Raw genomic sequence first — 71,417 nt, forward strand, 5'->3', positions numbered from 1 at the left:
CCTTGAGGCAAGAGTGCCGTGTATAGCGGCGAAAACCGACGAATAATATGCGTCGTAACTTCGAACAGCATGGTCTGCACAAACGTCATGTTATCAAGTCAACGTGAACAATTGAATGGGCAAACGCATTTCGAACTCCAAAGAAAGTTGTTTGTGGCCTAATTTGCGCCTCCGTTTGTTTGACGTGTCTTTTCCGGCGTGCAATGCGCGGAGCATGAAAACAAGGGGGCCAACTGCTAACTACCAAACAGATACAGGAAAAATGTTTGAACAGGGGATGTCGCTCGAGACATCGTTTCTACAAATAGTCAGCGCTTCGACAATTTTTCGATCGAACCACTTATCGGAAAATTGGCTCCAGCAAGCGACGCCCGCTGCTCAAGGATTTTTCATCTCTTCAAACCTCCATCTTCTGCCGAACCTCTGCTTTATTTAAACAAACATAAACATGTGAGGCATTTGTTGGTGTTTCAGCGTATAGTCGGCTACAACTTCAGAAGTCCACGGCATTTCCTCCTCAAAGGCGGATACACACAAACCTGCACCAATGAGCACACGGCTCATGACTGACGTCATGAGCCGGACGGCCGGTGAGCCCGCCTTCGGAGAACATTACTGAGTGCATGAGTGGAACTGTTTCCTTAGTGGCGGAGGCGATCGGCTGCCGCTCTTCGGTCATCTGGGCGGGCGAGGCCTCTCCGGACTCCTTAAGTCGTATCCGACTATAGTCTCACTTGCGTCGTACGTATATAGTGCAAGCCGGTGGCATTTGCGTAATGCCTAATATTTTACTTTACTGTGGCCTCAGGAACTCAATCATCTCCCAGTGGCGGATACAAAAAATAATGTTAAGTGCGTTGTCAAGACTCATTCCCGTATTTCTACTTACTCGGTGACGCAGGGGAGACACCAGCCACCTGGTGGACTACCTGCGCCTCCTTCTCTTCCTCCACTTTGCGACTGCCTTGCCCAGCCTCTCAAAGGTACGCTTGCGTCAATTTGTTTGCGAGAGTTGGCATATCATACCGCAGGAAAAAAAAGAGAGACATGGTTTGACTCCACCAAGAAACGTAGTATTGCAATGAAGTGCTAGCCGCGTTAGGCGACGCTTGGCCATTGCATAAGTGTAGGGGCGGCGCCAGCGGGGGGCACATGGAGGGGGGGGGGCAAAAAAAATCATCGCCTGCCCCCCCCCCCCCCCTTACCCCAGGAGCAAACATGGTCAAAACACAACGCGTAAGTTCCTCGCCTCCCAGTCGCTTCGAAGGGACTCACTTGCCATGAGTTCCCCAATAAAAAAAATCTTGGCACCGCCCCTGCTTAACTGCTGCTTTTCTCTCGTTTAACAGCGTTGGGAATTTCCGTCAGATCCGGCCAAGATCATTCCAAGGTCAAATTTCGGCTGCGCCGTGACGCGTCCTAGATATGCTCAACGCACAAAGCCGTACATTGTCATTCTTTCAGGACCATCGACAAATCGTAAGTTCGCTTGTTGCGTTGCCACGCCTATTCGTTCCCCCACATAGTCGAACTGAAGCCTCGTGTTCTTTCCAGACACGCGCGAAATCTCGACAGGTCGAGTAAAAGTGCTTTCGAGCTAAAAATAAACGGCGCAAAATTGTTTTGGACGATCAAATAACACGCAGGTGGCGTGCGTGCAGTCGTATGTGATTCTGCGTCCACTTGTGTGTGGCACCATTTGCGTTTGCTGGGGCATACGTACAGAGTCCGTCAAAAGTTCCCAGACCACGCTGCCATAGGAATGCATGGGACAGTGACCTGGGAACTTTTGACGGACACTGTGCTTGCGTCGTGATCGCCGACGCAGATCACCGAGGCGTACTGGCGGTTCGCGCACGACCTGCGCCAGGAGCCCGAGAGATGGCGCCTGTGTCTGTACTTCCTCGACGACGTCCTGCCCCGGTCGCTGTCCTGGTTCTACCATCACTATCACCTGACCCTGAGAGTCGCCAAAGAGGTACGGGATGTTGCCTTGAATAAAAAAAAAAAGTTGAAGCCAGCCTGTGAAATCTGCGTAAACAGCAAAGCTTAGCAAAGCTGTCAAGCAAGCGCCACCACCTGGCGAACGCAGTTTGAGATCTTTCTTCGTCATCTTCTTGTTTCTTTCATCTTCCTTTCTTTCTTTATCTCTTTCTAGATCTTTCTTTCATCTTTCTCTTTCTATATTGCCCTGTCTCCTCCTTTCCATCCTCCTTAGCCTCACTTCTCTTTCCCACCTGTACAAGGCTATGCTATGGTTTACCCTCTCACCTTTTCATTTTCCTTACCCTTAAATCAGTCCCCCTCAACCTCACTTTCCAGTCCCATATACTTGCTAAACTACACTATACAAGGGTGTGCCATGCTTTACCCTCTCCCCGCTCCTTTCCTTTCGCCTCCACCCGGAAGGTTTCTGCACCTAACGTGGTCTTGCACTGCCTCCGGGATCAGAGGCATTGCAAGCTTTCTGCACCTCACGTGCCTCCGCGATCGGCCCACCTATGACCAAGCGATGATGTCAGGTGATGACATCACCATGTGACGTTGCGGTATGTGACGTTTCATTGACGTCATTATGACGTCGTGATGACGCTAGAAATATTGCCTATCTGACGTCTAGGGTGACGTCATCGCAAGATGATTTTTTGCAGCACTCGTATTGACTCCGACGGTCACTTTTCGTGTTTTATGGGGCACCTAAGTCTTTCGCCTTAATATTGCGCGCGAGGACATACCGTGGCGCCGCCATGCAGAGGCATCCCTGTGACGTGCAAGGTTGGATTGCTCCGGCGGCCCTCTCCCGCTCAACCCGCAGGCGCTTTCGCGTTTCTTTTTTTATTATGATTGTTGGACTTCACTTCAGCGAAATCAGAAAAATACTGGTGCGGCTTCGTCACTGACTGTACGAAATGCTAAATAACTGCTCAGAAAAAAAAAAAGTTACGTTCTCATAATGCCTCAGGCAACGCCCTGACTGCTGACTGCCGGCGTCGTCTGCTATGGCCACCGATATGGAAACCACGGGGACCGAGCACGCTGCTTTTGTAAAAGGTTACGAATCATTTTGTATCGAATTGAAACTAAGTATATCAAATAGCGCGTGCTTGCGGCAAAGAAAGATATTTTAGCTGCAAGAAATGCGTGCAACCGTGCAACTTCATTCATTGTAGGTTTGCATCTAAAAACGGGCCGCGGTTGCCACGACAAGCATGGGCAAATTTAAGCGGTTTCTCCGCTTTGTGGGAAGCACTCCAACATGCTTAGAGATTCGTGCATCCGCAGCCTCTCTCATATGATTGGAGACAAACGCACGAGAGCCATGGATATGTATACGCAAGCGCCTCATTCAGTGTTGTAGCTAGATAACATTTCACAGGAGTGTGTATGCGGAACGATTTTAATATCGATCTCTTATTGCGCGAACTTTCTCACAAAGGGGTCAATCGCGATCGAAAAATACGGTCCCAATAGGGCTCGATTGCGATAGCAAATGGACCGTGCGCCAGCCCGCCGTATTTGCGCACTTGAATGACCATGCTGCAAGGTAGGAAAGGAGATGATTTTCTAAGGGCTCGTTTATATTTGTTCGACACAATATTAATGAGAAAATAACAGACAATAACGCCAAGGAAAGTATAGGGGGTGTTATCTGTAGTATTTAGAACATAAATGTGAAGAAAGTAAAGTGGACGAAAAGATGACTTGCCGCCGGCAGGGACCGAACCTGCGACCTTCGAATAACGCGTCCGATGCTCTACCACTGAGCTACGGCGGCGGTCATCCTCCCGTCCACTTTTTGGGGCATATATGTTGATTTAAACGTAGGAGTGTTAGTCAGCGCCAATCGCAGCCATGGCGGCGAGTGTGGAACACTCTTTTTTTGCCTTGTGGCGTCACGTAGCACGTGATCTTTTTACGAGCTGGCAGCTGACCAATAATCCCTCGCATACTACCATTTTCTCATAACTATTGTGTCGAACAAATATAAACGAGCCCTTAGAAAATCATCTCCTTTCCTTCATTCATAGCGAGGGTCTCGTCCTGGCAGACTTAATGCCTTCAGGTAGTATGCATTTTTCATTTTTCACTGTGAACAAGGCTCCGTGCGGGAGCCGGAACGTCTTGCTTTAATGTGAACCTTTGTGGTCGGTGTCCATTTTGACACCATAAATAACAATAAAAAAGACAGGTGCCTGCGGCATCATGCTCGTGAAAAGCAGGGTAGCGGTAAAAGTGAAAGCTCGCGTTTGGCTCCTTCGCGTACGTAGCGCACTGTGACACGGAGCAGAAAAGTACCATGCCGCCGATAATTTTTATTGCACTTTTCTGGAATGTGTAGTCTCTAGGGGTCCGCACACAAGAAGTGAGAGCAAAACAACACTGTTCAAAAGCGAGAACGCGCGGTTAAAAACAACGCATTCAACCGTCCGCTTCCCTTCGCCAGAGCGAGGCGAGGTCACGTGATCCAACCCTGCACGTCACAGCGATTGCAGCGCCGGCGTCTCCAGTGGTGGGCCTCGCGCCCAATATATGTTAGGAAGTATGGAGTTATGGAAGGATGTCAAACATCCAACACAGCAGCAACTACTTCTATCGAGGCACGTTTCACTTTCGTGTTATGAACGATCTTTGTGTAAGAGGAATCAATAATGAAATATTTTAAGTAAAAAGCCATACGCTTTATGTAATTAACTTTAATTGTTAGACCATTTTTTAAACCAATGCTTCGAATTTGACAATACAGTGACTACGTATTTCGCAAGCGCGCAGAGCCACGACAGAGGTCTCTAATGGTGATGTTCAAGCACAGTTATTAATTGAACGGTTCTATTACTACACGTAAAAAACGTGGTCTAGTAGGCTCTGCCGCGTGCCTAAGATGTTCTGGTCCCTCGTGGACAAGGCGTACCACCCGTTGGGTACACAAAGGTTTGTTAAAAGGGACAGGTGCCCCAAGGGCGCACTGGCAAAAGTCTGGTGCTGGCCGCCGGGATGTTTACATTGTGGGAAAACAGGGGATTAGCAGTGAAGCAGGCAAAGGCTCGCCAAAACCAGTGGCCGATTCTAATGCGTATGTACAACATTGTGACAGACCATTTGGAATCGGAATTGTTCCTCTTGGGTGAGGAGGAATTCCTCAAATGGTGGTCCTGTGCCTTCGTGAATGTAACCAACAAAAGGGTTGTGCTTGTATGTTCTCCAATACAGGGACTGCGATCTACATAAAACCCACCCTCATGTCTTGTGGTGTGTGTGCCAAACATTGACTGTGATGTGAAATATTGTGTGCGACTTTTGCTGTGGAACCTGTGCCAGTGTAATTGAGTGGCAATCGAGTTTTGGAACCGTATTTTGTGTGGAACCAGTGTCATGTAACTATGGAGAAAAATAAAAATTTCTTTTTCGTCGTTTGTTAAAACAGGGATGGCTCTTCCTTAGTAGATTGTACCATGTCAACCCTCTACACCCGTTGAGTACCGTCGCGGCGAGGCGCTTCTCTGCTGCCTCTCAATATGGCAAGACCTAAGCCACTAAGCGTACCAAGACACCCGAAGAAGAAGCCGCTCAGCGTGTGCGAAGACGTGCTGCTGATCGGGAAAGCAAGCGCCAACTTCGGACTCATCTAGCATTCGTCGCCAGGGAAACTGCTGATCTAAAGCGTCGCCGAACTGACCCGGAATACCGCAGACGAGAGACCGAAGCCATACGCCGGCGCCGTGAAAGCGACCCCGGCTAGCCTAGCCTAGCAATGAAGAGCACAGTTGAGCCAAGAAAAAGTTAAGGTCGGTCGCCAGCTGCGCTGTCAGCTTCATACTTGGCGCCGTTGGTGCCAAGCTGGCGAGACATTTAAGGCGAAAGCCTTAGACGCCTCATCGAACGCAAAAATTGACCGTCGGCGGCGTCAACACGAGTGATGCGAAAAATCATCGCGTGTTGACGCAATCATATGACCTCAAACTGATTCACAGATCACCACAGTTTGCGACGTCATCATGACGTCATCACATGACATCGTCACATGACATCGTCTCTTGGTCAAAGGTGGGCCGATCACGGAGGCGGGGCAAAACCACGTGAGGTGTAGAAAGCTTCCAATGCCTCCGATACCGGAGGCAGTGCAAAACTACCTTATGTGCAGAAAGCTTTCGGAGGGGGGCGGGGGAGCACCAATACACGGACAGAGAAGAAAAGAAGATCGCTTTCGCCTTCGAGTCGTCTTGGGCGAACGCATGAGGGACCCTGTGAGTTTTTTAACCATCGTGTATCACCAACTAGCCCGACAGTATATCCTTCGAAAATTGGTGTCAATACCCATTTAACGTTTCATGTATGCTCAGCACCTTTGTTTGACCACGCAGGGCAGTGTTGCGGACCACTTGAACACCGTGACGGCGTTGAAGGAGGTGTTCGCGATGTTTCTCGCAAACACCGACGCGGCGCCTTTCAACATGCGCGCTGACGGTGCTACCAAGGTATATGGCACTCGACAAACGTTTGGCATGCTAGAGCACATCTTAGCGATTCCAGCGAGAAACTTCCCGGTTAACGAAGGTACAGCGAAAAAAACAAAAAAAAAAACGGACGCCGACGAAGGGTCTGTCGTTTTTCCGCCCTCGTCCACGTCGTCCTTTTTTTTTTTTTAAGTCCGCCGCGGTGGTGTAGCGGTTACGGTGCTCGGCTGCTGACCCGAAGGTCGCGGGCTCGATCCCGGTCGAGGCGGTCGCATTTCGATGGAGGCGAAATGCTGGAGGCTCGTGCACTTTACAATATCAGTGCGTGTTAAAGAACACCAGATGGTCGAAATTTCCGGAGCCCTCCACTACGGCGTCCATGATAATCATATTGTGGTGTTGGGACGTTAAACCTCAAATATTATTATCCTTTTTTTAGCGCCATGTAGCTCACACAACCACCCTACTAGGAAACTTTCCGGCTCTGCCAAGCAAACACGTGCAAGAAAGAAAGAAAGGTCGAAGGGAGTATGGTGTCATAACTAGGATACATCAAATCATCTTGCGCTATTTAGTCTCGTTGTTACGAACAGATACTTTTAATTCATTTATATATTCCAGCTATGATGTTTAGACTGCAACGAATTAGCAAACAACTGACGTGACAAACACTGTCTATATTTATACAAGAAATTTTATTAATCGTAAGTGGTAGCTAGACGTGGCTTCCGTTCCCCCTTCAATATAACGGCTTTGTGGTCGGTAAAGTGATGGATCGGTGATGGGTCGTAGTGGGATATTTGCAAAGACGAAGTAGTGGGCAGTTTGCAAAGGATCGGTGATGGGAGATACTGCCGGTTACACCTTACGCCGGACGCGTGACAAGGTTAGACTAAGAGGAGCTTCGCCCCTAAAACGCCTCTTGTAGCTGAACATGGCCTCCGAGATTTTAAGGCGCATGCGGAGAGCCGTGTGCTATACGTTAGGACGATACCTGGCGCCACTGCCAAAGCGAGGTGAATTTAGAAGCTGCCGCTTGCCTTTATCTCGTGAGCGCCGATTTGGTTCTTATGCATTGTGATTATAGGCCTCAACACTTTCACGTGACCTTACCTGCTGCCTTTTTTTCCTACTTCCCCACGCAGCAGCGGCGTAGGGTGCAATTTTTTTTGCAGGTGGAGGGGGGATTTTAGTGCGTGTATTTGCATGTGCGCGTGCGTGTATATATACACATGCAAAATTGAAAAAAATCGGGGGGAGGGGGGTTCTTCGAACCTTCCTCCCCCCTCCCCGGCTACGCCAGTGTCACGCAGTTATATATGAACAGTCATTTTGAAGAAAATCGGCGCAACTTGGCATTCACTCGAAACACGTTCACATTCACACACGCATCCACTCGGGAACACACCCCAGTTGCGCCGATTTTCTTCAAAATGACAAGTGACCAACTAGCCCAGCAACAAGTCCTTTTAAGATATATGAACAACTTGCTTTCTCTCTAAAACTAGATAACGTGGCTGCGTCGCGTTATTGCGCATTCGCGCGTGCAGACTGTGCATACTTGAACGACTATTGCACCATTACACACTCACCACACTAATGCCACGCTCGCGTTTGAATTCGTAAGGGGGTTAACTCATTTCTTTCTTTTTTCTCCGTCGTTTGGCGCCAGCTGGAAAATATGAACGTCGTTATGTTCTTCGTCCCGAATCTTGTCGAGGGTGACGCCATCGAGATACCGCCACCTACCGTGAGTAGTCTTAACGCCACGCGTTGAAATTAAAAATTATGCGCTGCAGTCGGATACAACTTAAGAAGTCCGGAGAGACGCCGCCCAGATGACTAAAGCGCGGCAGCCGATCGCCTCCACAACTAAAAAAATAGCCCCGCTCGTGCATTCGGCAACGTTATGCGCAGGTGGGCCCGACCGGCCCATGTCGTCAGTCTGGAGTGCCCGCCCATTGGTGGAGGCTTGTGTCCAATCGCCTCTGAGCAGGAAATACCGCGGACTTCTAAAGTTGTATCCGACCATAGGATTTCAGTTGCACCAAAACCGCGATCCGGTTACGAGGTGCCTAGCAGAGCCGAAATGCGAAACCGAAATGAAAAAGTACGAGCGGAGTTCACAGAGGTTTGTCGCACGCTGTAATTGCTTTCTCTCTTTTCTCGTCCCGACGAGCGCGCTGGAACCTAAGCAGGAAGGGATGACACGGGGGAAAGAAGTTACGTCACGCTCGCCTCATGACCTTGAGCGTTTTTTTTCTTTTGTTTTTCTCTTTCGAACGCGCGGCTTACTTTCTGTGAGATCGCGAGCGCGCGCGCGGGCACGTGGCGGCCTCCCGCGGCGGCCTGGGTAACTATGCAGCTCACGATGCTCAAATCAGCCAACGGCAGTGAATTTGGGTATATGGCGAGGTCATTTTGGTATATGGCATCATTTGTAGAAAGAAGAGGGAACGATTTCTAGCTGACTTTGAAAATTAGTTGTAAATTCCAAGTCCCTTTGTTTTCAGGAGCTTCGACTTAGAGCACTGCACGGGCCGGATTTTACGGCCCGGGCCCGGGCCCGCTTTATGAAGCCCGAGCCCAGCCCGGGCCCGTGGCTCCAAGCGCGGGCCCGGCCCGGGCCCGGGCGTACTTGACCATACCCAGCCCGAGCCCGGCCCGGGCCCGTCGTTCCAAGCCCGTGCCCGGCCCGGGCCCGGGCGTTCATTACTAAACTAATCCAGGGCGCTCTTGTTCACGACCAGGCCCGACCCGGGCCCGCTAGAGGATATTAGTTGTTGATGATGATTGCGCTTTGTAGCGGGCGATCGGACGGAAAATCTGGTGTGTACATGCATCGAAATGTTGCTTTGCGCGCGGTGGTAGGTCGCGGTTAAGCTGTTTCGCTGTTAAGTCCTAGGACGTGGGTGGGATTCCCGCGGTCACGGCGGCCGCAATTTGATAAGGCGAAATGCAAGAACACCCGACCAGACCCGACCCGGGCCCGCTGGAGGATATTAGTTGTTGATGATGATGATTAATGATGCCGTGCGCTTTGTAGCGGGCGATCGGACGGAAAATCCGGTGTGTTCATGCATCGAAATGTTGCTTTGCCTGCGGTGGTAGCTCAGCGGTTAATCTGTTTCGCTGTTAAGTCCTAGGACGCGGGTGCGATTCCCGCGGCCACGGCGGCCGCAATTTGATGGGGGCGAAATGCAAGAACACCCGTGTATATACTTATCTTTAGGTGCACGTTAGAGAACTCAAGGTGGTCGAAATTAATCCGGTGCCACTACGGCGTGCCTCGTAATCATATCGTGGTTTTGGCACGTAATACCAAGGAATATGAATGAAATGTACCGTATGTGTCAACCTAGAATAAAAGACCGAAATCTTTATTCCTCCCATGGGAACAACCGTGATCTGGCCCATTGTTAGAAGACCCACCACGATGTACTTGTTACTTTGACAAAGTCTGGTCCAGCAGACGAAACGTTAGTGAAGATATACAGTGCCAATCTATATCTATACTGGTGAAAAAAAAAATAGCACTTCAACTGTTTTTCTATTTTTATTGCTAAGCTTTACTAAGAGCCAGCTCTTTGCACGTGTCACTTCAGCTTGGCACAGTATACCTTAGACCATGCAATGCATAACGTTCGCGTGTGCTCGAAGGCCCGACTTACCGAGTCCGGCCCGGCTCGCAGCCTCAAGCCCGGGCCCGGCCCAGGCCCGCGGCTTCAAGCCCGGGCCCGGCCCGGGCCCGGCTCAGGCCCGCGGCTTCAAGCCCTTTCACTCCCGAGCCCAGCCCGGGCCCGCCGAAAAACGCTTCGGACGGCCCGGGCTTTCGGGCCGGCCCGGGCCCGTGCAGTGCTCTACTTCGACTACCGATCGGCAGCGTTTTCTGACCATGTTGAAAAAGTGTTGCAGGGCCCCTTTAACGTTAGTCTGGAACCCTTTACTATGGTGCCTTTACTGACGGCGTTCTTCGCTGGTCGATCTGGAGCAGGATTTCTTGCTCCGCGACGGCGAATCCGTGTTCGACTGGTAGTTTCAGAGCAACTCGCTCCGTGCCGGACCGCTCTCACTTGCTCCGCCGCCAAGCCGCGGATTCGGGCGGAAAACACGGAGCAGCATACGTCACTTCCACCACTGTGCGAGCAACCATGGTAGCGCTTTGCAGCGGCGGCAGAACTTTGCCATAAAAACATACAGAGAGGAAGTGGGAATAGTTTCCGGAACCGGTTTACGTGACGTGTACATAAACAGCCTCCGGCGTGATCTCACGCCGAGCGTTCCCGTGTTGTAATCAATTACATTTTCTTGTAATTTTGTAATATAATCGATTACTGTTTCGAAACGTAACGTTCTAGATAATTCAATTAGATTTTCTTGTAATATACAGGTAATCAGTCACTTTCTTTTTTCCAAGATCAAGTTGCAATCAGTCTTCTACGGCAGTTCTCATCCCAAAAAATATGCGACCGCTCTGTAGGGACCCCCGTCGTGTTAGGCGGGGGGTGAGCCTATTTCTTCACATTGTCTTTGGCTTTGCCTGCGACACGTTACGCGAGCGCCAGCAACAGCGGAGCGCGACGCTTCATAGAGGACATGAACACCAGCATCGAAGCGCTGCGCAACTACGAGCTTAGGCGCAAGGTGTTCCCACGTTTTGATACCGCCCTTCGCTCCAGCGCATGCATTGAGAGAGCGTTGAGAGTAGCAGCTGATCTCTTAACGAGGAAACGTGGAAGAACCAGCGACGACAACATTGAAAAACAACTCTTGTTGAAAGTTAACGACGTGTAACACTACACCACAGAAGCCGCAGTAAGCCTCCACGCAAGCCTCCAGCCTTCTCTCTACCACGTAAGCCGCACCAGTTCGTTGTAGTTTGAGTAAACTTGTGTCACTGTGTTACAGCAATAACATTTTTAAGTAATGTAAAGCAAAAGTATTGGAATGCATTTCTGTAATTGCCCAGTTACTATTCTGGGTCTGTAACTGACCACTGTAATCATTTACGTTTTAAAAGAAGTAATTGTAATTGTAATCGGTTACTTATTTTTTGTAATAGTTACAAGTCTGTAACATGTACACTGATTTCTGCCGCTGCTCTGGATCTCCCAGTGAAAAACGCCATAATGCGTTTTCCATGTTGAAGAGGTTTCGCATGTTGCCCTTTAGTTACTTTAGGTAGCTATACTCCGTGAATAGTCAACCTAATTCAATCAATCAATCAATCAATCAAAACAATGGTTTAGATATCAGTCTCTACTGCTCCAAGTTTCCTGATTCTGGTATGCTGTCTAATAGCTGAAGTCATCGTGGACAGTGACCGCACGTGTTCTTGATGTGCTCGTGGTCAGGGCAAGCTCTAATAACTGTATCGTAAAAAAAAATTTGAGCATTAAGGGCGAATGTTATGCCGCGAGTGCTACATCGTAAGCTCGTAGCGTGAGATTATTGATATTGTAAGGATTTCAAAACGTATACCTAAGTGTATCGGGAAACATACGCCGCGGATATCGACTGGGTATTTTTATTCTAACGCGCTTCTATCGAGGATGAAGCTTTGGGAGTCTGATTTCCGACGCTTGGTCTAGCAGAGTGCACTTTTTTTAAATTTTTTTGAAAGGATCGTTTTTACACTTGCTTATGTTTCGGTGCGTAATAAAGAATCCTGTATCGTCAAAAGCATTCTCTATTTCTTTCTCAAAATTTAGTGCGGCTTTCATTCCTTGTTTCCCTTTACACGCTAACTTCCCTGCATAGCAACAGCATCATCAGCATTGCCTATTCTTACAGGAATCGTTTTCATAGAACACCAGGTCAGTCCTCCAGACAGCGTTGACGCACTGTCAGCCTCTAAATTCAGATGCGAACGAAGCTAACACTGCCTGAATGTATAGTTTCGATTTCAGCTTCAACTGGGTGTTTGTGATCGCAATTTCAGTTGGGATGTCCGATGTTGTCAACCATGGTCAGTAGCCGCTTTTATGGACCGTAATCTTCATCGTGTTTAGGCGGCAGCCATCTTTGTCCGGGGGCTGCGGCTCGGTTCGAACGGACTGACACAATAGCATGCGGCCTCTTCTTATCGCCAGTATTCGCTCGCCATCGGCTGCAACGCCACCAAACCCGCAGCCCCTGTGCCGGTCGCGCGGACATGTGGTAACATGGGTCAAAATGATGCATGCTTGCTCGAAAGATGGTTGACGATAGTGAAAAAAGTTGTTCTCGTCATCGTCAGCCTGACCACGCCCACTGCAGGGCAAAGGCCTCTCCCATGTACCGCCAATCAATCCGGTCCTGTGCTTGCTGCAGTCACGTTATACGCGCGAACTTATCTGCCCACCTAGCTTGCCTCTACTCTCTCGCGCGTTTGCCTTGTCTTGGAATCCAGTCAGTTACTCTGACCAGCGGTTATCTTGCCTACGCGCTACATGCCCTGCCGATGCCCATTTCTTCTTGATTTTGACTAAGATGTCCGTAAAACATCGTTTTTCCCTGACCCACTCTGCTCTATTCTTGTCCCTTAAGGTTACACCTATATTTTTTCTTTCCATGGCTCGCTGCGTCGTCCTCAATTTAAGTTGAGCCCTTTTCTTAATCCCTCATGTTCCTGCTTCGTAGGTAATTACCGGTAAGATGCAGCTGTTGTATACCTTTTTCTTGAGGGATAGTGGTAAACTGTCATTGATGATGTGACAATGCCTGCCAAATGCGCTCCACGTACCCATTCTGGGTCTTCTAGTTACCTCAGATGAGACTGACGGTGGTTATATATGGAATGATTGCACGTAGCACTCCGTTGCCATTGCATGCGAAAGCTGCTCTGACCAGTGTTTCCTTGTGCGTGTAGCAATTCGGTCTGACATGATACATAGTATATCGCGTGACTTTCACTTTCTCGAAAAGACAACACTGTGTCCTGGTGCTTCGCAGATCGACGTCGACCCTAGCAACATCGTGCTGGCGGCGATCGAAGCGCGCAGGATCGAAGTGGCCACCTACTACAACTTCAGCAGCTTCCTGGAGAAGGGGAAGCAGTTCGGGTGCGTTGGAAAGATGTCTCGAAACAGGATTCAACTCTAGATGCAAATGAAGGCGGTGAACATTAGATACGACTAGAACTGGTGACGAAATTAACTCACGCATTCATCGCATTTCCTGCAGGCCTCCGTACAAGGTGCTCGACCTGAACTGCCGCTACAACTACGGCAGCAACACGCTGTGTAAGCGAGTTCGATGCTACATCTTCCGCGGGCGCCTAATATAGTAAAGCGCTTGATTGGTTCTGAAAGACAGGGCGTGCAAACACGGACGCATAGAAATTTCTAGACATTTCCTTAACGTTTCAGAAGAACCACGTATGCTGGCAGTATTCTCCTAGATCGTCAAAAGCGTTGTTAAACTTTTCGTCGGGGCATTCCTAGGCTGTAAAAAATGGTATAGCCATTTCATATTTTAAGTCTTCCCTCACCAAGTCGTGTGAGCACAAAATGAGTGCCAGCTTTAATGCACAGACATGGGAACCATCGTTAAAGGCGCAACACCACACAACACAAGAGAAGACCAGACGAGCACAGGCGCAAACAGCGCACAGGCCTTCAATAAATCAGTTGTTAGTTTGCGCCTGTGCTCGTCTGGTCTTCTCTTGTGTTGTGTGGTGTTGCGCCTTTAACGATGGTTCCCATGTCTGAACACCAACTAGCCCAACAGTCAACTCTCTTAAAGTATATTAATGCACAGGTTACGCGTCTTTTTGATGTAGGTTATCCTCGCGTGGCAGTGGCCACTGTCGCAGAACGTTTGAAGAAGTTTGTTTTGTGAAGTCCGAGCATGGTTGCAGAAAGCGATAGGAAGAAACGTGTCGTATATAGGTATACCGTACATTCATTGCGTATCTCACAGGCTAAAGAAAGTGGCAAGTAGATAAGGCGTTAATGTTGTTTTTACGGCTGCCAATAAGCTAGGTAAGATTTGTGCCGCTGTGCAGAGAAAGAGTGAGCGAGTAATAGACAAGAAGCGGACTGACATTTGTTTCGTAAAACACACCACCACATTCACTGATTGCCGTACAGGTGTTGTTTTTAAGGTTCCCTTTAGATGCGGCCGCCTCTATGTTAACCAGAGATTATTGGAACATAAGGTATAGCTAAGCGGAGGCTCACTTTCTAGTCTATTTTTACATTGCCGAAAGTGTAAGTGCACGCCAAAATTCGATGAATGCGCAGTTTTGTAAGAGCAAAGGAATAAAGAAACTCGTCTAATGATTGAGCATGGCATATCGATAATTGCGGTAGCGCATGCGTGAGTCAACCATCGATTAACTTGCATAAAGAAGAAATCAAATGCCTTAACAGTTATCTTTCACGTAAACTCCCGCGCGTGCCGGAATGATAGGTTCGCCTGTTGCTTGGGCATGCGCAGATAAGTGCTCATACCTTCTTTCTTCCCCGCCGTTGTGCGCCTTTGCAGTTGTTAGTCTGCGTTTGTGGTGTCTTGACTTCTTTCCTGTGTCCGTGTTAGCACGCCTTGTCTTTTATAATGAGTACTTACCAACTAGCTTAGCTCTCTGTTATTCTAAGCTTTATTGGCGTTCAGGGATCTGGAAATGCAGAGACAAGCCTTTACGGAGGAAGAGGGACGTAACATTAAAGACCAACTTCAAGGAAATTTTACTTTAGCTAAATCGGTTACAAATCAAGGGGTGTCTATTCACCGTAGAGTTCTTTCTGTATGAGGCCTACTTCTTGTTTTGTTTTATTTTTTCTATCCTATTGCATAAATAAAGGAAGGTGAAGTTCGCATCAGCACTACGTGCATTAATTACACTGTCAAAACAAAAAGTATTCTGTGTATACAAAAGCATTCCTATAATTCTCGCAAACGAAAAGTGTCAAATCTGTTTGTCATCGTGTGCTCCGTAGTGGCGTCTCTTCACTGCGCGGCTCGGGCTGCTCCGTGTCGACGTGCACCGTGCTTATATATAAGTACAGGCATGAATGAATAACTAGTGCGATTGTGATTATCCTTACTTTCGTTTCTGCGCAGCAACTACTGCACATGTATCCTTGCTTAGAAAAGCTTAGTTGAAGATCGATGTTCATCCTGTTTCTTGCTGGGCCCCGTCCTAATGGGGGCATTAAAAAAAAGGAAAGATTTAGGCGACCTTAATGGTCCACTTAAAGGCCTGAACACACGTACGCGTTGCAGCGCGTCAGCGCGTGCCCTTTTGACGCGACGCCGCGCCCTCTCCCTATGGAGAGAGAGGGCGCGCAGGCGCTGCAACGCGTACGTGTGTTCAGGCGTTTAGGGTCTTACATGACGCTAGCTCTTCGCGTTTGGTCAACTTTTAGTTCCCTTGCGTAGACTTCAAAGTGAAAGAAAGCAGCCTGCTCTTCCACTGAGGTCACTCCGTTAACTCGACGAGTTCAGCTTAACTCCGCGTGGCCATTGCAATCAACTCCGGGCAGCGCGCCTCCGGCAACTCCACGTAAAACGAAGCGCGTGGTTGAGATCTGATTCGCAGATGCCGCAGCGCTCCCAGTTGTTCGCGAGAAAACCGTCTGCTCTTTTAATGAACTCATTCAATTATTTCTGATTAATTATCCTGACATTTATTTGGCCCGTATCGCAACTAAACTTATCCTCGATATCATATGTATCATATGCAACCCTTAATTTGAACCAATGCCTTCTTTTTATATGAGCCTTTATTTTTATATATTTTTAGGGGGGGAGGGGGGCTGTCCCATTCGAGCCAACACTGAGCTTACGATTTTCTGGGGGCGAATTCGTGTATGTTGCTTAAAAAACTGACGTCGCTAGGTGCCCCGCCACGGTGGTCTTGTGGTTATGGCGCTCGACTGCTGACCCGAAGGTCGCGGGATCGAATCCCGGCCGCGGCGGCTGCATTTTCGATGGAAGCGAAAATGTTTGAGGCCCGTGTACTTAGATTTAGGTGCACGTTAAAGAACCCCAGGTGGTCAAAATTTCCGGAGCCCTCCACTACGGCGTCTCTCATAATCATATCGTGGTTTTGGGACGTTAAACCCCAGATATTATTATTATTATTGACGTCGCTAGGTGCCAGCGCCATTAAAAGACACGCTCACACAAAACATGCTCCATAAAGGCAGTAACGAACTAACCCACTTTAGCCTCTTTATGGCTAGAAAGTGTGTATGTTGCAGTCGTTTTTTGTCCTCGAATGTCAGTGTGAATTTCCTGCGCTAGTTAGGTTACGTTGCTTCTCAATTACAACTTAAACCATCAAATTAATGGGACACTAACTTAGTGTAGTTTCACTGAGTGAAACAATGAATCGGTTTATATTGATAAAATGTACTATGAAAACTCCAATGCTTAATTTTGCCACCATATGTTTTTAATAGAGAAAAAGAACAAGGCCAAAGCCTCTTGATCACTTTTAAATTTTGCGCCCGAAACATCGGTGCGTGACGTCACGGATTTCAAATTGTGTTTTTCGTATTTTGGTGACATTGGCTGAACGAAATTTCCTGAAACTTGGTATGTTAAGTCTATGGCCCCCTCAGAGGACGATGTAGTTCATTTTTACTGATTAGGAACTACGTATGACCTAGTAGACGCATCAAAATCTATGACGTCACGGTGTTTTATACGGGAATTTCAAGGTGGCGTCGCCACCCGCATTTTTTTTTTTTTCGCGTTTCCTCGCTTACCGGGCGTCTGCTCGCGGCAAGTGTGATGATTTAAGAATCGGGAAAGGAGTAATAAACTGATACGAGAAAAATATTTTCTTTTCTCTTTAATGTCCCTTTAAGTACTTTATTGGGGTAATAGAGAAAGCGCACCTCTCGCGTAGTCGACGCACTTGACATCGGTGCACAGAACTCTGTTATCTTTCTCTCACGACCATCGCAGACATCCCACACGCTCTGTTCCACGGCCCACTCTATGAGGAGGGTGAGAGAAAGTAAGTTGCATGCAGTATTCGTATGATTTTAGGAGATCTCGACACCCTTTCTTTTTCATTCGCACATATCCTACCTGTCGATAACATTTGTTGCATTGTTAATGTTTCGTTTGTTTTTACAGCGAAAGCTGTTATGAGATCATTTCACCGGCCGTTTTTGGTGCCGTAGTTGTCCGCCGCCGCCGCCGCCGCCGCCGCCGCCGGTGTCCGTAACCAGTATCGCTCGAAATAAGAAAAAAAAAACTAAATAAGAAAAAAATTCCAGGATGGAACGAGGTTCGAACCTGGGCCCTCTGCGTGGGAGCCTAGTATTCAACCTCTGAGCCATGCCGGTGCTTGAAACTGCTTTGCAAAAAGGTCCTATACAGGCTTCATGTCGGGAAGGAACTACATTAGCATATGCAATATAGCGTGGTAAAAGAGTAGAATAAGCACCAAGCGTCGCACAACGCGAATTCTGTAACCAGGCGTCACACAATGCGAATTGCGCAACGAGTAGGTTGTTGAATGCTTCCAACCCATTACAAAGAGCTCTGCCATAATTCTTCATCGTCATCACGCACAGCATCAACAAAGTGCGCATAATGCCTTACATGCGTTTAGCAGGTACCACGGCTGTCTGTAGAATGACGAAAAATGGCACAGTGCCTACTGCCCTACTTCTCGAAAATTACAATGATTTATAGCGTAGTGGGTTCCTCGCAAGTGCACTTCTGTTGGTTGCCAACGAAGCCCATAAGGTTCCCATGATCCATTTCCTCAGGGTCTCAATAAAGTCAACTCTCTCTCTCTCCCGCTCTGCGTTTCTCCGGTTAAAGTGTGTTATAAAGCGTGGTGGCACAGTTAAGTAACGACCGGGCGTCACACAATATGCATTACGTAACTAGTGGGTCATTTGAAGCTTCCAGCCCATTACAAAGGGCGCAACCATAATTATTCATCGTCCTCAACCGCCGCATCAACAAACTGCACATAATCGCTTACATATGGTACCTCGCTTCTCCGCAGAACAACGAATAATGTCGTGCTGGGTGCTTCCCAACTTCCCAAAAATTACGCTTTGTGGCGTAGTGGGTACGTTGCTAATGTACCTGCATTAGTAGCCACAGGAGAGTTTATAACGGGCTCTAGAAATGCCGCTCTTCCAGCTTTCGCTGTGACTGTGCTGCGCTTTCCGCGCAGGCCTGGCGTTTTTTTTCGCTGCCAAGTGCTTGTTGGTGCAAAATGTAAGATAGCGATAATCATGTAAAATCCATGTGCATACTTCTATACTGATGTGGCGAGATATGCTGTAGCACCCTTCATGACTGGCGTTAGCAGTATCGTAAACAAATAAATGAAATAAACAAACAGGCCAGAACACGTTCACAGCAGGTTGGATCTACTAATAATTTGTACTCGCAGAAAATGCCAAAGGCATGATTCAACGGTGCTAGCTGGCATCAATAACGCGTCAAAGTAGCTGCATTAACTGTACGATTTTTGCATAGTTAGCTCAAAGATGTGCTTTTTATACTCTTTCATATACCTCTCGCATATTGAGTTAGGTCATGCCAATTATCTAATAATTGTTGTTGCGTCTCTTTATTGTGCTTATTTAAACTGTAAAGCTTTTTTTCCCCTTATTTGTACTAACCAGGCGCTTACACTTGCAATACTAGCCAAACTTGCTAATACTAGCCTAAATTGCACAAACTCAAGTACTAGCCATTAGCGCTGGCGCTGTGCGGGGACAATTGTTTCATAGTTTGCATGTTGTCAAAAGAACTCACATACAGGTTAAATAAAATTGAATCGTATTCTCACTTATTATACCCAGTTCCTTTTTTTTTTAATTCTCGAAACTCTGCGAAATATGCTGCAAATTCATATCAGTCTACAACTATAGCAGCTAAAACAAAACCCGGTTATTGCAAGTGACGATGAGATTAAATTCTATTGAACTTCTATTATCTATAGATGTACATCTGGAGCCTTTTTCATTTTGTATTAGGGTGCTCACTAACAGCTATCGGCAGCTGTCAAATACGATATCCATTTCATGCGATGTATAATATCGTGTGGCAATTTTTCTGAGTATTATTACTATTTTCAATTTTCCCAGCCTTGTGTATCTTCCCAAGCTGCTGCACGTCATCGGCATGGGCATGGGAAAGGCATTGGATCCGCGTGGTGAGAGCTCATATACTATCGAAAATTTCAAATTTTTTATCGTTAATTTTACAAAAATTAAGCGCTAAATGCTATTACACCTGAACAGAAAGTGTACTGAGGTTCATGAACAGCTCAAGAAAGAAGCAAAAAAAAAAAAAGCGCTATCGCGATTTTTTTAAGGGATAGGTCACATTTTTTTTCAGACGTTCGTACATGAAGTTAAGAACTGTTAGCGCGCGGGGAGGAATTTCAAAAAGAGAGCATGGCCTCCGTAGCTTGCACACGCTTATATGTGCGTGTGCTCAGCGATCCCGGAAGAATATTTGTGCATAATGTCGTGATGAAAGATCAAAGGTGGGACACTTACAGATCGGACAGCTCCTGTCTTTGTCTCTCTTGGTTTAATATTTCACACTTTCGTCGAGGATGGATGTTTGAATGACCAACTACGCGCACCATACTTTTTTCGCTACAAATCCCATACGGGATGCGGAAAGATAGCTTATAGTCTAACAATTATCTCCTCATGAAAACTGATCTCCACATCTTTTTTTTTTCTTACAGCCACGGCGCCCTTTTTGTCTGGAAACACGTATCTAGCCTATAAGTACTTATCTAGAAGCTATCCGCGCAGGTACGCACACCAGCTCCGAAGCGGAGGACGCTGATTGGCTGTGGGGCGAGTCGCTTCAGCGCTGGGAAAACAGCACCGCTTGCTTTCGCACTGTCTACAATGTGCTCGACCCAAAGACGAGGCGACAGGTGGGCGGCAGCAGTGTACCAAGCGTACTCTCATCTATCTATCTATCTATCTATCTATCTATCTATCTATCTATCTATCTATCTATCTATCTATCTATCTATCTATCTATCTATCTATCTATCTATCTATCTATCTATCTGTCTGTCTGTCTGTCTGTCTGTCTGTCTGTCTATCTATCTATCTATCTATCTATCTATCTATCTATCTATCTATCTGTCTGTCTGTCTGTCTGTCTGTCTGTCTGTCTGTCTATCTATCTATCTATCTATCTATCTATCTATCTATCTATCTATCTATCTATCTATCTATCTATCTATCTATCTATCTATCTATCTATCTATCTATCTATCTATCTATCTATCTGTCTGTCTGTCTGTCTGTCTGTCTGTCTGTCTATCTATCTATCTATCTATCTATCTATCTATCTATCTATCTATCTATCTATCTATCTATCTGTCTATCTGTCTGTCTGTCATTTATTCATTTCGCGTTGTACGGGAGGAGGATGAAAAAGGCCGGCAGCATGTTGCTCTCTCTGTAACACTTAAAGTCCAAAGCCTGCTGAACACTTTGGCAATGCACTAAGTTATACAATGGGTCACCAGACATCTTGCGAGACATAACCAGCCGCGGTGTGGGACAAACGCATTAAATTACCTTGACGTGCACAGTCGAATGCACGGTTCCTCCCCGGCGGCGATGTCATGTGACGATGTCATCACGTGTCATCACGTTAAGACGTCGCGATGACTTCAGATGATGTCGTGTGACGTCATGTTATGACATCGTGACGACGTCGCATGGTGACGTCCTAGTAAGCCGCTCGCTCTCCACACGCCTCTCGCTCTGAAAAGGTCGCGTGGGTTTCTGTACCACTTCGATTGCCTGCCGTGTTGCGCCTACACTCTTAATCAGGTCCTGGTTAAATGCTGGCTGTACCCAGGAAACCAGACGAAAGATGTTCGGTTTCCTGGCTACATCTAGCACTTCAAGCGGAACCTGATTAAGAGTGCAGGTTCACCACGCGACGAGGCGCTTCAGGCTTTCACGTCAAAAAGGAAACCGTTTCGGCAGCCTGAAGTGTTATCACTCCCGTAGCATATATGAACAGCAGTTACAAGCATTAACCAGAAACGAACCATCCTTACCCCGTCGATGCGAATTCGACCCGTGCTACTGGCCTAGCGTCAAAGTAGCAAGGTAGTTTAGGTGATTTTGACGATGCTTGGCCTAGAGGAACCCGGCAGTGACAAAGAAAAAAAATGCGTCAGTTTTCGCGTAACGAATGGCGCCGCAGCATTTAGAGTTGGGAAGGACGCTCACGTCTTATAGGCCGAGCCTTGCTCAACGCTAGACAACACAAGCACCGCAGACGCATGTATACCTCGCACAGCGCCCCTTAGTCAACTCGCATCGATGGTGACGCCACATTTCCCTCTGTAGATAATATAATCAGTAAGTCTACGCTCGCTCCCATGTGTGCGTTGGACTGATCGCACCATTGGCTCCGCTGCTCGTGCAGGACAGGCCTTTGGAACTGTTAGCCAAAGACAGCGTTACGGATGTTAAAAATCTTTTTAGGAGCTGGCTCGCCAGGTTCTTAAGCTGGGGCAAAGTCCCGCGCCGTAAGCGTAACCTTAGTTCCAGAGGCGACCGCTACAGGCGCAGCTCGCGCGAAAGAGAAGTCTTCTTCCTCTTGTTCTTCGAGCGCCCTGGTGATGATATGAACGCAGGCAAAACCACATATATAATAGCCAACTGTAGCATGCGCACGCTCGCGCGAAAGAGAAGTCTTCTTCCTCTTGTTCTTCGAGCGCCTTGGTGATGATATGAACGCAGGCAAAACCACATATATAATAGCCAACTGCAGCATGCGCACGCTCGCGCGAAAGAAAAGTCTTCTTCCTCTTGTTCTTCGAGCGCCCTGATGATGACATTAACGCAGGCAAAACCACATTTCCTCGATTTCCACGACCACACGTTCGGCCACAGCTGCAAGGTCTGCGACCGCTTGTGGTTCGACAACAACCTGACCACAATCGCTATACTATAACAACGCGTCACGTCTTTATATGACAGTAGAGGAATTGTACGGAGCATTCACGGTTTACCCGATTATCTCCGAGCGAGCTCCTCAATCATCGTTCACTTCGTGGATATGGCGTGATTTTTTTTTTCACACACACCTCGTAGTCACGTGACATGCAGGAACATCCTATGAGCCGTACGTGTCACGCGTTATAAGCCGCAGGCGCACAACGCTTCGGCAAGTTGTACTCGTGTCTTTCTTATACGGCACTCTGTAACATCGCAAAACACTTATCTCGCAGGTGGACCCGATCAGAACTCTTCCTGGCAATCTCGTGGACAGTATGGCGTTGCAAGCGGCCCTATGGGTAATTTACGGCCACGTGAAATTGTGGCATGTAGCACCACCGCGGTGCCTTCAAGTGTGTTCGCATATATTGTTACGAGGCATTGTGGGCGAGCAGCCCGCCCCAAGACAATCTTGCAACAAAGCGAGAAAGAAGAAGGTGGCATGCCGCGCGAGATGCTGTCAGCCATTCTGTGTCACAGCGCATTGTGAACATCGCACTATACTCGCTTTTTGCCTCTACCGTTCACTCGTGATCCCTGCAACAAAAAAACTCACAGGGCCCCTTATGCAATCGCCTAAGACGACTCGAGGGCGAAATCCATCTTCTACTTTTCCTTCTGCACCTAACGTGGTTCTGCACTGCCTCCAGGATCGGAAGCATTGCAAGCTTTCTGCACCTCACCTGGTTTTGCACTGCCTCCAGTGATCGGCCCACGCTTTACCAAGTGACGATCTGTATATCCACCCATCCGCATCCATCCACCGTCCATCTATCTATATATATCCACGTTATTTGACGTCACCATGTGACGTCATGATGGCGTAACATGGTGGCGTCATCATTTTTTGCATGATTCTTGTTGACGACACCGACGGTCAATTTTCGTGTTTCATGAGACATCTAAGGCTTTCGCCTTAATCGATCTCCTTCAGGCACCATGTACACACTTGTGAACGCGATTTGTTTTAGCCAGATGTGAGCAGTAATGGCAGGGATAAAGCAATAGGTTGAGATTTAGATGAATGAAACCCTCTCCGTAATTGACTTTTTATTCGTTTAAATTGCTGTATGCTACGTATTCTTAAAGATGGTTTTAAAGATTGTCACAGCAATCACGAAGAATATCTTCTTTTTTTTTCATTTCTAACTTTCGCATACTTTGAGTCGGTGGCTGATTCAATTATATCTGTTCATAAACACAATAGAATCGACTGCATAATAAATAGAGGTTTAAATACTCTGCATTGTCGTGCCTCACTAAAATATGTGCAAAGCGACATATCCTACTCAGAGCGAAGTGTCCAGTATACCTTGGAATAAATTATTCAAAATTCGACGCGTTCATCAGCAGTCCATAACGTTTCACGCCGGAAGGAGTAATCAGTTTCCGGGGAATACGTGTAGTGTGACGTAATGAGAAGGCGGTTTCAAGGTTTACATAAGCCGCCAGGGGAATGAGAGCACGTGCAGCGCTCACGGATTGAAACGCGAAAATTCAGGGCCAAGTAACGCTCGTACTTTCGGTTGCAGCGTCTACAGTTTGTGTCGTATGGGCGTGATTTGGACTCGACCACTTGCATCAGAAACTACGTTACCTTTAGCGGCCATATTTGCAGCGACACGACGCGGTTTATTAGCCCGAGAAATTGCTCGTAGCAGTCGTTATACTGAAAAAAAAAAGTGACGTCACGTTTCAATCCGCGAGTTCTGTGCTCTACAATAATCACGGACCAAAATTTGATACAGTGAAATAAAACATGACTATTTATGCTGATATTCCGTATGCAAAGCACATTGTCCGATCAACGCCTGGTCCGATAGTCCTCAAGAATGAACTATATCATAGAAACCTTCACTTAGAGCGTGCACTCCAAAATATTCCAAAACGGTTACCAACGTTTAAAGCAGTAAAACGTATAGGTAAGCTTACTTCAAATGAAGCAGATAATTGAACAACATGAAACATGAAGAAACTATAGAATATGGTAAATATTGCTGGGGCACACCCCGCTTGTTTACCTTATTTTCAATACTGCCACTATCAGCTGAGGTTATAGCAGATACATGGGCAAGACAAAGTATAATGCAGCGTGTTACAGGTGTTACCCGATCATTGAGCTTTCAAACACATGCATCCAAGGTCTTCTAAGTAAACATTAAAACAGGCAGATAAGTTGCAGAAAACAAAATGAAAAATGGCGACATTTTAAGAACATCATCATATAATATTGACATCGTAATACAAATAGAACATTATGCAATCAGTCGAAAGTAATTACTGTATGTGTGTTGTCGTCGTAACTAAGCATTTAGTACCGCGAGTCAGCTCCAGGTGTTTTCCGAGTCTACACTGTATTATCTACAATCTAAGAGTAAATAGATGCTCCGCCCCCAGAACTGCGGCGCGCCTGCCTTTCATATGTGCAAGAGTCGTGTTAGGTGGTTTTCGCTGTATCCGTTAGTACTTTTCTATTGCTAATGTAAACACTACGTGTACTAGTAATTAAAAGTTCGTCGTCCCTACTAAAAATATTACGTTTCGCCATGTAGTGATGTCGGAAGTTTCCCTGAAATTTGCCAGGAAGTTGAAGTTTTCGACCGAAAAACCAGTGACACGAACATGTGTCTGTTAACATTAGTAAAACTAAATGTTTTGTAACTAGTCGGAGCACTTAACTGTAGAATGTGAGTGTGAGTCGGTCACCGCAAAGAAACCATAATACGTGCCAATATGTCTCGATTTCTGTTTTATCTCTGTATTTTTATGTTGCACTACATCTGATCATGTGTATGGTTGGAGGGACCGTAGTCAGGCAGAGATAATCTGCCTTTAGTCCCTTCAACCTAGGCAAAAATATTGTCTTGAATTGAATTGACAAAGAAAATCATGGACCTTGATTCGCGTAAGTTGCTTGACGTCACGGAAATGAGCAAGTGCAATTGGATGGGGCCCCTACGCAACTATTCTCTGGGTAGGACAGCTACGGCTGTGGGCGGAGCTTGTATTTATGCTTAGGCTGTAACCGGCTACAGTTTCGTTTTTCATTATGTGGTCTTCTGTGGGAAAATATACCACGTGACTTTATGTACGACACTGTGCCGCTATTGTCAAACTATGATCCGCTCTGCCGCTATCGCGCATGCGCAGTACTATCGCCGGCGGTCCAGGGAGGTGGCGCACCCGAAGCCCGAGTTCCAGCTTCCCAAGAGCGCCAATCTGAGCAGCGACGAGATATTCTTCTATTCGTTCGGCGAGGTACGAAAAGGTGCATAGCGCGCTCACTCCTTACAAAAAGCTTTATTGCGCATGTCTGGTCTGGTACAGATAGAAAACGGCAGCGTCAATACTCCAAGATGGCGGCACTGAAACGTGCTGTGCAAACTATTCTACGTTGCTGGTTACTGGTTGCTGGTTATCATTCGTCCATGTATCGTTACTTATTTGAGGCCACTTTTCTTTCTCTATGCTTATTATCTGCCCACCAAACTACCAAGCGTACTTTGCTTAATTAAAGAGCACCTAAATAACCTCCGAAAACACAAATAACGAGCGCGTCGTTCTCTCCTGACGTTTCCCGCCTTTTAGGCACAATTCGTGACGTCAGCAGTCCGTTCACGTGACGTCACGAAGAAATAAGCTTCTCGATTGATCCATGTATGAAGGATATCAGTTGTGAATTGTCTTGTGCCCTTCATAGCCATGCATCCTTCTGCCTGGTCTCGCGTGGCAATCGTGCGCAATCAACTGATTTCACTTCGTCTTGTGCGTTTTCGACTGCGCAAGCGGAGATAACAGAGTGTAGCCGAAAAGCGCGTAATAGCTGATAGTTTCAACGCTTAGTGCTGACACTGTCCACGTGTTTTATGAAGAAATAAGAGTCGAGGAGGAGATAGCGCCTTTACGGAAGGTAGCGAAGGCGAGAAATAAGTCTCTCGTCTTTGAACTCGGAGTGGTTTAGGGGCGATTTAAGATCACTTCGCCATTTACTGTAGTAGTATTAATGCTGCGTTCCTGGAGAATGGCGACATTTTCCCTCGGTGCTTACTAAGCGGCTATGACGTTACGCTGCTGTAAAGCACGAGGCCGAACGTTCGATTCCCTACTACGACGGCTGCACTTCGACGGGGGCGAAACGCAAGAACACCTGCGGGCGTACAGATTTAGGTATGCATTCGTTCAGGAGCCGAACCATGAGACTGAAGTAACTAGGAGAATAAGAATGGGCTGGAGCACATTCGGCAAGGGCGCGAGGAGGAGACAGAAAGTTAGGTGGGCAGATGAGATTTAAAAGTTCGCAGGTATAACGTGGCCGAGGCAAGCACAGGACCGGGTTGATTGGCGACACATGGGAGTGGCCTTTGCCCTGCAGTGGGCGTGGTCAGGCTGATGATGATGATGATGATGATGCGTTAAAGAACCCCAGCTAGACAAAATTAATCCGGAATATCCCCCGACTACGGGGTTTTGCAGAGTCGTATCGTGTTTTTGACGTGTAAAACGCCATAATCAAATATTCAATGGCAGCGCGTGACTCTGAATGTATGCTACATATGGTCGCTTCGAGGTTCATGTTTGTGAAGAAAGGATGGATGGATACAACTTGGGACGCCTAAGAGATTGCATGACTCCAAGCTCTCACGTGGTTCTATTTGTTCCTGGCAATGCGAATGTGCAGTACATGTGCGAGGTGCTCAAGCCGGCCGCCCACAACAAGGTGCTCGACTTTGGACTCCTGCCACCGAACCGCATCAGGTGGGTGCGATTGCTGCTGCAAATCAACCCGCATGTTTGTCACGTTAGCGCTATTCCCGGATACACGGGGAAAATCATTTGTCTTATGTGATATTGAAAACCAGCAAGCAAGAAAGCCACGGAAGCTATAGGGGACATTATTTGCATTCTTTTAACCGTATTATAGCAATTATATGCGTGCGCAGGGGGGGGGCAGGGGGGCGCCCCCCCTAGTCACCTAAGAGGAGGGAGGGGGGCGCAATGTCTGCCCCATACATTGACTTAACGGGGGGGGGGGGCGCTGCGATGAACCTTCGCCCCCCTGAAGGGGAACCCTGCGCACGTCAATGACCATTATGATATATATGTGAACAAATTAAAGTGACAGAGCGTTCAAATGTGTTCGTGGATACGAAAGGTGTTGTCGCACAGCGTTAAATGCGTTAGTGTATACATTGTAAACGTATTTTTGTGGACACCTGAGCATCGATCGGTCATCAGTGTGCAAGGGCAAGAGCTGAGGCGGCTCGAGAAGATTAAATTAATGAGAAGGAAACGCGATCGGCCATCCAAACACGGCATGTTGGCGATTTTGCATACGCCTCCGTCGTGATTCCGCAGCAAGAATCGAACCCACGACTTGATCAACAGTCAAGCGCGTCATCCCATTGTACCCATTGTAACGTCTCTCTGCGACGTCGCATGCTGGTGACGTCACGTTGTTACATTGGGACTTCACAATTTGGCGCGCCTTATGACGCCACGTTGAGACACTGCGACATCGTATAGTCAGCGCGCGTGCGTTCCTTCCGACGTCACTGTGAGCGCGTCCGCTCTGACGTCATATTTTTCGTCTCGCGCATGCGCACGCACCCACGCAGGCTTAACACCTTGCTCCGTAACACTCCGGATTTCGCCGCTGCCTTCAAGTGTCCGTCGACCAGCGAGATGGTGCTGCCGACGCCCGATTACTGCTTGGCGTTTCCTCGCGGGGACCATTACGTCATCAGGCCCATCGACGCGTACACCACGCCGAGGTCGTGAATTGGTGTCCAAGCACGCGTCACAAGTGCGTGTGCTAATTAAGTGAATCGTACTGAAGATTATTCGAGACTGTTAACGTTATCTGTTTTCCAGATTTCGCTGTATTTTACTAAAGAGATATGTCGCACAGAGATAAATACGTCGTGAAATGCGCACCAATTAAGTGTATAAGCCTCGCAATAAAACAATTAATTGCTGAAATAAATCAGTCGTGGAACCGGTCTCTGTGTCTCCTTAGACTATTGTGCTACGCACTTATTGAAAGAGTACACCGCGTACGTGCTAGGGGAAAGGAAACACGTCCTACAATACAGACTGCTTTACTCTACTTTATAGATTCTAGACAGACTTAATCTACGCAAATTTAGGCGCACATTCAAGAACCCAAGGTGGTCGAAATTTCCAGAGCCTTTCACCACGGCGTCTCTCATAATCGTATCGTGGTTTTTGGACGTAAAACACCAACAGTTATTATTGAATTTAATTGACGAAGTTGTAGGTTGGAATTACAGATGTATTACTAGTCCTCGCATCGATATCGACTAACTAAACTTTTGATATATTAGTGGTAAGCTTCTTCGTGTTCGGTCCTGCTGCGCAGTTTCTTATTTAAGATGATCCCGTACCAACTCGACCGACTTTCAACGCTTGTCGTCACACCCTAGCGTCAGGGCTGTTCTCGCGGAAGCTGTTCGTGACGTCTGCTGCGCCAGAGAATTGTTTTAAATACGAAGCATTTCTTAGCGAACCTTTGGCACTTTGAGCGTTTATATTGCCGCGCGTCTTATGTTTCATGAGTTGAAGCTACACGCTCCAAGACTGTCAGCAACGCTCAGCGCAAACCGCGCCACATTGTTCGCGAAACTTCCCGATCATTGTAGATCGTTTTGTTAAGATTGCGCGCCGCACGCGAACGTTCCAGCTTTGTCGAGAGATAACGCCGCCACCAGCGATATCGCTGGAAAGTTCGATAGCGCCTGTATAAAAGCCGACACGCTTGACCGCTTGTCAGTTGATCGACGGTCGACGCTCTGTCCGCCGCTATCAGTGTGTTGCTGTAGATTGACTTACAGTTTCCCGGCCACAAGTTCGGCCAAATAAACAGTTTCATCTCGAACGTGTTGACTGCTGTCTTCGTCGTCACGACCACGTGACATCTGGTGGAGGTGCTGCTTCATGATCCGGACGCCACCGCGGGGCGCTGACCCAAGCCCAAGCCGAGAAGAAGACGCTAAGGACAACCCGGATCCTCGAACCAGCCGCCGGCAGAAGGGACTACAACCAGAGTACGGGCTCCTTCCCGAAAACACCAGGCAGCCGAAGACCGTCACATCGACCGCCGAGACGATGACAGACCCCCTGCCACCTACAACGGTAGTGATGCAACAGCCAAGGGAGCCACCGACTTTCCGTGGATCGTCGTTTGAAGACCCGGAGAGCTGGCTGGAGACGTACGAGCGAGTCGCCGCCTTCAACCACTGGGACACTGAAGAGAAGCTGCGCCACGTCTACTTCTACTTAGAAGACGCCGCGAAGACGTGGTTCGAAAACCATGAATCGAGCCTTCAATCCTGGGACCTCTTTCGGACGACGTTCCTTAATACCTTCGCGAGCATCGTCCGCAAGGAAAAGGCCGCTGCTTTGCTGGAGACAAGAGCACAGCTACCGAATGAGACGGTCACCATCTACACGGAAGAGATGACGCGACTTTTCCGCCTGGCTGATGCTGCCATGCCTGAGGAAAAAAAAGGTCCGCTTCCTTATGCGGGGAGTGAAACAAGACCTCTTTGCAGGATTGGTGCGGAACCCACCGAAAACTGTCATCGAATTCCTAAAGGAGGCTACAACAATTGAAAAATCCCTCGAGATTAGGACGAAGCAGTACAACCGCTCAACCCCGTCGACAGGCTACACCGAAGCGCACTCGCTAGGCACCGACGACCTACGGGAAACCATCAGAGCGATAGTGCGGGAGGAGCTGCGCAAGCTGTTGCCTTCAGCGCAGCCTCAAGTGGATTCGATCGCCGACATGGTCCGCGAGGAAATCCAGCAGTCGCTGGGCACCCCCGATGCAGCGCAGCCGCAGCTGCAAGCAATGAACTATGCTGCAGCAGCCCGACGCAACGCCCCCGCTCCTCGTCCACGTCAAGACGCCGCGCCGCCGCAGCAGTTCGGCCGCCAGACGCCGCCGCCCCCACCACCACCAACGCCCTACCGTCCTCCTGTCGCCCAGCGCTATGCCCCGCGCTACGCCCCAAGGAAGACCGACGTTTGGCGCGCCCCTGACAACCGCCCGCTCTGCTACCACTGCGGGGAGGCCGGCCATACCTACCGCCGCTGCCAGTACCGTCAGATGGGGCTACGCGGATTCGCCGTCAACGCACCGCGCCCGCAGCCGGGCGAACGGCCTCGCGACATCGACGACTACCTCACCGGAACACAGTGGCAAGAACGACGACCTTCCCGCTCGCCGTCGCCCGGCCGTTACATGTCACCGCACCGCCGGCAGTACACTGGCCCAAACCGGGGCCGGTCGCCTAGCCCGTATCCGGGAAACTAAGGGCAGCAACCGATGGAGGTGCGGTTGCTGCACGACGAAATGCCGAAGATCCTCCGCGGCCGCCGACGACGACAACGCGACGAGACCTGCAGAACACGACGCGAAGCAGACGAAGCCCTGCCGACGAAACCTCGCGAATTGAAGAAGACCCGACGACGCAACATAGAAGCAGCGGAACATACCGACGCAGCCGTGACCCGACGCCGCGACCCAACCGCAACGCAAGACGACGAACTAGCGACCTCGACGTTATCATCGACGGCCACAACGTCACCGCTCTCGTCGACACTGGGGCCGACTATTCCGTCGTCAGTGGGCCATTCGCCACCAAGCTGAAGAAAGTAAAGACCGCGTGGAGTGGACCCGAAATCCGGACAGCTGGAGGCCACCTGATAACGCCGATTGGTGTCTGCACGGCGAGAGTCACCATCAATAACCGAACTTATCCTGCGAGCTTTGTAATCCTACAAAACTGCTCCAGGGATGTGATACTTGGAATGGACTTCCTAAGTGACCATGGCGCCGTCATCGACCTGAGGTCTGAGTCGATAACACTGACCTCAGACAAAGCGCTCCCGCCCCACGCGATGCCAGGCAACCATGCATTGAATGTGATAGAAGAGCAGGTGACCATTCCGCCGCGCTCCAGCGTCATTATTTCCGTCGGCACCGAAAAACCTGCGAACCTTGAAGGCGTCATCGAGGGCGATCAGCACCTACTCCTGAACCGTCAAATTTGCGTCGCACGAGGTATAGCCGAGCTGCGTGACGGTAAAGCAAAGGTAGTGCTGACAAACTTCAGCCACGAATATAGGCACGTCAACTTTGGTACGACGGTTGCCTACATCGACGAATGTGTAGCCGCCAGCGATGCTTTCGCCCTCTTCGATGCTGCCGACCCTGCTTCGACGAATAGAGGTCCCGAACCGGATTTTGACGTCAACCCGAGCCTTCCGAAGGCCAAGCAAGACCAGCTCAACACCCTGCTCCTGCAATACAAGGACTGTTTCTCGTCGTCATCGCGGGTCCAACAAACGCCCCTTGCGAAGCACCGCATTATAACAGAAGAAAATTCTCGACCACTCCGTCAGAGCCCCTACAGAGTTTCTACTCGAGAGCGCGACGCGATAAAGAAACAAGTCGACGAGATGCTACGCGACAACATCATCCAGCCGTCCAAGAGTCCGTGGGCGTCACCCGTGGTGTTAGTGAAGAAGAAGGACGGGACACTGCGCTTCTGCGTTGATTATCGGCGCCTGAACAAAATCACGAAGAAGGACGTGTACCCCCTCCCACGAATAGACGACACCCTGGATCGACTTCACAACGCGACGTACTTTTCGTCGATGGACCTCAAGACCGGCTACTGGCAAATCGAAGTCGACGAGAGAGACCGAGAAAAGACTGCCTTTATAACACCCGACGGCCTGTTTGAGTTCAAGGTCATGCCTTTCGGTCTTTGCTCGGCACCTGCGACGTTCCAGCGTGTCATGGACACCGTACTGGCCGGATTGAAGTGGCAGACGTGCCTAGTGTATTTGGACGACGTCGTCGTGTTTTCCTCGACCTTCGACGAGCATCTCCGGCGGCTTGAGGCAGTACTTCAAGCAATCAAGGCCTCTGGACTGACCCTGAAGCCAGAAAAGTGCCGATTCGCGTACGACGAGCTCTTGTTTCTGGGTCATGTGATCAGCAAGTCTGGAGTGCGCCCAGACCCGCGGAAAACAGCTGCCATCGCCGACTTCGCGCCACCCACCGACAAGAAGGCCGTGCGCCGATTTCTCGGCCTATGCGCCTATTACAGACGCTTCATCAAAAACTTTTCACGTATCGCCGAACCACTGACGCTTCTCACGAAGAATAACGTGGAATTCAGGTGGGAAACGGCGCAAGTGCAAGCCTTTCAAGAACTTAAACGACGCCTGCAGGCGCCACCCATACTTGCGCATTTCGACGATTGCGCCGATACGGAAATACACACCGACGCAAGCAGCGTAGGACTCGGTGCCGTCCTTGTGCAAAAGACTGACGGGCTTGAAAGGGTTATCAGTTATGCTAGCCGGTCACTATCCAAGGCAGAAGCAAACTATTCCACAACAGAAAAGGAATGCCTTGCCATCCTCTGGGCTACGTCAAAGTTTCGCCCCTACCTCTATGGCAGGCCCTTCAAAGTTGTCAGTGACCATCATGCCTTATGTTGGCTAGCTAACTTGAAGGACCCTTCAGGTCGTCTCGCACGATGGAGTCTGAGGCTTCAAGAATTCCATATTACCGTCGTGTACAAGTCCGGACGAAAACACTCTGACGCCGACTGCCTGTCTCGTGCCCCTGTCGACGCGCCGCCTCAAGACGACGACGATGACTGCTTCCTCGGAACTATAAGTGCCGACGACTTCGCCGAAAGGCAACGGGCCGACGCGGAACTGGGGGGCCTTATTGAGTACCTCGAGTGCAAGACCACCGTTGTTCCGAAGGCATTCAAGCGAGGACTGCCGTCGTTTTTCTTACGGAACGGCGTTCTCCTGAAGAAGAACTTCTCGCCCCTTCGAACCGACTACCTTCTCGTCGTGCCCTCATCATTGAGACCAGAAGTCCTCCAGGCCCTACACGACGACCCGACGGCTGGACACCTCGGTGTTTCCCGCACGCTCGCCAGAATACAGGAAAAATACTACTGGCCACGCCTTGCTGCCGACGTCGCCCACTACGTTAAGACTTGCCGAGATTGCCAGCGACGGAAGACACCGCCGACTAGGCCAGCGGGACTTCTGCAGCCAATCGAACCACCTCACCGGCCATTCCAGCAAATCGGGATGGACCTACTGGGGCCGTTCCCGACGTCGACTTCCGGCAACAAGTGGATCGTCGTAGCAACTGACTACCTCACTCGCTACGCCGAGACAAAGGCCTTGCCCAAAGGCAGTGCCGCCGAGGTAGCCAAGTTCTTCGTGGAGAACATCGTCTTGCGTCATGGCGCCCCAGAGGTCCTCATCACAGACAGAGGTACCGCCTTTACTGCTGACTTAACTCAGGCGATCTTCAAATACAGCGAGACGAGCCACCGCCGCACCACCGCCTACCATCCACAGACCAATGGCCTCACCGAACGTCTAAATAAGACCATCGCCGACATGCTGGCCATGTACGTCGACGTTGAGCACAAGACGTGGGACGCCGTCCTTCCGTACGTGACCTTCGCTTACAACACGGCCGTCCAAGAAACGACGCAGATGACGCCGTACAAGTTGGTCTATGGAAGGAGCGCGGCGACGACGCTCGACGCCATGCTACCGAACGTCACCGACGAAGAAAATCTCGACGCCGCCGCTTACTTACAACGTGCCGAAGAAGCTCGACAGCTCGCCCGCCTGCGCATCAAGACCCAGCAGAACACCGACAGCCGTCGCTACAATCTTCGACGACGCTTCGTGGAGTACCAGCCCGGCGACCGTGTCTGGGTCTGGACACCAATACGACGACGCGGACTGAGCGAGAAGCTTCTGCGACGATACTTCGGACCGTACAGGGTACGACGTCTCGGCGCACTCGACTACGAGGTTGTCCCCGACGGCATCACGAACTCTCAGAGGCGCCGAGCTCGACCCGAGGTCGTGCATGTGGTGCGCCTTAAACCGTACTATGCACGTTAACGCACCAGATGACTCTAATGTTTGCTTTCTTTATTAGTTTTCTTTAGTATTGCATTTATTCATGTTCTGTTTTCAAGCATCGGGACGATGCTTTTTCAGAGGGGGGCATTGCCGCGCGTCTTATGTTTCATGAGTTGAAGCTACACGCTCCAAGACTGTCAGCAACGCTCAGCGCAAACCGCGCCACATTGTTCGCGAAACTTCCCGATCATTGTAGATCGTTTTGTTAAGATTGCGCGCCGCACGCGAACGTTCCAGCTTTGTCGAGAGATAACGCCGCCACCAGCGATATCGCTGGAAAGTTCGATAGCGCCTGTATAAAAGCCGACACGCTTGACCGCTTGTCAGTTGATCGACGGTCGACGCTCTGTCCGCCGCTATCAGTGTGTTGCTGTAGATTGACTTACAGTTTCCCGGCCACAAGTTCGGCCAAATAAACAGTTTCATCTCGAACGTGTTGACTGCTGTCTTCGTCGTCACGACCACGTGACAATATCTATCTATCTGTCTATCTATCTAGCCGCCTACGTGTGGGTGCTCTCATGATCGCCTCCTTAACTTGGTGTAGACCAAGGTAGGCATGGCAGGGTAAAAGGATTTGACGAATATGACTGTCGGGTCGTGACATGAATAATGTGAAAATCCTGGCGCGTACGTCGTCAAACCCTTTCCTCCAGACACGTGTGGCACATACCCGTTTACCACGGGCCGCGGTGTACGGTTATGCGCCACAGGTGATTGACAGTTTATTGACTGATTGACAGCGGCGAGAACAGACATTGGTAAATTAAATGCGCGAGCGTTAAGAAAACCGACATCGGCAGCGTTGATCCGACGAATGGAAAGAATAAAAATCAGGTTCCCAGCAGGAATCGAACCCAAGCATTCTGCGTGGCAATCGGGTATTCTACCACAGCGCTGCGCAAAGTCTAGTCACTGCTTTGGAAAAATATCCTATATATGCAGGCGTAATGTCGGTGCAACGTCAATTGTGGTTGTGGTGTTGGCTATCTAATTTTGTAACAAAGCGATAAACACTATGTATACTCCTACGATACACGTGTTATGTCACCTTAACGTCCGTGGTTCCAGCGTTGACTCCGCTTTTATAGCAGTATGATAAACATTACATTTGTATTCCTATGATTCAGCAAGCTATATTGAAGCATTGCTTGACCCCGGAGGAATACGTTAACGAAAGTTACAATGATATTACCTGACTGCACCATAAAGTGCACTTAGTTTCGACAATACTGACGTATGTAGTCTAACGTGAGGGCTGACGTTACGTCACACCATAAGTTACCCTTTAAACGCTAAGTTTTTTCGACGTTCCTGGTAAGGCCACGATGTGCACACAGCTACTACACTTACAAAAAAAACGCCAGGCCTGCGCGGAAAGCGCAGCACAGTCACAGCGAAAGCTGGAAGAGCGGCACTTCTAGAGCCCGTTATAAACTCTACTGTGGCTACTAATACAGGTACATTAGCAACGTACCCACTACGCCACAAAGCGTAATTTTTGGGAAGTTGGGAAGCACCCAGCACAACATTATTCGTTGTTCTGCGGAGAAGCGAGGTACGATATGTAAGCGATTATGTGCAGTTTGTTGATGCGGCGGTTGATGACGATGAATAATTATGGTTGCGCCCTTTGTAATGGGTTGGAAACTTTAAACAACCCACTAGTTACGTAATTCATAATATGTGACGCCCGGTTGTTATTTAACTGTCCCACCACGCTTTATAACACACTTTACCGGAGAAACGTAGAGCGAGAGAGAGAGAGAGAATTGACTTTATTCTGACCCTGAGGAAATGGATCATGGGAGCCTTATGGGCTTCCTTGGCAACCAACCGAAGTGCACTTGCGAGGAACCCACTAGGCTATAAATCATTGTAATTTCTGAGAAGTAGGGCAGTAGGCACTGTGCCATTTTTCGTCATTCTACAGACAGCCGTGGTACCTGCTAAACGCATGTAAGGCATTATGCGCACTTTGTTGATGCAGTGCCTGATGACGATGAAGAATTATGGCAGAGTCCTTTGTAATGGGTTGGAAGCATTCAACAACCTACTCGTTGCGCAATTCGCATTGTGTGACGCCTGGTTACAGAATTCGCGTTGTGCGACGCTTGGTGCTTAATCTACTCTTTTACCACGCTATATTGCATATGCTAATGTGGTTCCTTCCCAACATGTAGCCTGTATAGGACCTTTTTGCAAAGCAGTTTCAAGCACCGGCATGGCTCAGAGGTTGAATACTGGGCTCCCACGCAGAGGGCCCAGGTTCGAACCTCGTTCCATCCTGGAATTTTTTTCTTATTTAGCTTTTTTTCTTATTTCGAGCGATACTGGTTACGGACACCGGCGGCGGCGGCGGCAGCGGACAACTACGGCACCAAAAACGGCCGGTGAAATGATCTCATAACAGCTTTCGCTGTAAAACACGACGATCCACCTCGTAGCGCTTGGCTCAAAGCCATAAAATAGAGCATAGAAGTACTCGCTGACTGCTTCGCATGAAACCGATTCTCACAACGAGGGGAATCTGGCGAATTTTTCTTTGTCTTCATTTTTAGCGTCTCGGTTTCAGGCTTTTGCAAGGACGTATGAGCGCGCAGCCCGCTTTCGCAAAGATGAAGTAGGCTGCATGTCGCGCGCATGGGCGTCGGCAGGATGTTGTCCATATTGCATCGCGGTGGGGAAGGGTGTAGCTCTAGTGTGGATGGAGGGGCAAGTGTTATTTTTGCAACCCTCTGCCAACGCCGATGGTCACGCGGACGCCGCGTGTACGAAGTGAACGCACAGCTCGCGCTCCTCGAGCTACTGTGCGTGGTTGGTCATGTGCTCTTTTGCACGATTTTTATCCGACGCTGGCTTTTCGCTCAAGGTCACGTTCGTATGAGACCTAACGTACATGCGAACTCGATCGTGCGAACAAGTGTACTTTATTCGCGCATCAACGTCTCGTTAACTCCAGCAGACATTGCCCGCAAGCTCTCTGCCGGGACTGTTATCTGGTCGATAAAAAAAATGTTTAATTATAAAGCATCTCGCCAAGCCGCTATTCAGAACATATGCCGTCCGAAAGGCGTTGGCTGCAGCGATAATGGGTCGTCGCTGTCGGCCCTGAATCTACGACGCGTCGTCGACGGCCGCACGGAGGTCGCCGGGACGGCGACAGGCTCTGGCCCTGTCCCTTCGAAGAAGCGGCAACGCGTCGCGGGGTTCATGGCCGACGCGACGGGACAAGTGAATGCCGCGGCGAACGCTCGAAAGTTCTTCAGCGGCAGAGTGCAGGCCAACCGCTGCCTGTCCGTAGGCTCGCGGGCGCACGACGCCTGGCAGAAGGACACGAAAAAGGCCTGGTCTTCCGAGAGTCCTAAGAAGGTCTGAGGCCGCCGCTTGAGCAGTCCTCGCCTGTTGTTGCCGTCGCTTATCGATCGCGTCGCGTTAAAGGCCGCGTACGCTACCTCGACGGCCGCGAGACCTTCGAAGAAGGACTCGACTCTGTCGGCGCCTGCCGCGCGGCACGCCGTCCTTCGCTCGTACTCCCGGTATGATTCCTTGCCCCACCAGAGACCGGAAGTCAAACCGCGACCGTCGAGGAGTACGCCACGGGGGTCGAACGCCCTAGACAGGGCGGCGGCGTACTGGGCTCCCAAGGCGCCCATGTTGACGGCACGGCCTCCACCCTCGACGAAAAGCGGGCTGCGCAGACCGTGCAGCGAGACTGCCAGCATGTTCGGGAAATAGTGGTACCTGAAGAGGGCCCGCTGCTGAGATTGCGTGTCTTCGGAATAGAATAAGAAGGCGTCCTCTTCGGTTCCCGTTTGCCGGTTCTTCGTTCCCATCAGCGACCGGCGCCCTTCGAAGGCACCAAGCCAGTAGCGAAGCATGGTGACGCCGTCGCCGCCGGGTTCTGGGAAGTGCTTCAAGACTTGGTCCACCGCGGATCCGTTGAGGTATGCTTCCGGTGGCCACAGGGTGACGTTAACGCGACGCAGCTTCTCGACGGCTGCCGCTCGGCTCTCGCGGTCTATCCAGGGAGACTTGACGAACAGGTCGATGGCCGTCTGGGTGACGGTCATGAGAATACCGTCCACAGCGGAGCGCACGGACGCCGGGTAGTTGACGACCACGTAGCCGGACAAGAAGGCGAGACCGAAGGCCCTCTGCGTCGCCCAGAAACAGTCGGCGCGGCGGGTCTCGGCCGGCGACTGAGTCATCGCGACGGGTCGACCCGGTAGCGCCGGGTCCGCCATCCACCCGAGAAGCTGCACCAGGCACCAGCCCAACTGGTAAAGCACCGTGTCGGCGGACAGAACGCCCAGAAGATTGTCGACGGCCTGCAGCAACCTGACGTTGGTAGCGAGCACACTGTCCGCATCGGTCAGCCTGATGCCGTTGAGCTTCCTCAGGTGCCAGTTGAGCAGCGTCAGCCACTGGCCTGTGGTCAGGTGAGGCGTGGCCAGTTTATGAATTTGCTTCAGCGGGAACGCCATCTCGCTCTGGCCGCCGTTTGCCGCGTCGGACAGTGCGCCGGCGATGGCCGACTCGTCGCGGCGCAGCTCCTCGACGTCCTTGTCGCTGATGGGGACGAAGTTGTTGGTTCGTAGGGCGTCGTAAAAGCGACGCACGCGGGACTTGTACTCCCTGCGAGACACCGCGGCGTCGAGCGCCTTTTTCCAGCCGCTGGAGACGATGCCGTGGCCGATTCTCAAGAGACGGCGGGCGACCTTGCTTCCGGGTGCGGCTGGGGCGGAAGGAGGCGAGATTCGTATCGAGAACCACAGGCCGAGGTTCCAGTTGAGCTCGAGGTCTAGAAGGACGTCCAAAGGCTGATGCGCCGCGGGAGCCGACGTCGCCCTCTCGGGCCACGACAGCGACCGGTTCGCGAGGAACTCCCTTAGCATCACGACGTCAGCCGCGGCGTCCCCGCCCCGCTGCAGGCAGAAGTGGTACGCGCGTTCTGCACGATTGCGTTCTTGTCCCGGACGACCGGTCTGCAGTGCTCCTGCCCTGCCGTTGGGAAATATGGTCGCCGTCCCGCCCTGATCGTGCGACGACATCGGTGACGTGGCGGGTGCTTCGAGGTACCGGATGACGTCTAGCTGCGCTACGTCCAGGAGGTCGCGAAGAGCTGTTTGCGCCGCGCTGACACGCGGCTGCCAAGAGCCGCAAGCGAAGCGGTAGAAGTCCTCACAGGGTGCAGTGCTGCGGTTCAGCGAGTCCCTGAGCCTGCGGAAGTGGGCCAGGCACAACTGCGACTGGCAGGTGTTCCACGAACCGCGACCTACGCCACCGAGGGCATCGCGGTTGTTGCGTCGGTAGCGCAGCACCGACAGGCCGACGGTTATGGCGCTCAGCGTCAGCACCACGCCCAGGAAGGAAGACGCCAGGGGACCGAGACCTCCTGCACGCTCCCGTCTCTCTTCCTCGCTCGATAAAGTTTCTAAATGGGGACCACGACGCGTCGTTTTCCGCTGCATGGCTGTTACAGCTGGTCAGAACAGCGCGTGCCACAGCTCTGAGCACGAGATCCGCTTGCTCGCTTGCTTGCTTGCTTGCTTGCTTGACCCTTAATTTTTGGCTCTTACCCACTACGGGGGATGGTTCATGAAACGGGAGGTTATCAGTGGGGAAATTTAAAATTTATACAAAGGAAAAGAAACTAATCGGCCGTCTAGGGTATATAGAAAAATTGAAGAATTATTTGTTTATGTACCAATTAAAAGAGGAATAGACCAAGCATATGGAATACAATGAAATAGCGAAAGGAAGTCCGATGTACCAAATTTTAATTGGCACTTCCGTTCCTGCAATACCTTTTCAGTTCTGTAGAGTACATGAAAAATTTCCAGATTGAGGCATTGACGAAGACGATACGTAGAAATTAATGTACCACAATAAAAATTTAACGACCATGTATCAGGCGCGCAGCCAGAATGTCTTTTTTTTTGGGGGGGGGGGGGTTCTCCTTGATCTGAAGGGGGGTCGGGAAGGCAGATGTGATCGAGTGTCTTTTTGTGCTCTGTATGCCATGGCAAAAAAAAAAATTGGGGGGGGGGGGGCACAGCAGGGAGGGATGGCACGAGGGAAAGAAGTTACGTCACGTGCGCGTCGTGACCTCGAGCACTTTTCTTTTTTTTTTTTTCGAACGCACGGCTTTAGTTTCAGTGTGATCGCGAGCGAGCGCGCGGGCACGTGGCGGCCTCCCGCGGCGGCCGCGGGAATCCGCTCAGATCCGCCAGTGGCCATGGTCATTGCTTTTGTGGCGCGGTTATTTGGGTATATGACATCATTTGTAGAAAAAAGAGGGAACGATTTCTAGCTGACTTCGAGAATTAATTGTAAATTCCAGGCCGCGTGCTGCGTTATAATATTTGGCTCGCGTGTTCTCAGGAGCCTCGACTACCGATAGGCACCGTTTTCTGACGACGCTGAAAAGTGTTCCATGGCCTTAACAATGAATTATTCTTGTGTCACCAAGAAATTAGCATATGGCTAAGCAGATGTTCCTCTGTTGCTGTAATTTTCTGAATAAAATTTCCTATGTCTATTGAAACGACGGCATGTAAGCAGTAAAAAATGATCAATGTTTTTTGGCTCTTGGCAGTAACAGCATAGAGTATACCGCATATGTGCCGTAGCTCTGAGCACGAGGTCCGCAGTTCCGTTTCTTCAAAACATTTTAAAGTTCTGTAGCGTACATGACAAATGCCCACATTGAGGCATTGACGAAGAATATACGTAAAGATAATAAAATTGTAATAACCGTAATAAATATTGAGGCGACAAGATATAGTTCCAGATTCTAATAACATCTCTGCTGCCCTTCCAAAGCAGGATATGACTCACGGCTAAATGTACAGAAATATTTTTCTATTGAATTGTTTCTAAAGGCTTTATCGCATTATATGACGCTTTTTTTTTCACGAAGTATGCAATCGCCATATGGGCGCGTTTTATTGCGACAATACCCATTCGCTCCTGACACTCTCGTGGCCATATGTTGCTTATAACAGCAGCCAAAACGGGCCGGGGGGAGGGGGGGGGGAGGTGACAGCCTGTTTGCCGCCGCGCGTGTTTGTGGCGTAGCTCGCCTCTTGGAGCAAATCACATGCGCGTGTGCGGGGGCTCATTCTCGCTCCGACGTTGTCATGGGACAGAAGCTGGGCAAATCCCAGTCCACTAAAAATTAAAAGCATATTTGAACTGCAAATTATCAGTCATGAAATATTTAAAGCCGGCAGAATTCAGCACTACTAGGCACCATTGGTCCACTAAAGTGTCGAGAAATGGGGAAAGCGTCAAAATACGGCCATTGCGTCAGTTGGGAGGCGCATGCGGCAATCCTGACAATACGACGCATGTCGCGGCAAAAAGATATACTGCTGAAATGAAAAACCTTAAGTACTCAAAAGTGACTGTCTGTACCTTCATCAAAATTCTGTGTCATTTCTGTGCTGTGTGCCATACACCATAGAGTTTAGGCACAGCTGGCTCACGAAATGTTTTGTAGTAATGTAAGCTGAAATTATGTAAGAAATAATATAATGTAAGCTCATACACTCCGAGATACTGGGAAAGGGTCCCGAGTAGTTCAAAATTAAATTAATAATGTAAGTAAAGATAGAGATTACCCAGCCCTACACTCGTCACAACCATTTCGGTGTCCCATAAATTTATAGCGTGGTTTGTTTCTTTACATGTTGAATGCTGTTGTACGGCGTGGAGCAGAATCAGTCGACCCTACAAAAATTTGCCCTATTCTGCTATTTCTCTCTGCAACGCGAAACCGAAACCGAAATGCGCTATACCGAAACTGAAAAGAGTGGTGGCGCTGCAGTCTTCAGTGATGTTTGCGTTATTTGTGTGCCGAGGTGATTCATATCGTGTCCCGAGAAAGTTTGAACTTTGTAGAGGAGGTCAAACAAAGTTGATAAAGTTTTCGTGACAGGCTGTTCAAGTTTGCACAATGGCCGGCATGAGTGGGGACGACTTGCAAGCGCGTGACCGAATAGGTATGAATTATGCCATTATTCTACGACAACAATAATGTCGAGTTTCGTTGTAAAAACATTCACGTCAGCGCCTGTCGTTCAAGTGTAGCGCCATTTCCTTGATTAGTTTGCGATTTCGGGCATGTGTAGGTGGGTCATTATTATGTGTTATTTAGTTGTGGAGTGACCGTGCGCGAATGCAATGATGTGCGTACAGTGTGCAGTGCGTCGACGCCAAGAACACAGCATAGAAGACGAAGGGGCGAGTGCACAAAAACGACGACGAAGCCATGCAACTAAGGAACGAACACACAAATAATGCCGGTGTCGCCAATGGTGTCACAAATTGGAGGAAGGAAAGGGGGGGTGTCACACACCCGCTCTTCCCGTAATTTGGGATTGCCATAATTGTGTTCAGTACAACTGTAAAACCCCTCTACGTGCCCGTTGCAACTAGCGGTGCAATGCATTGGTACTGCATTGCACAACCGCCGGGTGTTGCACTGTAGTGACAATCTATTGATAGTCCCTCAGGGCTGGGAGTGGCACCCAAAAAGGCTTTTGTATGCGTACCCAGAACTGCCATCCCCTCACCATCCTACACCTTTATTAACAGGAAAGTGTCCAGTAACCGCATTCATGCTTATGAAGGCCTGTCTACCGCCTGCAACGTTAGCGAAATTATTTTTTGTTTGTTAGTCATGCGTATGTTTGTCTTCACACACACAGACACGCATGGAGCTGAACTGCGATATATCTGTATGTGGCATCTTCTCGTGACTTCATCTTTGTTTGATGCATCTTTGGTCCAACTAGCTCAAGTTTCAATTCTCGTTCTCATGACTTCCTGTTGTTCAATCGAGGAGCGACCAGGGGCACCATCTTACATGCATTCTATCACTGTTCGTTGCCTGCCGCACATGTGCCCAAACTGTAGGTTAGCTGTATGAACATTCGCCTCCCACAACTACATCGGAACAGGACCATCATAGTACCTATAGCACTTGAACTACATGATCTTGCTTTTGTAATGTGAACTTCCTTCTTTTTTGAGTGTAGTGGGCCAGTTTTTCTTATACGCTTTATTCTTGCTTTCTTTGTGTAAACATACATTCTCTTGTTCCATGTAAAAATAAACTGCTCTCATCCTTCTTTTGTGTTGAAAACTTTTTTTTTCAAATACCATATCAAGTCGTTTCACATAGCTGTACCGTGACAGTCATGCACACACATTGTCATGGGCAAGCTCTTGACTGTAGAACAATAGATGGCTGGAATTCCCTATGGCTGGGATTCCCTGCCTCATGATACGGAGTTTCTTTGTTTAGTGGAGTAGTCCATGTGTTTTCACATGTGTTCACTTGTTGCTTTTTTGTTTTTGCCTGTTCGTTTCCTTTCATTCTTTTCGATGACCTTGATTCACTGTTCTTTCTCTTTTGAACTGTTTTTGTATTGAGTCACTTACTTCTTTAACACGGGTGTTCTTATCTACATTCACACTCACTAGCATTGAATAAATATGTAACCTTCGTACCAGTAAAGCCTGTTCATCATTTGTGATGTCGTCTTTGGCTTTAGTGGGTTTTCACATGCAATACCATAACCTCCTATGGTGCTACCTATCAGGAACCACTCGCACCTTACGACGGTTCCGAAAAAGGTGCTGGTCTTACACAAGTAAATTCGGTACTTCTCTATGCTTTGCATTGTGACATGTAATGTGTGCATAAGAACTTTCATGCTTCTGTTTCTTATGTTTTTTTTCTAGCCAGCACTAACAGTGAGGTTGATGCTAGGAGCATTTTTGGGGGGTAAGTGACATCCTGACACTTATTTATTTATTTGCTTTGTTTGTTGTTTGTTTGTCTAAAGAGGCCTTTAAAGGTCTTTTTATGGGGTATTGAAAAGGGAGGCATGAAATCAGCTATACAAATAAAATTAAAATTCCGCACTGTGTACAGTTTAACTGTGACATTAAAAAAATTAAAATACAAATGTTTATACCACACTGAATGGACTCAAATTTTACCAGCTTGTTCCGGGAAGCATACAGATTTACATGCAATGCATAGCTTAACCTTGCTGGCATAACTTAACCTTGCATAACTTGACCCCCTTTAAGTTAAACCGCGCAAATAAACTGTGGCTCCGCAACATTGAAGTGGCAACTCTTACCACTAGAAGTTTGGTGAACCAGTTGTAAGGGGGAAAGTGAGACTAGGTGTAACACCAGCCTGAAGCTGACACACCGCGTTGCTCCACCGTGAATTTCGACAACATATGTTCGGACCCTTCAATGTTTTTGCTAGTAAAACTGGACCAGCGAAATGTAAAGAAGCCCAAGACTTCTGAAGTTATAAAGTTTGCACAGTGAGTTTTCTTTGGTCAATATTGTAAGAAACTGTGGTTGCCCCATTCCCAGAATCTTTGGAAACCAGTCGGCGTCCCCTTATCCTGTGCTGCCCACATCGCTGGAGGCTGAAGAGTACAACATGTCACACCGCAGACGTGGCAAGTGTGTCATCTTCAATAACAGGGTGAGTGCTGAGTTGGGTAACCTCCTTCTATGCAACAGACCGGCGTTGCATCATTTTACTGATGTCAACCCCTCAGTCGTTTTGATATGTCGAGGGTTTTTCTTCCCAAAATGTTTGCAGCTGTGCGTAGACAGTCGTCGTTGCGGTTTATTGAAGATGGCTTTCTGGAAGAAAGACTGGTGTTGCAAGAGTATACGTCTCATTGATCCTCCTTGGGAAAAATCTTTTAGAGCTTGCTCTGGTTCTGCTTACCGAGATCTGTGAAGATGTTGGTGCCAATTAATAAAAGCTTTTTTGCCACTCCTCAAATACAAAACCAACCGGTTAAGAGACTGTTGTTGCATTTAAGCTGCAATTCCGTCTAAGCGATTGCAGTGTAATGAGGTTCCACTGTACCTTCACAGAACCAGAATTACACGTAAGAACTCTAAAATTCTTTAGGTGACATTGATGTGAGAGCTCTGGGGTTTTGCTGTAACATTCAAGAAATTCAATGTTCACATTCTTTCGAGAGCCAACCTTTTATGACAAAGTGATGAAAGTAGAATTTAGAATGTAGTTTGCTCTTCTAGCTTTATTATTTTTTGCCTCTTGCACTGTTCCTTTAATAGCTGTGGTCAAGTCTTCCGAGTCTCACGTGCCTTCCTGCAATAATTCGTGCAGCTCTTCGAAATCCACACAAAGCTGAGTGAGCGAAGGGGCACGAACATGGACGCCGAAAACCTTCGGAGCTGCTTTCGTCGCTTGGGTTTCGAGACAGTCATGTACAATGATCTGTCGTGCAGGAAGACGCAGGACACTCTAGAGATCCGTAAGTGTCAGCCGTCCTAAGTTGCCTTAGTAGTATGGTAGTTTGATCATGGTCAATTTGCAATGTACACTACAGTATGCATTATACTCGTGGTACCCTTTGTGGCTCGTGTGCCTCGTAATGAGATTTCACTCATAAAACCTTGGAATTCCTCTGTTGTACGACGTTGTGTCATTGGCTTTGATGTTCTGCTGCTTACAATAGTTCCAGTGGAAATCATCTACACTTGAACCTGTATATGTCGAATGTGAAGGGGATCACAAAAACATTTATGCGGCTTGCAGCAAGTTGCGCAAGACTGGGTCGTAACAGAGTTGGTGGGCACGTTTCAGGTTCTCTTGTTAACCATTTGTACAGAGAATGCTCGGGCAGTCATTGAGCACGTTGCAGTTTATGACAATGATAATTTTCCATCTATGACATGCGGCAAACCTCGAGCATAACAGCTCTGCTGTAAAAGAGTTCTTTATATAGGTAATTCGATATATAAAATATTTTGTATATCCAAAATATATTCAAGGTGATTTTGCAGCTGTTTGATGTGCACAATATTTGGTTGTGTGGGCTCGATATGTGCGGGTTCGGCTGTATTGTAGCAGCCACAGTGTGATGGAAGTGATTGAAATTAATGCAGAATACTTCAGCACAATATATTTCTTATAGGCCAGTTGCAACACACTCTGTTGATCACTTTTAGCGATTGAAACACTACCAAAGGAGTTCACGGGATTCAATACTGGATGAGCCAGTGTCACGGGTGAAAGCATTCTGTGCATATGACCAAAAGCATGCTTGGCACTCTAGCAACTCTGTCGCTGATAGACACTTGACGCATCTGATGCTGAGCCCTGTTAAGCCTGGTGAAAGTAACTAACTGAGCATATAGCCCCTGGTGTTGTCTTGGGACATTGAATGAATAACTTGGATTCAAATCAAATTTGATGATTTGCCAAACGAATAGTGTGCTTTCTCAAAATGAAGGTGTATGATATTCCTCCACTCTATGCATAGATAAGTACACAGCTCACTCCTGACAGTAAATAGGGCTTTTTTTTTTTTGTGGTGGTTACATTTGGAGAGCGACAAAAAGGCACTGGATAACTCCACTTCATAACAGCTCGAAAATATGATAATCTACATGTAAGAATGAAAGAAGGGAGCATGATGTCATGTGGTTGGCATGAACAAACCAATGCCCCTCTGACACCGCTCTTACATTTCTTTGCGGTTCCGCTGGAGTTTGCGTGTTAAAAATAGAGCTTCCATGGTTGCCAGACCTTTCAGAGCAATGTTTAGCTCGCAGTATCTCTTTGTGATGTTCTCCTAATTAGTCCTTACCACATCCACTCCACACTTTACGCTTCCACATAAACTCTGTGTGCTCGGCGGCTGGAAACTGCTGCTTGCTTATCGCATGGTGTACGCAGGGCTTTGCAAGTGTTCGATTCAAGAAGTTTGTCCATGCACTTCTTGTGAAACATTTGTTCCGCTCGAATTCTAACACAGGCAGCAAGCAGCTGTTTCACTCCACAGTGCAAAAGACTGGCATACTTGCAAGCTATTCCGATCGAAAATGGCAGTTGTCGCACTGATAAACCTTTTACTGAGAGAACACATAGAGGAGGTAGGGTCTGTGCAAACTTCCAGCAGTTAAACGTCTCATCTTACGCAGCCTTAAAAATTTACCTTCTCAACTTAGACAGTGTTTAGGCAATTCACCAGTCTCTCAACTTTTATGTTCGCCTAAAGTGATGTGTGCTCCTGCCGCGTTGTCCTTGGATCCTTCAGTGAGCACTGCACCTTACTACAAGTCTCTGGAGGCATTTTTTTTCTTTTTTATTACATTCATTGTCATCATGCATCAGATACAATCAAGTTTCATTTCTATTGCATGCTTGCAAGCTTCCTTGTTCACCTGATGTCTTGTTAACGGTATTACACATATAAAATAACTACAATGAACCTACCGTTGGCCAAAAAGACAACTCGAAACTGTTTAAAAATGGGATATATTCATCATTCTCTTCAATATTCAGAGCCTGTTTTTCTCACTACCCACGTTGGATATTAGTATTAGAAAATTTTGCTGTATGTGTGATCCCTAAGTGAAGGCCTGCTTCTCATAAGACCGTTGTGTCCGTTCTTCTTGACTATCTAGCTTTCAAAATAATTTTGTGACACTTTCTTCTTGCACCATATCCTCTGTTTTCTCACATTTTATTCATTTCCTAAATGTGAGGTAACAGTTAGGAAGTCTGACGAGAGCTACCACCTCGATTCTATCAATTTCTTTAGTTGGAAAGCAAGACTACTCGGACGACGACTGCTTTGTGTGCTGCTTTTTGACGCACGGCGAAACTGATGTTCTCTACGGAACGGACGGCAAGTTTCCCGTCAGCGCCGTTATGGAGCCCTTTCACGGTGACGTCTGTCCCAGCCTGCTCGGCAAACCCAAGCTATTCTTCATTCAGGTCTGTACCTCTCTTGTGTTGTTTACTGTGTTCTCTTTTAAAGGGGTACCGACACCAATTTTCCAATGTAGTTTATTCTGCCATACAAATCTTCTATATACAGAGATAGCTCTGCTCAAGTGTGAAGCTAAAAAAATGCTGATTACTTATTTTATTTTGACATTAAAATGGATATTCACATGGCACACCTGCTGACATCAACACTATCGGGAGGTCAGGCTACATTGTCAATTCTGATGACTTCGTGCACCAGTATGGCTAGTTGTGATGACGTCAGGTACCAAAACATTGAAATTGGCCGCTTGTGCATCGTCGAAAGCATTCAAAATGGCAGCTTGCACGTCACCAACAGAGCCACGGAGTGAAGCGGCTGTGGAAACGTCACGACATCTTGTGGGAGCACTGTGACGAGAAGCTCATACCGTATTGTGACGTCGGGGTACAGTAGAAACCGAAACTGCAGCTTAGAAAAACATGCTGTAATTACTTTCTCATGGTGCACTCACGCATACCTGTACATTTTCTAGGCTCTTGAGGGCATGGCCTTTTATATGACGCAAAAAACAAAACTGAAGATTTTCGTGTCAGCACCTTTTTAAATACAAATGCGTAGCATTTCTTTAGCTAGTCTGACTTGTTTTGTAATGCTATTTGCATCGACAGACAGTACCGACACTACTTAATTTCTGTTGCAATTGTTTCGCCTAAATTGTTAAGCATTGGTATATTATAAAGGCATAGGGGCAATAAATCACCTCAGTGTGTGACTGATCATAGCAAATTATTTCATTTGTAACGCAACACAACTTTACTTTGAAATCATGACGTTGCAAAGCTGCAACGTGCTCTGAATTACAAGAAGATGAAGTTGTGAAAAATCTATGTTAGCTGCTCTTGTATTCCGGCAGGCTGAACTGTCGCACTTCTAGCTAGTGTAGACACCAGTGGTGGCTTTTTTTTGTAGTCGGTGACGACTTAAAGCTACAGTTAGGCTATACATGTTGTAGTACTAGTCGCCGACACCCCATGACAACGTATAGCCAGTTATATTGCTTATTTCTGCTACCGTACAGATCTTTCGTTGTATCGCTCAGGGTGCATACAAGTCCTTGGAACCCTTGAAAATCGAAAGTCTGTTTTCAAGGCCCTTAAAAACTTTGAATTTCAGACCAGTCCTTGAAAAACCATGAATTTGTTGAATTCTAAATTTGAATTGGTATTTATCATCATGGAAACGGTTTTCGTTGCTGAAATTTTGTCTTTTGTTTGGAGTTCTGAAATGTGGCCAAGAAACCGTACCAATTTTTGTAGTACCTATTTAGCCGACTCTCGTTAGGCAGCTGGCAACATTAGACCTGGTGCGAGTCTCGAAGGCAGGGTTCAGTGTAGACATCGTGTCAGTGACATAAAACAGTCACCACCGGTACTAGCGGAAGTAGTATCGGCTGCGAGCGCGGTCGCCCCATCGCTATCGCATGTCTCTGTCCAACTAGTCCAACGCGGCGTCCGCGTTTGTGCGCGGGCTTTAACCTAGTCGTGCGTGTCCTTGTGCTACCAGCGCTTTTTGGAATGAGCCTGCCTTCTACGTGTTAGTGCAAGGAGTGCAAGTGATGTGTTGATATGTGAAACAATGCCCAGAAAAAGGAAATTTCAGGCTACGTGGCCCCACCATGACTACAAGCACTGGATTGCACCTGACATGAAGTGCGAGCTTTGTGGCAAAACTTTTGATGTGACTGCCATGGGTGAATCAGCTTTAAAAAGTCACATGAAAAGTGCCAAGCATATTGGCGTAATCAAGATATAGGTGCAAGGGAGTGATTTGAAAAGCTACCTGATGCCTGTTGCGACAGAGCAGTCCACTACAGCGTCTCCGTTGCAGTCGCCAAGCTTAAATGATGCTTCTAAAACGCACGAGCTTGTCACTGAAGAATTTATATTGTGAGATTTGGTGAACATATCTTTATTAATTTTTTTATTGCGTGCAATACAAGCAGATTTGTATTGTGACATGTATTTTTGTTTGTACAATAAATGTCAGACCTTTTGACAGCACTGTTTCAAGATCTTCGACATGGGGAAAGAAAATTACCTCTCGAAGAGGGCCTTGAAAATCCTCCTATAGGGCCTTGAAAGTACTTGAATATCCTTGAATTTTCTCCTTTGAAACCTGTACAAACCCTGATCGCTGATTTTAGGATGTGGCAAATTTTTTATGTGATTCTCATCTTGGTGTTTCACCTAAAATAATTGCATTTTAGCTAAAAACAAACCTTCATTTTCCAATAAGCCTAGCTTTTGTATAAACAGTACAAAAGGTACTTGCAATAAAGAGCTGATGCCACCTGGCCAGTTTTCCTACAGAGTTGTTGGGCCAGTTCACCACTGTTATTTAGGCGGCGCCTCTATGGAATTTTGAGGTTGTCACCAACTACAGTAACCTCTGCAGGAAACCCCAAACAGGAAGGTAAAACACTGTGTTCATTGGATGATGTTATGATGATATTTCAGGCCTGTCGTGGAGACAGACTCGATTCAGGCGCCCAGGCAGTTCTGGACACTGCAGACTCGCCTAACCGGATATACCGCATTCCTACTCAAGCTGACATCCTGGCTGCCTACTCCACAGTACCAGGTAGGCGATTGAAGAATTGTGTGGCATTATGTATGCAGACTCGTCAGTCCAAAGTTAGCATAGCAAGGGGTAGGTTCAGACAAATGAGCAGATCGCTGTCATTAAGCTATCTCACCTAATTACAGTTGCAAAATGGCATAGTATTGACAAACTGAAACACAAAAACGCTGGTCCTCATCCTCTCATCTTTCTTGTCACTGTAATTTCAGTACTGTAAGTTACTGCAACGAACCAGCTAGCCCAGAAATCTGCATGCTCGTGTACTCTGATATAGCTGTACGTTACAGAACTCTGGGTGGTCAGAGTTCCAGAGTCCCCCATCGCAGTGTGCCTGATAACCAAATCATGGCTTTGGCGTGTAAGAATCCAGTATTTAGCTTATTTTTTAGTGACGAAGAACAGCTGGGATCAAAATTAATTCGTAGCCTGCCTCGAAATTAGGTCATTGTTTCGGCATGTAACACTACAGGAAATTGTATATATACAGTAAAATCTCATTACTAGAGACATGTTTACAATAGACACTTGGTTATAAGAGACATTTGAAAATGGTTTGGTTGGTTTTTTCCTATGTTCTTCGTGCTAACAACATTGCATACAAGAGAAACACACTCGTGCAACACGGCTGGTGTATTACTACTGACTGCTATGGGCTGCAATTTTCATTCTTTTTGCTCGATCCTGTTCCACTTTGCAGCCAAATGTCATTCCTTGCATGGTTGCAACTACAATTTGCATTGAAATTTCTGCCATTATGCTTTTTTAATCGTTGTTGCACTGCCACAGTGTCCTCAGTGGTCTTAAAATTTTTGGTTAGAAGTGACTTTGGTTACAAGGTCAGCCTCCACCTTGTGCAAAGATCACATGCCCCGTGACGCCCTCTGGCAAAAAAAAAAGTGTTCACTGGTCACCTGGGCCATGACTGGTGCTGACTCCCAGGTGTTAAGCACACATAAATACCCTACAAAAAAATGGATGGGGGACACTCTCTGTTGTAGCTTAAATGGTAGAGCATCGGACGTGTAATTCGAAGGTTGTGGGTTCGGATCCCACCGACGGAAAGAGTGATTTTTCACCCACCTTAATTCCTTCCAATTAAGAATCATTACAATACAGTTAATGAACCACAAATAATGTCTCCTATGCTTTCCTTGGCTTAATTTTCTGTCGGTTTTGTTAGTTGGGAATAATACAGAAAATGAGCCCCTCAGACGATTCCCCTACTGTCGTACTTGGTTACAAGAGACATGTTTCCCACATTCTGTGAGTGTCTCTTGTGATGAGGTTTTATTGTGCGTGTATACATGTGTATCTGTCTTTGTATATATGTGTGTGTGTGTGTTTCCGGCTGACTGTGCTTTTCATGATTGTGTTGTAGGCTTCTACTCGTGGCGTAACACGATGCAGGGCTCCTGGTTCATCCAGGCCCTCTGCTCGGTGCTCCAAGACCGGGCACACTTTGCGGACGTGCTTTCGATGCTGACAGTGGTGTGCCGCCGCGTGTCATTGGACTACGAGTCGTATACGCCGAACGATCTCCACATGCACCGCAAGAAGCAGGTTCCCTTCATCACCTCTACTCTGACCCGGCTGGTCTACTTCAGGGCGAAACCAGGAGCGGCTTACTCTTAGCCTCACTGCCGACCAAGTCGAGCATTATACTCGGTTTCAACGTAAGAAAAAATGTAAGCCCTGCCCACAGAACTGCGGTGCACCTGCCTTTAAACCATGAAAGACAGTCATGCTAGCTGGTTTCCGCTTGAACAGTAAGCACTTTTTCTCTGCTAATGTAAATACTGCGCATATTAAGAGTTAAAGGTTCGTCGTTGCTACAAAAAACATTACGCTTGGCTGAGCAGCGATGTCAGAATCCCTGACAAAGTTTACCAGGACCTTCAAGTTTCCAACCTAAAACCAGCGACACAACATATGTGTCTTTACGTACTATCCGAAACACTCCAGAAGTGCTTGATGTCACAAAAGTGATTAAGCGCTATTGCATTTATGCAAATTCTCTCTGCAGGAGGGACAGCGATGGCTCTGGGTGGAGCTGAAATTTTTTTTCTTATGTTGTTACCGAGTACAGTGCTCCTTATGAGGTGTTCACTCTGCTCAAAGATCTTTCGTAATGATGCCAGGGTGGTGCAACGGTCGCTGTGCTTGACCGCCAGCCTGAAGGTTGCGGGTTGGATCCCGGCCGCGGTGGTCACACCATATGGTCTCAATTTCCGGACCCCTCCACTATATCGTGCTTCATAATCGCATCGTGGCTTTAGCACGTAGAACCCCAGATATTATTATGTCATTATCTTTCGTAATGGGCCTTCAGCGAGCTTTAAAAATTGTTTTAGTGCAGAGATATCTGGTAAGGTCCAAATATGAATGAAGTTTAACTGTACATTTTTTGAAGCGTGAACCAAGCTTAAAACAAGATGTACATTGAGTGGGACCAACAGCATAGTTTTTGTAGTTGTCTTGCTTGGATTAGATATTGAAGTGTGTTTAGCTAATTGGTTGAAGGACCAGTGTTGGAGGCGGTGGCAAATTTCCATGAGGGGAACTGCCACAGTATGTAAAGCATTTCATGGAATGTAGCACAGACACAGCACAAAGCCAAAGTGGCCCATGGCACAATTATTGGCGACACAAACCATGTAACACCTATTAGGATTCATTTTATACTTGCATTTAAGGGGGGACGTGGCTTTCGATACCAACTTTCTTATTTCTTCATGGATTTTGATGAAAATTGGCACACTTATTTGAAATGTTGTTTTAAGGCTACTGTAGAAATTTCATGAATATATCTTTACAACTTTTTGATTTACAATATATTTCACCTTCTGCTCTTGTTCCGAGTCTGACTCGCTTAAAAAATGCGATAGGAAACTCGTTCAAAGTGCTATGCATTCTAAGATGTCTGATTGCGGGCGTGACATTCTTAGATTTTTTTATTTGCAACAAAATTTTTTTTAGTTTTCCTTTTTCATGAGGTGACTGCGCAACAGGCATCGAGGCTTTGTGCAAACTCGTCAAATAGCTAATTATCAAAACGCCATACTGAAAAAGCAAGAATGTCACGCCCTGAACTGTGCTTCAAGGAATAAGAACAAAAAACGGAACTGAAATAGACCCAGCGGTCAGTGAGAAATCAGCGGAACAAGCGAAGCAGGAAGCAAGAAAAGTCGTTTGAGAAAACGGCTTTTAAAGTTGTACCAACGATATTACTTCATCAAAAGGCACTGGGGTCGTAATCTTTTGAGTCCTTCGTAATGTGCACTTTCTTGAGTGCCCTGTCTTTAGTTTGAGGTGCCTTGCTTCTCTAAATACACAGAAGATTGTGATCTTTAAGGTGTTTTATAAGGTTGGACCTCCTGCACATGTGGCCTTTCATCGGTTGTGCCTTTGTTTTCTTTCTTTTTTCTTAAAATCCTTTTCTGATATACAAAGAACATGTAGCATGAATTTTAAACGAAGTTATGAAGTGGTGTAATAGACATGACAAAAAACAAGATATTGTAATTCAAGTAGGTCATGTACTATGATGATTTGCCAGCTTTCTTGTATTCATGCTCTCATTAACATAATTAACAGTCTTGATTGCAATTGATCATTGAATCATTTTTATAGGATACTAAAAGCGGCTCTCATCATGGCAACCTATCACTTCCTCCTAAATAACAGGCAGTTATGGCCAAGACATTGGTGGAATAGGAATTCCTTAGCAGTTTATTCAAGACGCGAACTGGGCAGATATGAATTCATCTCCCTGTTTCACTCGTCAAGCTAATTTGTAAACCTCGCCTGCGATGCGCTTCATCATTCACCCGGTCGCGGACACGGTTTTCTGCGAGGCTTTTATTTTTTTCAGATGATTCATGAGCGCTTACGGCGATACCACGCACGGCTCCAAGCGCAGCCTAAATTGCATCAACAGTGCTTTATTTCACCTCTAAGTGCTCGGCCGCATAGTCCGGGAAGTACAGCACGCGATGTGCTGGGTGGCGGCATTCGGTGACGATGCGCAATATGCCTAGGTGCGGCGACGAAAAATAGGCGCGCAACGTGTTTGGCCTCGCATTGCGGGACGCCGACGCGCGCCCGCTGCGCGACGAGCTTGGCCGTGGGGTCCGCTGCCGATGCGTAAAATGACCATCCGCTGTACCGAGAAGCCGGCGGGGGAAGCGCTTCGTTCCTTGCGAAGAAGCACACTGCCGCGAGTCCGCTAACGCGTTGCTCTTGCCCGCAAAGTTCGAGGTTCGTCTCGCGTGCCGACGCCGTGAGCGGAGTTAGGCCTAGTGACGACTCCGAGCAGTAGACGCGCCGGCCGCGGTGCCCGATGTTTCAAAGTACGTAATGCGTAGGTCGCGAGTACAAAGAGTCGTCCTGCGATCATCTTCGTCACGACATCCGAAGTGCGCATAAGCAGAACCTCCAACCACGGATCCGACGAGTCAACGCTAGAGAGTCGGTCCGAGACGCGCGTTTGCGATGTTCGCTACGAGTGCGGCGCGCCATCGTAATCCCACCGAGCTTCCGCTAGTAGCTCCAAACTAAAACGTAGTTCTTGTTCAAAGTTATCGTCGAGCCGTGAACACAGAGCGATTGCGAACACGCAACGAAGTAGCGCGACTTCCGACAGCCGTGAGCTCGAGACGCACGAGCTGCAGACGACGATCTCCCGGAGCGAGCATCGGACCAATGGCGAGGCGCGCTGGGGCAACATGGCGGACGCGGCCAATCGGAGGGCTCGAAACGACCTTCGAACATTTGCTTTTTGTGCGCTTGTTTTCGAAGGGAGGAGCCAGCTGCGGCGGGGTATTTGAAGACGGAGAAATGCGCTTTCCGATGAGCCCAAGATATCGGCGCCCGGTGGCGTCGTTGCGAAGCTATGATTTTTTGAAAATCAGTGTTTTTTTTGCGATTTCCCCAATAATTTTCGCCACCTCGGCAGGCGCAACAATTTTTTATAGCACTTCTACGCGGTTTTCGGTGAAGATATTTTGGAATCGGATATAAAAAGGGCTACAGAAACTGAAAATGTGATTTTCAAAAAATCGATTTTTTTGCCATTTTTCGCGATACGAAAGCCGCGTCCCCCCTTAAATCGATGAACACACTTCTTTATCTTGAGGCAAAAGAATACATGGTGCTCTGTGGGCATGAATTACTACCTTGGTAAATTGAGAATTTGTTTATATTGAAGTTCACTATATCTAGGTTTACTGTATATTATTTCCTCATGTTGTGCAAGTATTCAGGCATGTATACTTTATGAATATCTTGTCATGTGATTGGAGCCTTGCTATGCGTGCTTTCTTTAAATGTATCATGTCTACGAAGTGTATTATTTTTTCACTGCACCATTACCTGTGCCTTTTCAATGTCCTTCATTCTGCGAGTTACAACATTGTCATGTCCGTGCAGCCAGTGACGAGCCGATGTCCGAGCATACTTCAAATTTACTTTATTTTGACTCGAACGCTGCTTCCTTGAAACCAGGTTGCAGCACAGTCCAGAAAGCATCTCCCAGTGCGCTGTCCATCTCTCGGCAGAGTCGGGGAAGCGCTGGCAAGAGAGACAGTACTTTGATCACCCATTGTAGCAATGTTTTTAGATGTGAAGCAGCTCTTTGACTCACGTGTGTAACGCCGTACGTTACATGCGTCTGTACGAATGCGCCGCAACGCGTTCCCCTTGCCGTAGGTGTTTGAGCGTTGCCAAGTAGGTCACGCCACAGCTTTGCGTTGACGTCGCGCTCCCCTCGCACGCTTCCCTCGCAGGTGCGCGCTGACGTCACTCTCACCCTCACCTGCAGCATGCTCACCATAGCGCCCGCAGCTGCCGGCTGCTCCGCCCACTCGCAACACCTCTGAACGTGTCACTTCTCTCTCCCTTCACCCGTGGTAGTCAAGGCGAAACGCGCGCCTGCTCCGGTCCAGCGCCAGTGTCTCGACTCTGAAGAAATAGCGACTACGAAGTCTTGCCAAACGCTTTAATGAAACTTGCACGAAACCCAACCCACCTCCCGTATCTTTGCGTTTCAAACAAACGTTTACTCGAGTAAACGCTACACAGAGTTTCGCTTCAAACCGTTCTTCCAGCACCCGCGTCGACGCCCGTTTCAACCGGGTCAACGCCGTGCGCACCGCTGCTGCTTCGCATCCCATCAGGGTTCCCTTTGGGGAGATGGTCCAAGTTTTTTGGAATACTCTTCATTAGGTACACATCGGCTGCAGCTGGGTTAGCCAAATTTTTTTGAACTGCTGTGTGATGTGGCCTAGGTGGCGCTATGGGGCCTATTCTACACTCTGCAGTTATGAAGGTCCAACATTCTCGGCGTGCTCCATTGTCGTTTGTGCCAACCAGTACTTTGACCCCGGTTACTCAACAGAGGACACCTTGTGTCTTCAAGGAACTTTCATATTTTAATGTGATGCCTCTTTATGTACAACCGGTGCATGCTCTTTTTGTACAATGCATTCATGTCTTTACCATGAAGCCACAAGCATTGATTTCAAAGTGTACTTCTTTTTACTGTTGTTTGATGTCACACTGAAGGTGGTTTATTTCGTAGTGCCCTCCTGTGGGCGCCGAGCACAACCCTGATAGTGCGTGCCTGCATGAAAAAAAGATAATGATAAACACGGTGCTTGACTGTCGCACATAAAGCCATGGCTCGTGTTCTCTGCGATTCTAGGTCAACCGTCTCTCTCCTTTGCCTACAATTTCAAGTGTTGGGTAAATAAATATTGTATTTACACGAGCTTGACTCTAACCATTCAGCTGTCAGTGCCATTCATTTTCGTGGCTTTACGAGTGGAAAAGCTGAGGCTGCACTATGTGTGCAACTGGCGACTAGTCGGATACCTGGACAAAACAAGACGAGGTCATAGTACTTGCAGCTCGGGGACGTCGCTCCTGGGGGCTAAAGTCTTTGTTTCAAGTGACATAACTAATTGATTGAAGCTACAACTATACGGGATGAAAAGGAAGACACAACAAATGACCACTCAACTCAACCGTAGGTGCCTCATCAAACGCCAAAATTGACCGTTGGCATCGACTGCTGTCCCGTGGCGTCGTCATCAACAAAAGTTATGCAAAAAATCATCGCGTGACGACGTCACCACATGGCGTCGTCATGACGTCACTATGACTTCACATATTGCAGCGTCACATGATGACGTCATCACGCGACATCGTTGCTTAGTCAAATGTGGGCCAATCGCGGAAGCAGTGCAAAACCAGGTGAGGTGCAGAAAGCTTTCGAAGGCTGCGGGGAGGATCAGTACATCAACTGAAAAGGAAAAGATGACTTTCGCCTTCAAGTCGTCTTAAGCAAATGCATAAGGGATCCTGCGAGTTCTTATTGAAAGCACGTAAGTAAGTACCTGTAAAAAATGTATGTGACAAGCTCTAAACTTCGCAGCTTTCTAAAATAGCAAGGTAGTAATCAACCCCCGAACTGGGGAGCAGGACATAGCAGCTCAACATGCGTTTCACATGCCTTCTTCGATCTAGCGAGCCTCCGCCATCCCACTTGTTGCCCACCATCTTCGCATATGAAAGCTGTGGGGCACAGTTGCGTTCTCTACAATGTAATGACAAATTCAAAGTCTGCTGGACTTTCAAAGAAGCTCCGTGCTCTGCGACACCGATGTAGCGCTTGGGACACGAGGAAAATATCATACGCAACACCCTCGCCTTGCAGGGCAAGTTATTCATGGTCTGACTTCTGGCCTTGTTGGTACGACATATCCTAAGAGTTTAGCGCATAAACTTGTGAAAACAGGACGAGACTTGGGGGACACGCAGGCGTTAAGTGTGTGACTACGCCCTCGTCTTGTCTAGTCTTCATAAGTCTGCGCTAGACTCTGTTATTCGTGGTGTTTTGGGATGCAACCCTGCACTTTTCAGGCTCAGCACTCTCAGCTCTATCATCAACAGCAGCAAGTAACTTGCCTAATATATTTCTACCTGAAAACATAACGTCGAAGTCAGCACCTTCTCAACACTAGCCTTTGCGAGACACCGTGCAGATAAGGAACGCTGACAACATGCATGTCTTTCTTTTCTTTCTTATATTTAATTAATTGCTTTTCAGCTTCAGCTTGCTCAAAATCATTTTACGTAGTTGTAAGAGTTCTTATGAGTGGAATTGATCAGGAGAGGGGGGGGGCATTTTTGTTAGATGCAGCCGTATTGTTACTTAATAATAGGAAGCTGAGGAAAGGCAGCAGAGCATTATTTGTAGCTCTTAATTAGGATACTGGCTCGGTGGGTTTCTACACACACTCGTCAACACCATTTGGGGGTCACATTAATTTGTTGTGCAGGTTGTCTCTTGATGTTCAAGGCCCTGTAAAATATTCAATGATGCTTCATCATTAGTTTTACTGCTTTTTTTATGCAGTGTCTTTTTTTCGTTAAAGAGTGTGAAATATAGGTTGGTTTCTCACGCAACGCATGTGCTAACTTGTACAACAACAGAACGAATGTGAAGTAGAAGAGACTCACTGGGTCCCTTATATATGCATTCGGCTAAAATGATTTGAAGGCTTTCGAAAGCCAGCTGGAGTTGCAGGGGCCTATCTTTGGGGTGGGAGGGGCTATTCAACGCTGGACCAATTATTACTGGGGGGGCTGGGTATTGAACATTCAACCACCCTTTATGTATGTTTGTGCATGTGATTGTATGTCTGCTTGTATATACACATGTGAAATCGAAAAATTTCGGGGAAGGGGAGGTTTTATCCCCCTTCCCGCCCCCTTGACTATGCCAGCGTGTGGTGGCTATTCGTGTACTTTATTACCTAACAGCAGAGCTGTTTAATTAAGCCAGCCATAAATACTTTGGTGTCCACCAGGGGCGTAGCCAGAAATATTTTTCGGGGGGGGGGGGGGGTTCAACCATACTTTATGTATGTTCGTGCGTGCGTTTGTATGTGTGCATGCCTATATACGCAAGCAAAACTGAAAAATTTCGGGGGGGGGGGGGTTGAACCCCCCCAACCCCCCCCCCCCCCCCCCTTGGCTACGCCCCTGGTGCACTACCGAGTACAACAGGTGCGAGTGTTAAGCGAAAACTTGTTGGCAAAGTGGAGCACGTGAAACATGTGAAATAGATAGAAATAGAAAAACAGACATGAAAGAAGTCACAGTTTCACCGCAAAGGCGAAGCAATGAATGCGATAGCAACAATTGTTGTAGTGTTACATGAAGTGAGTTTGGCAGCTAACTGTTTTGTATCCGATCTCGCGTAACTACAAAACGCTGGTGTAAGAGAATACGGTCGCTCCAGGCAGCGATGCTCTCCCCATTTTCACTTCGCGTTGAGAACGCAGCACATAGAAGGGTATCGCCCGCTGCGCATGGCTTTCGAGATAGCGCGCGCGCCAGCGATCGCGACCGCGCCCTTAGATTCAAAGTTCAAAATTGCTCCTCGCGCGACACCCGCCCCCCTCGCGTCTTTTTTCATGCTTGTTAAAGATGGGTGGGGCGTTTCCTGTCTGCTTCAACGGCAGGCCTCACGAGCGGGGTGATATGTTATCGCATGCATCTTTCGAGCGACGGAAACAGGACGGCTCGTTTGGTCTATGCTTCGGCCGCGGTAGAACATACGATGCGCGGGGGGGATTTTATCGATTTGGACTTCATACCGCAAGGACATGACGGTGACGGCAAAAACCCGTCGAGACTGTCCATAATTGGTATCGCAATAAAAGAGATAGAAAGGAGAGCAAGAGGGAAAGAGCAGAACAAGCATGGAGATAGAGAAAGACATAGAAGAACACGTACATGAAGAGAGGTAGAAAGACAGCAAGACAGAAAGAGGAAGAATAAAGAAAGAAAGAGAAATCAACAGGCTTCCACTGAATTCACTGTAATTATCACCCATAGTAATTTGCTTTGGTAACTGCCATCATGTACAGTGAAACCTCGGTGATACGAATCTCACGGGACCACCAAAAATATTCGTATCATCCGAAATTCGTATCACCATAAAGCATGGAAAATTAGCATGCGACAAAAGAAAGCTGGCTTACATTTTCATTCATTGTTTGTCAGGGCTGCGGCAACGTCAGGAAGAATCCTGAATGATTGTCAGTTAAGGTTTTAGATGTCGGCAATCGTAGCAGCACTTTTAATTAATGAACCACTGGTGCGTTGTGACCCGCGACACTCGGAGGTTTATTCTGACCGTAAGAAAAGTGTTTTTCTTACATCGTGATTCTGACGATTTGGCGGTGTGGCGCGCATGCCCACGCTTGCGTTCCCGCGCTCGCGCGTGCTTGGCGCGTCTTCCACGACAGCGCGGACAGCACCTCTGCGAACCTGGGTGGTAGCGAACGTTCGTATCAAACGTCGCTGGGTGAAAATCGGTTCGTAACAACCGTACTCCATTACATTGAGGCCAATGGGCCTTGGTCGGGACCAACGAGAAATTCGTATCACCCCGAAATTCGTATGAGCTGTGATCGTATCACCGAGGTTTCACTGTATATAGTTAACCCACGAAACACGAAACCTCTATAAAACGTTTTATAGAGGTTTTAAATAGGGGTGTGCGAATAGTGAAATTTCGTCTCGAATCGAATTCGAATCGAATAGTGCCGAATAATGACCAAAAATATCGAATATCGAATACAAGAGATTTTATTGAAAATTCGAAGAAAAAAAGAACAACGCAACGAAATCTGACCATGTCCTCGAGCACGTAACGCGGTGAGTGACTTCTACTACGGTCCCTAGAATCTGCCGTCTCCGCTCTCCGCCGCGTCCTCTCGGGGATGCCTGCGGCGGTGGCGCTGCGCGCAATCGGAGTTCCTTGAGCAGACGCCCCGCCCGCGACTCTCGCTTACGGGGGGGCTGGCGGAGCCGTTTACAACCGCGCTCTCGCGTTTGCTTACCTTTTCACGTCGAAGGCCTGCGGTGTATGCTTTTATTACAGAACGTGACATTGAGTGCAAATAAGTAAGGAATACCTTAGCGCTAGTTAAACATGCAGAAGAGGACGAAGTCTGGCGTCACACAAGTTTCCCAGTGATGACCACCATCCCTCAGTGCATCCGTCCTGCTTATCACTTCACGAGAAAGAATTGAGAGCATCAGAATTTTAATCTTTATTGGGTCCTTGACATGGGTTTTCGTCAGCGTCATTTAATTGCATCTTCTCGTCTTTAGCAGCTTACTTCCTTTCCGCTTTACTTCTCTTTCGCTGTTCAGTGATTTCGTGAAGAAGCGGAATCTAAGTAAAATGCTGAACTTCATGGAGGCTCTTTGTGATGAACATTTGAACGTTCTTCACATCCCAGATGAGGCAAATCTGTTTTTTTTTTTTCAAGAAAGCGCTGAAATACACAATGCTCTTTGCATGCAGCTTGCTCACGCTGAAATAAGTGGTAAAGCTATTTTCAAGTTTGCAATAGCTGCTTTGAGAGGTCCGGAGGGGTATATCAGGCCTCCGTTATCAAAGTGCGCTGTGAATAGGGAGACCTGATCACTCCCCGTAGCTGTGTTTCTGTCTGATGTGAGACATGTCGCACAAGTCTCGCACTGTGTCTTCTTTAGTGTCTTACGCGCCACATAATCAGCAATGTAGTAAGTCAGCATATCGTGGCTTTTTTTTTTCCCACGTATGCACTGTGGTCTGTGCCTGACGCTAGTGCAGTCTCCGCGCCACTGAAGTCTCCACCATCAGTAAGGCTGTCAACGACGTCAATTGTGGCTGGCGTACGTGTGTGACTTTATGTCATTCCCAGATAAAGATAGCTGATGACTTGCGGCGAACAGTTCCCCGACTTTGGTGGTCTTGCGAGGTTGTAAAATGGAAGGGCATTTATAGCAATCGAAAACTGAGCAGCAGTGGGATGATCATTTGTGCCAGAAGACTGCCGAACAATTCCAATATATTTGCCAGCTTGTCCTGGCTTAAATTTGAGGTCATCAAATATCTAAAACCAGCAGACCTGAGGAATTCGAGGAGCTGCACTGTGCTCTCAATTGTGACACGGAGCCCTTCTGCTGTGCTCGATGAAAGGAAACCGCCAATTGTGGTGGCATGTGTCTCCCATTCTTTTAAATAACCCAGAAATTCTTTCAGAAACGAACAGTTAGGCGAATTTGGGTAGAGGGCTTTTTTTGGCGTTCGGTGAGGTCATTATTCTAATTAACCTGTTCATATTTTTAATAAAGCTTTGAGAATTGGCTCCACGGGGCCACAAGCTTTCTCGACTTTGTCGGAATACAAAATAACCCCCTAATGACTTATCATCGCCGAAAAGTTGAAAAGGGTGCCATCCTTTATTTTTCAAATGCATTGGGGTGGATATGAGCATTCGTGATGGTTGGCATCACCTTTAGCGTCACACTTTGACAGCCTGGAAGGAATGAAACCATCTGTTTCTGCTTTCTCACGTGAAGCCATTGTACAATGGCGAATCCTCGGTCGTCGCTTGTTGGAGGGACACTTTAGGCGCTTTTTTTCGGTGGGTCTAAAGCGCCATAAAAAATAGTGTTTCTATTTTGATACTTTCATGGGGACATGTGTGCTCGCTACCCGCTTGCGAAAGGGAGCCCTATACCGAAGAACAACCTAAACGTGAATAGCCGAAAGGCGAAAAGCAGCGCGAGTCTGTCATGTGTGTTCTCTGTTTTGGAAATGTACCGATTTCGAATACTTTGTACTACGATGCGAGAGAACGGTCAGCTATCCCTATACCTCAAAAAAAAAAAAAAAAAGGCAAACGGAAGAAATAAGCAGCGCGAAACATGTGCGGTGGGTGAGCAGCCGACAAACTGACATTGAACGACACATCTGGTTGAGTATTTCTTGTGCCGCGAATGTGTTCTTGTGCTGCGCTTCGAGCCTATTTCCCGCTCATTTCGGCATGCAACAGTGTCATTAAAGAACGAACCTATATATTGTCAATGGAGGAGCCAAGAACCAAATACAACGCACATTATGAAAGCCAACACCCCTTTCATTTTATAATTTCGAACCTTGTGGCAAGGTACTCGTGGAAAAGATACCATATGTCTGTTCTTTGGCTGATACACATGGTTCTGATGTGCCAAGCTTCTGCTGTAAATGTCTCAGCCTGTTGGAGGCGCAACTTATTTGTGGCGTCATTGTAGAGCTATAATATATACTGTCTAGAATATATTGTATATTCTAGGCACTATAGCTATATAGTCTCCCGGCTGCCGCCTCCCTGGACCGCAGCAAGCTTGGACAAAAATAAAGTTTTGTCTATATATATATATATATATATATATTGTAGGACAGTAAATAGATCTAATAACACTTTGAGCGAAATCGCAGCTTATAGTTGAAAAGAAATCTTCTCCAACATTACAATGTCTGTAATTAATATATACTCACCCATTCTGAGAACTGCATTGCGTTTATTGTCTCCGTACCACATCGAGAACCAACCTTTATAATTACGGAATTGTTTGCTTATTAAAAACTGATCCTAGAAATGTTTGGTACCTTCGTAAGGACAATTTAACAGCATATATATAATGATGGCAGTCTTGTGATAACAGTAACTCCTTAAGAAAAAAAAATAAAAGCCAATTTTCGGCCCTTTGGTTTTGCTTCGAGTAACTGCGCGCTCTTAAATGAATGTCTGGATCCACCACTGATCTTATGTGATCACGGCAGTGTTCAGACAAGAGACGACGTTGAATTCAATGTTTGGTTGGTTCAAGATGTTCCAGTCTCTGCCCACACGAACAGAACGAAAACGTGGAGTTCATGCGGGAGCGCAAAATAAAAGGCAAGGCGCGATACTCCACCGATTCCTCCTGCGCGACATGCACCGTGCAGGCGCTCCGATGGACCGCAGCGCCCCCTGCGCAAGCATCCGTTGCGCGGACGCGGCCTTGCATGTGGACGGCGCGGAGACGGCAGACTAGCCAGTATATTCTAGGGACCGTACTTCGCACGAGACTAAAAAGCCACCTAAACATCGCCCAATGTTAGCGGTGTAAGCATTTTTCATGTTGGCTACCATGTGCTGCCGAGCAAAACTAGCGCCGTGGTGTACCCAGAAATTCCCTAGTCCAGTTGACGAGAGCACCGAGAGGCCGAGTTGAAACAAGTTACTTGATGGCATCTTGATGGCGTGTCTTCTTTAAAGATTTTGTGTACCTGTGTCATGCCAGCGCCTCCTTTGGTCATGCTTTGTTGTGTTCCCTCGCGAGTGTTCGCTTAGAAGTGACTGAGATTGCTAAGACTACCAGCAGCTACTCTGCTGTCAGTTTGGATGAAGCGCGAAAGAAAAGGCACGCATATACGCATATACTACCACTCATACAGCGCTACGCGTGTGGGTGCGCCTGGTATAACTCGGTGCGCTCCAGAATGAGTGATTTGCCTTGTTAAGCTTCACCGCTGCACAGTGGCGTTATGCGAAGAAAACTTAACGTCATGCTGAGCTCTAGCCCTTCGTGGCCGAGAAGGGTTCGCTGCCGCAAAGTGGTTGATTTAAAACATTTACGGCTTCGAAGCAACTTAAAGGAATCAGTCATCTTATGGGACTGTCCGAGACGTGTGAATATTAAAGCTTACAGGTGTATTTTCGATTTGTAATAATGAATATATCGAATTATTTCGCGATCTCCTTCGAATCCGATGTGTCCGACGGTCTTGTGAGGTGAAACTTGAGGCACTCGAGAGCGTGCGTTGCGTTAAAATGTCTGTGTATGCCCTGCTTTAATTATGTTACCTCGAGAGTGTTCGCTTGAATTGATACAGATTGGTAAGACTATCAGCAGCGCTAAGAAATCCATCATTTGCGCCAAGGAGATTTTAACCTCCTTGATCTGCGCCATTTATTATTTGACCTGAAATGTAGCAGCTGGTGTTTGAAGTAGACATCCGTAGCGGCGCCTCGTCGCAATTGTGCAGCAAGTTCACTATGCGATAACGATTCAGGCCACCTGATTCATTGGTATTTTGTAATAATCTCTGTTGGCATAATTAAGTTTCTCCATGACACTATGGCTTGGTCTTTGTTCCCTAATGTAGAGGTTTGCTGCATGCCAATTCGTTTGCGTGGTAGAAGAATTGAAGAAACCTTTGCTATGCACTTGCGCATTTATTAGACGTTTGGGTGCTGGTACTGTGACTGTAGACTGCGTGGGCGCCTTTTTTGTAATTAAAGAAGACAAAGCATCAGGTAACGTATGTGGCAGTTACGATTTCTCTGCTGGTGGGCTTCGCTGCACAACGAATCGTCAATGCACAGTACATGCTTTGTGGCATAACACAACTGCAATGTCATAAAGCTGACTATAGTGAATCTGTCGTCTTGTAGCACGTATATATAATGTAAATTATAATATATAGTGCATTGAATACAAGGGGCAGTGCAAACATGGCGTAAACAAGCAGGGTACGAGTCAAAACATGGGCCGTGTGCGCAGCACAGATTTCTTTGCGCTCCACAATGAAGGAATTGCCTTGTAAGTTTTACCGCTACACAGGGGTGTAATGCGACGAAAACTAAATGCCACGCTGTGAAGCTTGCTACCTGTGGCTGTAATTAGTTGCTGGAAAGACGTATCGCCAGGTTGCTTCAGTGGCGCAAAGTGTTGTCAGGACGTCCGATACGTACACGTTTCACACGGGCAGGTTGATGATAAATAAGTAATGGGAAAACTTTAACGGCTTCACAGCAGATTTAGAACGAACAATTGTCTCGAGGGACAGTCTGAGACGCATGAATATTTATTGATATTTACTGAGTATGTGCAGCACAATCTTCGTTTCATTGAGCTGCACATATATATCAAGACATGTACCAACTATATTAAGCTTCAGACAGGCATTTTATGCATTTTATTTATGGGTATATCGAACTATTTAGCGATGCCCTTTGATATTGATTTTCCTGGCGTAAACAAATACTTTTTTTCATTATGTGATATTTAGGAGATGCTGGTGCTTCTGTATAGCACCGGCTACTCCTTTTTACTGATGATAGGATATGTGAAAAGCACAGCAATGAAAAAAAAAATATTTCATAAACAACAGCTTGTCAAAAAGAGTTTTTCACAATTAATGGTGTTTCATATATCGGCTTGACACCGTACGCATGCGATGGGAGCCATGCATGCATATGCGACATATATCGGTTGAGGGTGGCTATCCATCACCACGATGTACGTGTTCCGTAGGCACCGGGAACTCCACTGATAGATAATAAGCAATCTGCATCGCTGCCCCTAGTACACACATACTGTACTCCAAGTAGGGAGGCCAGCTTCGGCGTGACGCTCGTTCGCGTGGTGGCTCGATCGCCACAAGCATTCGTTTAAAACAAGCAATAATATTGATTATTCGGCGACTATCACGGAATATTAAAGCTAAACGTCTTTCTAAGCCACCTTTTGGGAAAAGCTGGCTTTTCTGGAACCACAAAACAAGGCCCAAACAGCAGCTCATATGAATATATAGCACGCTAGCTGTTCCGATCATGTCTCAAACTTCGTGGTCCAAAAAGAACCAGCTTCGTAAACTAATGCGCTTGATACGCCAGCAAGGTTAACACAAAAATGTAACCTAATGTACTGTGCGGCTATGCCTGCGCAGTGATCTCATTGAGCTGAAACAAAACTGATTCCTCCTACTTGCGAACTGCGTGCCCCTTAGTCAAAAAGTGGCCCTTCCCAAAGAAAGCAGCAAGTGTGCACCTTTATTCGTGCGTCCATTAAATCAAGCCACCTGCATTTCCATGGTTAAATCACATGATCAACGTCTCGCACGCACGTAGAGCCACGGGACTAGGCTAGGTACATCTCGCTTGGAATTTCCTAGGGACAGCACCAAAAAGTGGTCTGGCAACGCGGGCATGTTTTGGTGGCTTTTTAGTCGCTTGCCCGTACTTCTACCGAAAGACTACAAATAGTCATGCAGAAACACAAGCTATTCCACATGACCTGTCTGCATGGCTACTGGCATGAGCGCCGACGCCGCCCCTGTGCGCGCACACTTGCTTGCATTTCAGAGGCCTTTCTCAATTTTATTTTTGTTACTTCGTATATTCCGGAAGGGGATTTCCATGATAACTACTGCGACAGGGGATCGTCTTCTTTATGTTAACCTTTATCGCCTCGGTTTGTGAATGCCAATTTTTCTTTTAAATTGTTTTTTAGTCACGCCTATGGTCACGCGAACGTTCCAAAGACGTACCAAGTGACCGCGCACTTCACGTGCCTGGAGCCACGAGGAGCGCGGTTGGTTTGTGTGCGAGTGCACGGCCGCTCTATGCGAGTGTGTGTGGTTTGCGTACTCTTTTTTTTTTTTTTTGCCTTTCTTGTATCCCGCGCCGGCTTTTCGCCGAGTGGCGGCGCTTACGGTATTTAGTGATGTTTAGCGGTGCGGTTGTTTGGCCATGTTTGGCGCGACGATTCATGTTTCCTTATTGGGTGCAATCGCGGAACGATTCTATTGATTCTATTCCCGATTCCAGTGCCATATATTCTATGCTATTCTTATCATCCACCACTCGCGGCTGGCCTGATCGCGTTGATAACGCGGACGGACCGTCGTTCTGACCAATGGCCAAGCGCGAAAAGCACGAAAAGCATTGGAATAAAAAATAGAATCGTTCCGCGATAGCACCCCTTGTCTCACAAAAGCGAAAGTCAAACGTGGGCAAACGTTTATTCGTAAGGTTTCTTCATAGGGCTAGCTGTTCCTGCTGTTCCAGCTCGCACAATGGCCGGCATGGGTGGAGATGACTTGCCAGCGCTTGAGAAAAAAGGTATTGTATGACGATCCTGTTGATTTTCGTCGTGAAAACCTCGTCAGCGTCCATATTGTATCAAGCGACGTAGCGCGATGTCCTTGTTTTCTTACTATATCGGGCATGTTAGGTGTCCTGTGATATTGAGCACTGTGTCGTGTGGTGTGCGTGGTTGCGTTTTACGTATTTGGTTGTGGACCGACACCCAGGTGAAAATATTGCAGCTGGAAACAACTGGTCCCAACTGGGACCAGTTTCAACTGGTTTATGGTCAAATTCCCAGTTGGGACCCACCGCGACCGAATTCCCAACTGGTTCCAACTGGGAATTTGACCATAAACCGCCTGAACTGGTCCCAGTTGGGACCCACTGACAACTGGTCCCCACTGGGAATCCTGCCATAAACCACTTGATCTGGTCCCAGTTGTTTCCGGTTGCAATTGGGGCCAGTTGGTCGGTCCCAGCGGGGGCCATGGAGTGGCTCTTACTGAGATCTCAATATGAGCCATTTGCCTGTTGCAAATGGTGTCCCATTAGGATATACTACTGACTTTCTTTATTGTGAGGTATGAAAAAGAAAGAAAAAAATAAAAAATAAAATAAAATAATATAAAAATAAAACCTCGGCCTGCACCATAATAATATAGCAGGCTATACTACTGACTAGTGGTCTGAAGCTGGTCCCATTAAAAATCCAACCCCCCCCCCCCCCCCGAAAATTTTCAGTTTTGCTTGCGTATATATACACGCGCACATACAAACGCACGCACGAACATACATAAAGTATGGTTGAACCTCTCCTCCACACCGCAAGTTGTCTAGACCTCAGGCCATCACGTTTAGAATGCTACAGACTAGGTCTTATCCTAGTCTATCTTTCCTCAGCATCGTCTCTTCAGAGGCTTTCCAGTCTAGCTGCCCTGACTGCGGGGAGATCAGTAACGTTGAACATATGCTCTGGCGGTGCCCCTCGTTACGGGGCCTAAGTCGGCTCACAGAACAGGATTGGGACTCTGCCTTACGAAGTTCAGAGTTTTTGCCACAATTACGGGCTGTCCAGAGAGCCCATGATGCGGCGGTGAGGCTAGGCCTCCCCGTCCCCACGTGGGAGCGGCCCGCGGCGTTGCTCTAAGAGTAGCGTTTCTCAGGACCCAATAAAGTTCTATGTCTGTCTGTCTGTCTCCCGAAAAAAATCACAGCATGTCCGCGGAGTGAATGATGATGAGTGGGCGAAGCTGCGGAGGTTCATCGGTAAACCGTGAATCTTCCGTGAATTCTGCCCAGTACATCATCACCGACGTGAGATCGGGCGCGTTTATACTAAAGGTTCGATGAGAGTTATGACGACTTGCAGCTCACTTTAATTTTACATGTACGCTGTGAATTTTCATTGTTTAGAAAACCATTGCTTTAGAAAACATCTGGCGTCTTTCGTTAAGCAGCTGGCGTCTTTTCGTTTTGCTTTAGAAACATCTGGCGTTCTTTCGTTTTGATTTTAGAAAACATCTGGCGTCTTTCGTTGGTTTATTTCATCAATCAAAGGCGTTTTGAACAAAATTTTTATTGTTTAATCACGCACAGGAGAAATCTCACCAGGCACTACCTTGGAGGTAAACAATGGCTGCTAATGGGAATGAGAGACAGAAGAAATCGGCTTTTAGCTAACACTTACACTTCTACTTCTACTAACGTTTCCTACTGGAACATGCCAATGGCTGCTAATGGGGAATGAGAGACAGAAGAATTCGGCTTTTAGTTAACGCGCACGCTGCGAATTTTTTATTGTTCAACAACGCACAGGAAAAATCTCCCACCGGCACCACCATGGAGGTCAAGATCTGGTACTAGCGTTACGACTGGTTATGCACTACGACTGCTACGACTACGAGGGACGAACGGGTGCCGCCTTAAGGAGCTTCGCCTCTAAAATTTCTGGCTACGCCCTGTATAACGGCTATTGCAATGAAAGTGACTATTAACCCTTTGTGGTCCAAAACCTTTACCCACTTTCCGGCTCTAGCGGTCGGAAACTATTTCGCCAGTTTCTGGCGCCGCAAATAAGAACACAAACTGTGGAAGAGAAACGCACAGGATATTTATTTTTGTTCCTGCATTCTGCAGGCAACTCTTTTAGCGATATTTGGGCAACGTATGATACCGCTCAAAGCATTCTCCTCTGTGCAGGCCAGGGTTAATTATTACTGCAGGTTTCCACCGCCGCCGTCGTCGTCTTTGTCACTCACTTCTGTTGAACCACTGTGATCACTGTCTGGTGGAGGCATGTACTTCTCTTCCTCCCTAAAGTCATCCTCGCTTTCGCTGAAAGCACCACCGTAAAATGCACGCGGTGAAAACGTGGCCATGCTTCTCAGCGAACCGCGCGAGCGAGTGGGTACACTCTAGGCCCCGTGCTGAACATAGTGCTGCACCCTAGTGTGAAAAAAGTAAAACCTCAACAAACAAAGCTCACTTATTCCTCAAGAGATGGCACTTCATGTATACAAAATATGCGCGCGACTCGCAGTGAGAAACAGCGAAATTTAAACCACGAACACCCTTGTCGGGCGGGGCCCGACAGCAGAACGCTACGGCCGTGTTGCGTTGTCGGGTGCTGCCCAACAACGAACCGCAAAGGGTTAAGGCTCTTACATAATGGTTGACCTGAACGAGAAATTAATAAGGTTGGGAGGGAACTTTGGTATGGTGCACTGGTGCTCGGATGCACTGAAGCACAACAACATGTTGGCATTCACCAGAAGCTGGAGGAGCTGTCGGGCTGTCGACCTG

At 47.7% G+C, this 71,417-nt stretch overlaps 4 protein-coding genes and 1 long non-coding RNA gene across 5 annotated transcripts in view; 4 read left to right on the plus strand and 1 right to left on the minus strand.

Moving 5' to 3' along the window:
* The first annotated feature begins 25,534 nt into the window (after nucleotides 1–25,534).
* LOC119405420 (neprilysin-1-like) lies at nucleotides 25,535–28,195 on the plus strand. Its single transcript, XM_037672257.2, has 3 exons — nucleotides 25,535–25,675; nucleotides 27,096–27,172; nucleotides 28,033–28,195. Exons 1-3 carry the CDS (start codon nucleotides 25,535–25,537, stop codon nucleotides 28,193–28,195), a joined length of 381 nt encoding a protein of 126 aa, XP_037528185.2.
* Nucleotides 28,196–37,476: 9,281 nt separating this feature from the next.
* On the minus strand, nucleotides 37,477–39,900 carry LOC119405421 (endothelin-converting enzyme 2). The gene has a single exon (XM_037672258.1). The coding sequence runs from the start codon at nucleotides 39,898–39,900 to the stop codon at nucleotides 37,477–37,479; it is 2,424 nt and encodes an 807-aa protein (XP_037528186.1).
* A 2,385-nt stretch (nucleotides 39,901–42,285) lies between these two features.
* LOC119404888 (caspase-7) lies at nucleotides 42,286–53,554 on the plus strand. Its single transcript, XM_037671576.2, has 7 exons — nucleotides 42,286–42,435; nucleotides 44,183–44,225; nucleotides 44,837–44,951; nucleotides 45,615–45,762; nucleotides 48,058–48,233; nucleotides 50,745–50,868; nucleotides 52,247–53,554. Exons 1-7 carry the CDS (start codon nucleotides 42,390–42,392, stop codon nucleotides 52,498–52,500), a joined length of 906 nt encoding a protein of 301 aa, XP_037527504.1. The 5' UTR covers nucleotides 42,286–42,389; the 3' UTR covers nucleotides 52,501–53,554.
* Nucleotides 53,555–55,976: 2,422 nt separating this feature from the next.
* LOC125759814 (uncharacterized) lies at nucleotides 55,977–57,634 on the plus strand. Its single transcript, XR_007417505.1, has 2 exons — nucleotides 55,977–56,469; nucleotides 57,058–57,634. It is a non-coding gene; the product is annotated as an uncharacterized LOC125759814 (long non-coding RNA).
* A 10,706-nt stretch (nucleotides 57,635–68,340) lies between these two features.
* Nucleotides 68,341–71,417, plus strand: part of LOC119404889 (caspase-2) — a 70,919-nt gene continuing 67,842 nt past the window's right edge. The window contains exon 1 of the mRNA XM_037671577.2: nucleotides 68,341–68,648. Coding sequence (XP_037527505.2) covers nucleotides 68,603–68,648 — 46 coding nt within the window. The 5' untranslated portion in view covers nucleotides 68,341–68,602. The remainder of the gene's footprint in view (nucleotides 68,649–71,417) is intronic.

The sequence above is a fragment of the Rhipicephalus sanguineus genome, chromosome 9 (assembly GCF_013339695.2).
Source record: "Rhipicephalus sanguineus isolate Rsan-2018 chromosome 9, BIME_Rsan_1.4, whole genome shotgun sequence".
Lineage (NCBI taxonomy): Eukaryota > Metazoa > Arthropoda > Arachnida > Ixodida > Ixodidae > Rhipicephalus > Rhipicephalus sanguineus.

Bases quoted from the DNA above. Each gene is read 5' to 3' on its own strand.
- LOC119405420 (XM_037672257.2), top strand. From the start codon at position 25,535: ATGATCCGCTCTGCCGCTATCGCGCATGCGCAGTACTATCGCCGGCGG. The intron at 25,676-27,095 runs GTACGAAAAGGT...GCGAATGTGCAG, and splicing joins TCTTCTATTCGTTCGGCGAG to TACATGTGCGAGGTGCTCAA. The intron at 27,173-28,032 runs GTGGGTGCGATT...GCACCCACGCAG, and splicing joins CTGCCACCGAACCGCATCAG to GCTTAACACCTTGCTCCGTA.
- LOC119405421 (XM_037672258.1), bottom strand. From the start codon at position 39,900: ATGCAGCGGAAAACGACGCGTCGTGGTCCCCATTTAGAAACTTTATCG.
- LOC119404888 (XM_037671576.2), top strand. From the start codon at position 42,390: ATGGCCGGCATGAGTGGGGACGACTTGCAAGCGCGTGACCGAATAG. The intron at 44,226-44,836 runs GTAAGTGACATC...CCCCATTCCCAG, and splicing joins GCTAGGAGCATTTTTGGGGG to AATCTTTGGAAACCAGTCGG. The intron at 44,952-45,614 runs GTGAGTGCTGAG...TAATTCGTGCAG, and splicing joins GTGTCATCTTCAATAACAGG to CTCTTCGAAATCCACACAAA.